This window comes from Hyla sarda, chromosome 3, assembly GCF_029499605.1.
Source record: "Hyla sarda isolate aHylSar1 chromosome 3, aHylSar1.hap1, whole genome shotgun sequence".
NCBI classification, from domain to species: Eukaryota; Metazoa; Chordata; class Amphibia; order Anura; family Hylidae; genus Hyla; species Hyla sarda.
This window is the reverse complement of record NC_079191.1, coordinates 176229500-176301588: the sequence shown is the minus strand read 5'-3', so window position 1 is coordinate 176301588 and position 72089 is coordinate 176229500. Positions and strand designations below refer to the sequence as shown.

General features: G+C 44.5%; 2 long non-coding RNA genes across 2 annotated transcripts; both read right to left on the bottom strand.

The window, feature by feature from the left end:
* Positions 1–37133: 37133 nt before the first annotated feature.
* Positions 37134–70825, bottom strand: LOC130360683 (uncharacterized). Its single transcript, XR_008890759.1, has 3 exons — positions 70679–70825; positions 58083–58150; positions 37134–37166 (listed from the first exon to the last, which is right to left on the bottom strand). It is a non-coding gene; the product is annotated as an uncharacterized LOC130360683 (long non-coding RNA).
* Positions 44502–45282, bottom strand: LOC130360682 (uncharacterized). The gene is made up of 3 exons (XR_008890758.1): positions 45155–45282; positions 44692–44797; positions 44502–44603 (listed from the first exon to the last, which is right to left on the bottom strand). It is a non-coding gene; the product is annotated as an uncharacterized LOC130360682 (long non-coding RNA).
* Positions 70826–72089: the final 1264 nt, after the last annotated feature.

Sequence of the window (72089 nt, the reverse complement as noted above, 5' to 3'; positions counted from 1 at the left end):
GAGCAGACTTTTGTCAAGGATGTTGTCCTCAGGTTCCCAGGATCTCTCTTCAGGACCACAACCCTCCCAGTCTACTAAAAAAAATTTTTTCCCTCTGACCTTTTTGGCAGCCAAAATTTCCTTGACCGAGAAGACGTCCGAGGAGCCGGAAACAGGAGTGGGAGGAACAGATTTGGGAGAAAAACGGTTGAGGATGAGTGGTTTGAGAAGAGAGACGTGAAAGGCATTAGGGATACGAAGAGAAGGAGGAAGAAGAAGTTTATAAGAGACAGGATTAATTTGACACAAAATTTTGAAAGGACCAAGATAGCGTGGTCCCAACTTGTAGCTAGGGACACGGAAGCGGACATATTTAGCGGAGAGCCATACCTTGTCTCCAGGGGAAAAAACGGGGGGAGCTCTTCTTTTCTTATCCGCGAACCTCTTCATGCGTGAAGAAGCCTGTAAGAGAGAATTTTGGGTCTCTCTCCATATAATGGAAAGGTCACGAGAAATTTCATCCACAGCGGGCAGACCAGAGGGCAAGGGGGTAGGGAGGGGGGGAAGAGGGTGACGGCCGTACACCACGAAAAATGGGGATTTGGAGGAAGATTCAGAGACCCTGAAGTTATACGAGAATTCGGCCCATGGAAGGAGATCTGCCCAGTCATCCTGGCGGGAGGAAACAAAATGTCGCAAATAATCACCCAAGATCTGGTTAATTCTTTCTACTTGTCCATTGGACTGGGGATGATATGCAGAGGAAAAATTTAATTTAATCTTGAGTTGTTTACAGAGAGCCCTCCAGAATTTAGACACGAATTGGACACCTCTATCCGAGACAATCTGCGTAGGCAACCCGTGAAGACGAAAAATGTGTACAAAAAATTGTTTAGCCAACTGAGGCGCAGAAGGAAGACCAGGAAGAGGGATGAAATGTGCCATTTTGGAGAATCGATCAACGACCACCCAAATAACAGTGTTGCCACGGGAAGGGGGTAAATCAGTAATAAAATCCATACCAATCAGAGACCAAGGCTGTTCGGGGACAGGCAGAGGATGAAGAAAACCAGCGGGCTTCTGGCGAGGAGTCTTATCCCGGGCACAGATAGTGCAGGCTCGCACAAAGTCCCCAACATCCGTCTCCAGAGTCGGCCACCAATAGAAGCGGGAGATGAGTTGCACAGATTTCTTGATGCCCGCATGACCTGCGAGATGGGAGGAGTGACCCCATTTGAGGATTCCGAGGCGTTGGCGTGGAGAAACAAAGGTCTTTCCTGGAGGAGTCTGCCTGATGGAGGCAGGAGAAGTAGAGATCAGGCAGTCAGGTGGAATGATGTGTTGCGGAGGGAGATCAACTTCTGAGGCATCCGAGGAACGAGAGAGAGCATCGGCCCTAATGTTCTTATCGGCAGGACGAAAGTGAATCTCAAAATTAAATCGGGCAAAGAACAGAGACCACCGGGCCTGGCGAGGATTCAGCCGTTGGGCAGACTGGAGGTAGGAGAGGTTCTTGTGGTCGGTGTAGATAATAACAGGAAATCTTGATCCCTCCAGCAGATGCCTCCATTCCTCAAGTGCTAACTTAATGGCTAGAAGCTCTCGATCCCCGATGGAGTAGTTCCTCTCCGCTGGAGAGAAGGTCCTAGAGAAAAAACCACAAGTGACAGCATGCCCGGAAGAATTTTTTTGTAGAAGAACAGCTCCAGCTCCCACTGAGGAGGCATCAACCTCCAATAGGAAGGGTTTGGAAGGGTCAGGTCTGGAGAGCACGGGAGCCGAAGAAAAGGCAGACTTGAGTCGTTTAAAGGCGTCTTCTGCTTGAGGAGGCCAGGACTTGGGATCAGCATTTTTTTGGGTTAAAGCCACGATAGGAGCCACAATGGTAGAAAAATGTGGAATAAATTGCCTGTAATAATTGGCGAACCCCAAAAAGCGTTGGATAGCACGGAGTCCGGAGGGGCGTGGCCAATCTAAGACGGCAGAGAGTTTGTCTGGATCCATCTGTAGTCCCTGGCCAGAGACCAAATATCCTAGAAAAGGAAGAGATTGGCATTCAAACAGACATTTCTCAATTTTGGCATAGAGTTGGTTGTCACGAAGTCTCTGAAGAACCATACGGACATGCTGGCGGTGTTCTTCTAGATTGGCAGAAAAAATTAGGATATCGTCCAGATATACAACAACACAGGAGTATAACAGATCACGAAAAATTTCATTGACAAAGTCTTGGAAGACGGCAGGGGCATTGCACAGTCCAAAGGGCATGACCAGATACTCAAAGTGTCCATCTCTGGTGTTAAATGCCGTTTTCCACTCGTCCCCCTCTCTGATGCGGATGAGGTTATAGGCGCCTCTTAAGTCCAATTTAGTGAAGATGTGGGCACCTTGGAGGCGATCAAAGAGTTCAGAGATGAGGGGTAAGGGGTAGCGGTTCTTAACCGTGATTTTATTAAGACCGCGGTAGTCAATGCAAGGACGTAGGGAGCCATCTTTTTTGGACACAAAGAAAAATCCGGCTCCGGCAGGAGAGGAGGATTTACGGATAAAGCCCTTTTTTAGATTCTCCTGGACGTATTCGGACATGGCAAGAGTCTCTGGGGCAGAGAGAGGATAAATTCTGCCCCGGGGTGGAGTAGTGCCCGGGAGGAGGTCGATAGGGCAATCATAAGGCCTGTGAGGAGGTAGAGTCTCAGCTTGTTTTTTGCAGAAAACATCCGCGAAGTCCATATAGGCCTTAGGGAGACCGGTTACAGGAGGAACCACAGAGTTACGGCAAGGGTTACTGGGAACCGGTTTTAGACAGTTCTTGGAACAAGAGGACCCCCAACTCTTGATCTCCCCAGTGGACCAATCCAGGGTTGGGGAATGAAGTTGAAGCCAGGGAAGTCCAAGGAGAATTTCTGAGGTGCAATTGGGGAGGACCAAAAGTTCAATCCTCTCATGATGAGATCCGATGCTCATAAGAAGGGGCTCCGTGCGGAAACGTATGGTACAGTCCAATCTTTCATTATTTACACAATTGATGTAGAGGGGTCTGGCGAGACTGGTCACCGGGATGTTGAACCTGTTGACGAGAGAGGCCAAAATAAAATTTCCTGCAGATCCAGAGTCCAAGAAGGCCACAGCAGGGAAGGAGAAGGCAGAGGCAGACATCCGCACAGGCACTGTAAGACGTGGAGAAGCAGAGTAGACATCAAGGACTGTCTCACCTTTGTGCGGAGTCAGCGTACGTCTTTCCAGGCGGGGAGGACGGATAGGACAATCCCTCAGGAAGTGTTCGGTACTAGCACAGTACAGGCAGAGGTTCTCCATACGGCGTCGTGTCCTCTCTTGAGGTGTCAGGCGAGACCGGTCGACCTGCATAGCCTCCACGGCGGAAGGCACAAGAACAGATTGCAGGGGACCAGAGGAGAGAGGAGCCGAGGAGGAGAAACGCCTCGTGCGAACAGAGTCCATATCTTGGCGGAGTTCCTGACGCCTTTCGGAAAAACGCATGTCAATGCGAGTGGCTAGGTGAATAAGTTCATGTAGATTAGCAGGAATTTCTCGTGCGGCCAGAACATCTTTAATGTTGCTGGATAGGCCTTTTTTGAAGGTCGCGCAGAGGGCCTCATTATTCCAGGACAATTCTGAAGCAAGTGTACGGAACTGTACGGCATACTCGCCAACGGAAGAATTACCCTGGACCAGGTTCAACAGGGCAGTCTCAGCAGAAGAGGCTCGGGCAGGTTCCTCAAAGACACTTCGGATTTCCGAGAAGAAGGAGTGTACAGAGGCAGTGACGGGGTCATTGCGGTCCCAGAGCGGTGTGGCCCATGACAGGGCTTTTCCGGACAGAAGACTGACTACGAAAGCCACCTTAGACCTTTCAGTGGGAAACAGGTCCGACATCATCTCCAGATGCAGGGAACATTGGGAAAGAAAGCCACGGCAAAACTTAGAGTCCCCATCAAATTTATCCGGCAAGGATAAGCGTATCCCAGGAGCGGCCACTCGCTGCGGAGGAGGTGCAGGAGCTGGCGGAGGAGATGACTGCTGAAGCTGTGGTAGTAACTGTTGTAGCATAACGGTCAGTTGAGACAGCTGTTGGCCTTGTTGCGCTATCTGTTGTGACTGCTGGGCGACCACCGTGGTGAGGTCAGCGACAACTGGCAGAGGAACTTCAGCGGGATCCATGGCCGGATCTACTGTCACGATGCCGGCTGGCAGGTAGTGGATCCTCTGTGCCAGAGAGGGATTGGCGTGGACCGTGCTAGTGGACCGGTTCTAAGCCACTACTGGTTTTCACCAGAGCCCGCCGCAAAGCGGGTTGGTCTTGCTGCGGCGGTAGTGACCAGGTCGTATCCACTAGCAACGGCTCACCTCTCTGGCTGCTGAAGATAGGCGCGGTACAAGGGAGTAGGCAGAAGCAAGGTCGGACGTAGCAGAAGGTCGGGGCAGGCAGCAAGGATCGTAGTCAGGGGCAACGGCAGAAGGTCTGGAAACACAGGCAAGGAACACACAAGGAACGCTTTCACTGGCACTAAGGCAACAAGATCCGGCAAGGGAGTGCAAGGGAAGTGAGGTAATATAGGGAAGTGCACAGGTGATTACCCTAATTGGAACCACTGCGCCAATCAGCGGCGCAGTGGCCCTTTAAATCGCAGAGACCCGGCGCGCGCGCGCCCTAGGAAGCGGGGCCGCGCGCGCCGGGACAGAACAGACGGGGAGCGAGTCAGGTAGGGGAGCCGGGGTGCGCATCGCGAGCGGGCGCTACCCGCATCGCGAATCGCATCCCGGCTGGCAGCGGGATCGCAGCGCCCCGGGTCAGAGGACGTGACCGGAGCGCTGCAGCGGAGAGAGTGAAGTGAGCGCTCCGGGGAGGAGCGGGGACCCGGAGCGCTCGGCGTAACAAATACACTTGTCAGAGGTTATCAACAACATCCCTAGCAACCAATAGTAAAGTTGCCCACCCCCTCACTGTTTTCTTCCTCGAATAAGCGAATATTCACAAATGCGAATATAACGAATATGCAAAATTCGCGAATATAGGACGAATATTGGTCTATATATTTGCGAAATATCGCGAATTTGAATATGGGCAATACCGCTCATCACTATCAGGTATGATGGGCAAGTCACTTTTGCTATAATTGCATAACCGGTATTACTCTGAAAAGCATGTCAGTAGTAATATGATGCAAGTAACTTCCACCTGACGGCATGTGAGGTATAATGGGCAAGTCACTTATACTATAACTACGTAATTGTATTGCTCAGAAGGCGTGTCAGTAGCAATAAGATGCAAGTAACTTCCACCTGAAAATGTGTCAGGTATGATGGGCAAGTCACTTATTCTATAATTGTGAAAACGGTGTTGCTCTGAAAACGTGTCAGTAGCAATATGATGGAAGTAACTTCCACCTGAAAACATGTCGGGTATGATGGGCAAGTCACTTATGCTGCAAACTTCATAACGTGATTGTTCTGAAAGCATGTCAGTAACAAATATGATGTGAGGGACTTCCACCTGAAACTGTGTCAGGTATGACGGCAAGTCAGCTGTACTGAAAATATGTGAGTGGTATTGCTCTGAAAATACCACCTGAATGTGCATCAGGTATGTAAATGAGTTGCTTATGATGGGCAAGGGGGAAAAAACATTATTATTTTGTTAATATAACTACATGAGGATATGTACAGAGTATGACCGGAGATGGTAAACCTAAAAGCTGACCTGACTGCGTGCTGATACGTTCCGACAGACGTGTGTAGTTTGATTATGAGATCATTCGACTGTGATGCAGACAACTTAACCTGTACCTGACACCCGCAAGCAAAGAATACTGTAATTACTTTGTAATCTATGAATATATGTATCAATATTTATATCAAATAAAACTTTTTTTTATTACACACCTGTATAATGTAAAACGTTGACAATGTATACCATCCCAGAAGACTCTGAACCAACGCGAATCCAAAACCAAAGTAAACAATAAACAATTTTTCTTTTTATTTCTTTATTTATTTTTCCCTACAGGCACGGTAAGAGGGGCAGACCTATCCCTTTCCAGAGATTCAAGTCTGCTCTGAAATCCTGCCATAGAAGACAGCATGGAGCTCATTGTCTGCTGGAGCTGAGCTATGACTACCATTATAATCTAAAAATTTCTTCTGACAAACTGAGAGCTTGTGACCCCCAGAATTGCAAACAGGGAAACAAAAACCCAGTAGTAAGGCGAGAAGGATGTGCGCCCAACACCTGTGATTCCCAACTAGCACCAATTAGTTGTTTCCTGCATGCTGACCCAATGCTGCATTCTGATGAGCCCTATCCCCTGGGATGAATACCTCAGCGGTGCCCAGCAAAGCTCGGCATACAGCTAGCTCTGGCTAACAACCTGTTTGAAATTCCCTTTGTTCTGAAACTGCATGAGCGAAAGGGAATACATCACACTGTGACATGTTATGCAGCAAGTGCAGGCTGACCTGAGATCACAGCGCACCTGTGGCCAGACCCCCCCTGGACAGTGAACCTCCGCCTCTGGTGCACACGAAGCTCTAATCCAACTGCAGCTCTGGTCCCACTGCAACCCAGACTGGAGCGGAGCTGAAAGAGGGCTGACCCGGTGCCACAGTTGAAAGTAATGTGGCAACAAACATAACAGAAGTATAAATGATGATGTAACCTTTGCCAGTGCAGTGGCTAGCCAGCGATGAATTGCCTGTGTAAGCAGTATTAACCCCACCGATCACCGCACTAAAACATGACAGTATACAATAATGCTACGGCGGGCAGACAAACGCCATGGCAGGCTGAAATAAACCAAACCGTTACTCTGTATTAACGGGGTACCAGGCACTCACGTATCCCGGCCGACTGGACAATTTTGTACCAAACACCAAGACCTCCTCTCCTCTGAGCTAGTAGCAATGCTTCTGGTAACAGAGAACTGCATGTATGCAATACACGCCCCGAGGAAAGGGATTGTGGTCATTATATAGGCCCACGCCCCTCCCACAAACACAGCCCTGCGGGCTTAATCACCAATCAGAAAACAAAACATATTCCTTCAGGAACTGATTAATATATATGGTATAAGGGTTGGCCATTGTGGATTTCATCAGCTCAACTTTATTGTCTCTCTCTACTGAGAACACATGAACATTTCGACAGATTTTGACAGTAGTTCAAGTGTATGGAGGGATTATTGTCTGTGAAAGTTATGTCTTTTATGTCTGTTACCAGTGTAAACCTGCCATCAAGACAACTAAACACAACAGGAGACAACAGGAAGCCAATGGCAGACTGACCAGTTCTAGTGTCCTCCTGCAAATGCCAAAGGAACTACATGGTACTGGGCTATAAGTACAAGCCCCACTAGAGGACATAGGACCTTCCAGTCACTTGCATGGAGTCTTTTTCTCAGAAACATGCACAACAGAAGCCCACTGGAGATCATTTTGTAGGCCTCTGGAAATGCTCCTTCTGTACTTTCCATACATAGGAGCAGATACCAGTCATACTACACAGTCGATGTTCTTCTTCGCTTTACAAAAGGTCTTGATATAATTGCAATGATTTGATGTTGTATGTTTATGTTCTCAATTTTGAATTGGACATGTGGCCTCTATAAAAGACCTGCGCTCTCATAATCCATGTGGAGCTACTGCTTCAAGGATTTGAGTGGTTTTTTAATGTTTTTTTTTCTAGGCCCTCCTGGGTAACTAGGCTCTCATTGGCATACCGGGTGCTAAAACTGATGGCATTAATTGAAAAAAATTTAAAAGGCTCAAATCCATGGCACAGCCACTTCACATGGCAGTGCAAGCTTTTATAGAGCCCACAGGTCCTCTTTAAATGAAGAGGGCATTATGGAAAGGCTGTTTCAGCATAAAAAGCTTTAAAAAAAATTCTGTTTAACAATAAAGAAGAAAATAAATTGTTTTACCCTCAGGTCCTAAAACAAGAATAATTGTAACCAGGAACATATTTGTTATTTGTTTTAAAGTTGTTTTTTTTTATCTATGAAAAGATTTAGGATAGCGTCGCCATGTTAATTCACCAAACATGCATTGGGCAAATCCATGAAGCTCATGTAAAGACTCTGGGAAATCAGCCATCCCTCACCAGATGGTGCTAGGTGGCAGCTTTTCAGATACACTTTTTAGATTGTAGACTCCTGCAAACTCAATTTGAGATGCAATGAGCATCATACATCCACATTGCTTATCATGGTAAACCCTGGTAAGCCACAACATCTGTAACACAGCAATATGCATCTGTCAGGCAGACAACTAAGTAAATAATTAAAAATGATAAATGTGTATTCAGAAGAGATACCTCCTGGAAATAATATTCACTTATCACGGAAATACAGTTTTATTATGGGCATCATGGAGACAGTATGTCTAAGTCTAACATTCATCTCTTGCTAACACAGTATATCGAGAATGACGCAGTCATTTCAAATGATTATATAAATATTTCCATTTTGTTCCATTAGAATTGTATTCCTCTGAAGAATTTAAAATGCTCTTTGATGGTTTTTTGTTTCTGTACCTCACCACTTATTACTCCCCTCAGTTATATTGGACAACAATGGAAAATCCAAGTAGGATGTGGCCGTTACTTCGAATATGTAGTTATTGCCAAAGCTATTTACAGTATTTGGTTTCTATGAGGTAAGGCTTATTTTCTCATGACTGGTACAAGAGCAGGTTAAAAACCAGTTTCCAACATGATGCAGGCATACTATTCATCAGTACAGTGGTCCCTCAACATACGATGGTAATCCGTTCCAAAACCATCGTATGTTGAGAGATCCGTGCAATGTAAAGTATTGGACCACTGGTAGAGGAAGTTGTACTCATGTGTCCCGCCGCTCCGGACCATCACCGCTCGTCACCGCTGCCTGGGATGTCGCTCTCCATCGCTGTCACCGCGTCCCCGGGGTGTCCCCGACGCTCAGGCAAGGCCTCTGCTTCCTCGGCATCCTCGCTCTCCGTCGCCGCTCCTATTGGATGACCGGATGGCGTGCGCAGCGACGTGATGACGACGATGGAGAGCGCCGACGATGCAGGGGATCTCGAAGAGGACGCGCCGGGGCCCCGAGGACAGGTAAGTGATCATCAGCGGACCACACGGGGCACCGTAAATGGCTATCTGGTGGCAGCTGAAGCAGTCTCCGCTGCCGGATTGCCGTTTATGCGGTGGCCCCGACATACAAAAGCATTGTATGCTGAAATGATCGTATGTCGGGGCCATCGTAGGTCGGGAGGTCACTGTATTTTGTAGTTGTGCAACTTCCTCTATATAGCATTGTGGCTGATCTGCATCATTTCAGGATTTTTTTTTTTTTTACCTGAAATGAATTTGTAAGTAGAGAGTATGGCCCTTCTTCTGTCATTTGGGGTACATTTGATCATATTTTATGTGATATGTTTGTTAAGTCTGACACAAAATGAGCTTTCTGCTCTCTTCCTGTCCCACCAAACTGCTGGGACTTCTATCATATTTTGGTCTGCCAGGTCAATGGTTTTTTCAATGTAGACACGTTCTTGCTCTTGTTCTTTATAACTTTCCATCCTCTCTGGTATTGCACTGGTCTGTAAGATTAGCTTTTTGTGGCATAGTCTAGGACCTTGTCATGTCTGCATAGTATAAGCATTTTTCATTTGATATATAAATGTTGTTGTCCCCATAGCTGAGATAAAATGGTGGGTCCTTGAACACATTTATCCTTGTTGAGCACAGAAACTGATTTTGACGAAATGTTTGTGACTGCACTTAAAAATTGGAGTGACCAGCTTAAATAGGCATTGTTGTTTCAAGAGACTTTGCATAGATAAATAATACAAGCAAATAGAAGAAACGATATAATATATCTTTTCAGACCAAATTTTTTTTTCCTGTTATCAAGCATCTTTCTCCCCTGCTAAACTGTCACCGACTCTATAAATTAGTTCATTTCTGTCTGTTGTTTACAAGACAGTCATGCAGCTCATTGTGAGATTACACTTTGCTATACAAGTCTATGAAGGGGGAAGACGGGAGGAGGGAGATGGAAAGTGTGTAGAGACATATACAGTATCTTACATAAGTGAGCACATCCCTCACAGTGTTTAATGCTATGTCCCCTCAAAATTACTCATCACACAGCCAATAAAGGGGTACTCCGCCCCTAGACATCTTTGGATAGGGGATAAGATGTCTGATTGTGGAGGTCCCACCGCTGGACCCAGGCAATCTCTGCTGCGGCACTCCAGTCATCTGGATTACTAGCGATGCGGTGCCGGAGGCTCGTGATGTCACGCCCATGTCCCCTCCCATAGACTTGCAGGGGGCGTGGTGGCACGAGGGGGTGTGGTCATGACGTCACACTGGGTGCTGCAGGGAGATCACGGGGGGGGGGGGGGGGGGGGGGGGGTTGAGGGTGTCCCGGTGGTGGTGGAACCCCACGATCAGTCATCTTATTCCCTATCCTTTAGGGGATAAGATGTCTAGGGGCAGAGTACTTCTTTAATGTCTTCACCTTGGCATCAAAAGTGAATACACCCCTAAGTGGAAATGTCCAAATTGGGCAAACTGAACATTTCCAAGTGTACTCACTTTTGTTGCCAAGGTTTAGACATTAATGGCTGTGTTTTGAGATATATTGAGGGGGACACAACATTAAACACTGTTATACAGGCTGTGCACTCACTACTTAACATTGTAGCAGAGTGTTATTTCTTCAGTGCTGTCATATGAAAATATATAATACTATATTTACAAAAATTGCTTGCATAAAGATGGTTTGAATACTCATATACCTTATGAGGTTCTCATTATAAATATGTATACAATCAATGATTGCCTTTAGATCTAATTCTAATTGGCTCTTTAAAAGGGACTGTGGTGCTCTACATAGTATCACATCCACTTCATTGTTTGACAGGCACAGCTGTGTAACGGGACATAGAAGGCCTTGTTAATGTTAGGGGTCCCTACCATTATGGTTAGTCCTTAATTCAGTGTGTTGTTAACACTTAGGCCAATATTTAGGCCTAACAATTACAACAAAGAACCCCTGGAAGAGTTCCAAAAAAAATCCTCCAGTGTCATATGTCTATAATAGAATAAAATGTAACTTTTATTATGATATTTAAAACATAAGAAAAATAATTGCCATCAGGTGAGTAGAAAGACAAAAGATTAAAACTACAGTCTCAATCGGTCTCTAAATTGTTCCTGGTCTAGTTCAGTAGAAGACCGAGTTGTTTTTGTACACAATACACTTAATACACCACTATTCATATCATCCATTAATGAAGGGATTATGACCAATATAAAACACTTAAAGGGGTACTCCGCCCTAGCATTTTTCCCTAGCACCTCTGGATAGGAGATAAGATGTCAGATCGCGGGGGTCTTGTTGCTGGGGACCCCCGGGATCTCCACTGCAGCACCCCGCTATCATTACGCACAGAGCTTTGCTCGCTCGGTGCACAATGACCAGCGATACAGGGGCCGGAGCATTGTTATGTCACTGTTCCGCCCCCCTTATGACTTCACGGCCCACCCCTTTAATGCAAGTCTATGGGAGGGGGCGTGATGCCACCACGCCCCCTCACATAGACTTGTATTGAGGGGGCGGGCCGTGATGTCACGAGGAGGCGGCGCCGTGACAACATGATGCTCCGACCCCTGTATCGCCAGTCATTGCGCAAAAAAGCGAGTTTGCTCTGTGCAGTAATGATAGCAGGGTGCTGAAGCCGAGATCCCGGGGGTCCCCAGCAGCGGGACCCCCGCGATCTGACATCTTAACTTAACTTTTTAATCCCAGGGCTTTTTGCATGCCACATAGTGACTTCTGTGGGTTTATTCACACCCCAGGAACAAGATTTATTCAATAGGACAACTGTTTTTATCTTTCTGACTAGAGCATAAATGTGGATATTATATACAGTGTTCGGTTATATACACATGGTTTAATGTTAATAAACACTAATAATAGAACCACAGTTCTGTAGTGCACCACAGGTTGTGGCTCTACCGTGGCCAAAGCCACACACTTGCTCCCCTATCTGCTGTCTAGTGATCCTTATAGAGACCTGGAGACTGCTGCTAAAATCTAAGCCTGTTAACCCCTACATGTTTCACCACTATAGCGTGACTTTATTAAGGAGACAACTGACAGCATTAAGTGCCAATGCAAGACCGACCTATTTATATGCACTGGAGGTGATGTCATTATTAGGTGCTCCCAATGAAGGACCAGATTTTATTATGTTTGGTTAAAGAAAAATGCTGCATTCCAGCATAAAACATCATACCATCTGTAGTTTGGGCCTAGTTGCTGCATCTGTGCAACAGATGCAGAGAAGTTGCAGTACCTTAATAAAGGAATGGGAGTCTTCTGGAAGACAGGTACTAGGGATGTCTGGAGGTAAATCTATGCATGTAGGGACCTTAGCATTGACTAGGAGACCTTAGGTAAAAGATGGTTAAATGGTAGTCAGGAGTGAAACAGAAATTTTGTATGTGGTCCTTTTGGAGTCACCAGGGACAGCACGATATTGTTATCACTGTTTGGTTCTGGAAAGGTTTGAGCAATAACTCCACCTTGTGGGAGAGAACTGTGATGCTCATGTGCGTAAACTGACCTATGTAACCACTGAAATAGTAAATATTATTATTGGTTTTTTACACTGGTCTGGCGGTGCTTTCTTCCTTTATGTTACAAGGGAAGAAATTTGAAAGCCCACATTGCAAATGTAATACTTCATACTTCCAGTAACCAATATGCAGAATAGAGCGGTAAAACACACAAACAGTAATCCAACATCCATTCATATTTATGTTGTACAATATTCCTGATATAGACTTTCAAAAGAAAATGAAAATACGAGAGTAAATAGCCAGGTATGAATACAAAGAGCAATCTAAAAAACATCAATAGTCGGTTTTAAAAATAGTTATCTCTTTTAATTACCAAAAAAAGTGGTACGTGCACGTGGTATGTGCAGTAATTATAATCAGAGGCGGCTGCTGTTGTTTGCATAAGAATCCCTCATAATCACAGCTTTTGTCTTCTCTCCCTGCCAATTGCATGCATTTATTTATACACAGTCAATTTACAGGCTCCTGAGCTTACACTGCAGGGTAGAGCTAGCTTACCAGTATGGCCTGGAGACTCATGACAGCCAAATACCATAGTCCAGATGGTAAATGTCTGAGAATATCATTGTGTATGTAATAAAATCAAATACATTTTTATCAGCAGCTCCATTGGTATTAAACACAGCCTTTTACATTAAACTGTTAAATTGGCTCGTATGTCTTTCCATTATTTTCTGGATACATGACATGAAGGCTTTAGGCTGCCAAAGCAGAGGCTGCTATACAATAAAGTGGGCCTGCCATGACAAGTTAATTGCCATAAGCCTAATGATTACAAGTTAGACAAAAAAAATTCCCAAAACACATAAAAAAATGGCAATAAACACAGGTTGAGTTGATAAGACATATTCATCTCAATTAATCTTGTTTTATTGAAAGTATGCTTATGCTTACAGTTAACGCCATATTATAAAGAAAAGAATATACGTTAATACTGGACATACTATAGTGTGTCCCAAATTACAGACTAAAGTACATAGATTTTAACATTATAAAAAACTCAACAACTCTGTGAGACCATAAGATACAGAAACACAGCATCATGTACAGTTTTTGTCATGTCAGGCAGGGATAAGTGCAGCCCTTTGCTCACCCAAACCTCTTACCCTGCCTTTTGGGGAAAGTTAAACAGATTTGTAAATGACTTCTATTAAAAAATCTTAATCCTTCCAATAGTTATTAGCTTCTGAAGTTGAGGTGTTGTTTTCTGTCTAACTGCTCTCTGATGACTCACGTCCCGGGAGCTGTGCAGTTCCTATGGGGATTTTCTCTCATCATGCACAGCTCCCGGGACGTGACATCATCATTGAGCGGTTAGACAGAAAACTTCAGAAGCTAATAACTATTGGAAAGATTAAGATTTTTTAATAGAAGTAATTTACAAATCTGTTTAACTTTCCGGAGCCAGTTGATATATATAAAAAAAGGTTTTGCCTTGAATACCCCTTTAACTAACATCAGCACAACAAAAAAAGACAGACAGGTAATACAAAAGTAAAATCAGAATCAGACAAGCCAAGTCTTTACCAGTAAGAGCATTGTAGTACAGATACAGTAAGCAAAGGGGTAGTCAAAGAACAAACCAAAAGTCAGGGCAACAAGAGAACCAGATAACAAAAATAGAAGGGTGTGATTGCTAAAGCCCTGCAACTGCAGCTCCTGAGTGGCCAGAGCGCAGCATGTGATTCCTGGCCAGGGTTGATCATTACAGTTTCTTATTTTAAGCTTTTGAATGTAAGCAAACAGTGCTTCCATTCACTGTCTACAAGCAGAGATCTCCAACACAGGGAGACATCGTACTGCATATTTAGCTTCAATGCATTAAAAATGGAAAATAAAACAACTTTGTTAAAAATTTCCTACCATTTTGTATCCACAGCTCATACACAGACTTATGTGTCAGTAACAGATAAAGTCTATTTAATGTGATCCTACAGACCTACTTGCTTCTGTCTGTTCTCGCTAACCTACCATATATCTCAGCAAGAAGTAGATGACAAATAGAAGAGAGTATGAATGCAGAATTAGGACTACACATGATTGTTTTAGGCTGGGTTTACACTTGTAAAATGAAGAGAAAAAAACAACAGTAAAATAGGTATAAGGAGCAGCAGTTTTTTTTTGTTTTTTTTTAGTCTAATAATTTATCCTTAATAATTTGTGCTCTTAAAGGGGTACTCCGGTGGAAAACTTTTTTTTTTTTTTTTAAATCAACTGGTACCAGAAAGTTAAACAGATTTGTAAATTACTTCTGTTAAAAATCTTAATCCTTCCAGTACTTATTAGCTGCTGAATACTACAGAGGAAATTATTTTCTTTTCTGAACACAGAGCTCTCTGCTGAGATCAGGACCACAGTGCTCTCTGCTGACATCTCTGTCCATTTTAGGAACTGTCCAGAGCAGCATATGTTTTCTATGGGGATTTTCTACTACTCTGGACAGTTCTTAAAATGGACAGAGATGTCAGCAGAGAGCACTGTGCTCGTGATGTCAGCAGAGAGCTCTGCGTTCCAAAAAGAAAATAATTTCCTCTGTAGTATTCAGCAGCTAATAAGTACTGGAAGGATTAAGATTTTTTAATAGAAGTAATTTACAAATCTGTATAACTTTCTGGCACCAGCTGATAAAAAAAAAAACAAAAAAAAAACAAACGTCTGGCATTGCATGATTTGAGTCCCCGGCGGCGTAGTGTGTTACTGATAGTAGCCTTTGTTACTTTGGTCCCAGCTCTCTGCAGGTCATTCACTAGGTCTCCTGTGTGGTTCTGGAATTTTTGCTTACTTTTCTTGTGATAATTTTGACACCATGGGGTGAGAACTTGCATGGAGCCCCAGATCAAGGGAGATTATCAGTGGTCTTGTATGTCTTCCATTTTCCAATAATTGCCCCCACAGTTGATTTCTTCACACCAAGCTGCTTGCCTATTGCAGATTCAGTCTTCCCAGCCTGGTGCAGGTCTACAATTTTGTTTCTGGTGTCCTTCCACAGCTCTTCGGTTTTGGCCATAATTGAGTTTGGAGTGTGACTGTTTAAGGTTCTGGACAGGTGTATTTTGCTGATAACAAGTTCAAACAGGTGCCATTAATACAGGTAATGAGTGGAGGACTGAGGAGACTCTTACAGAAGAAGTTACAGGTCTGTGAGAGCCAGAAATCTTGCTTGTTTGTAGGTGACCAAATACTTATTTTCCACGATAACTTGCAAATAAATTCTCTAAAAATCAGACAATGTGATTTCATGGATTTTTTTTCTCATTCTGTCTCTGGGACTGGCTGACTAAATACTTTTTTGCCCCACTGTAAATGTATGACCTGGTTTCTTTTTTGGTATGCTATTTTAGTAGTTACTGAACCTCAGCACCTGCATTGCATTCATTACAAGCCTAGTTATAGGTTATAGAGTTTGAACACAAATCTGTATCCATGGAGAAACATAAGTAGTCTCTTAGCTTTAGATTCAACCTTTAAAGGGGTTATCCACCATAAGGTAAGTTTAGTACGTACCTGGCAGACAGTAAAAGACATGCTTAGGAAGGATCTGCACTTGTCTTGGGGATAAATGGCTATGTTGTGAGATTACCATAATACTGTGGCTAGCTTTTTGAGAACTGGTATTTCCTGTTTGACTTTTTTTTTTTTTTTTTTTACTACAAATCCCATAATTCCATTTTTCTCCCTCCAACACATCAGCCACCCCACCCATTGAAACATAAATGAGCTGCATCCATTCAAAAGACCTGTGGTTTTCAATCAGGGTGCCTACAGCTGTTACGTTAGTTGCAGTTAATCTCTCTCCCACCAAGCGATCGCTCCACCCATTGAAGCAGACAGGCTCCTTGTCATCAGCTGACTAGTGAGTCAGGTCTCGGCCGCATTGCAACCTGGGAAAAATCTGAGACAACAGTCATTTTGTAATGCTGTTAAAAATAAATATTGGGGTGAAAATCACAGAAGAATTGAGAGAAAACTGTCACACACAGGTACAGATACACTATATTATGAACTACACTAACTTTACAGCCCCTGTAGGATAGTCAAATAAATATCCTGGAATACCCCTTTAATAAAAAGTCTGAATGCCAAAAAATGAATTGTTAAAAGACTATTCCCAGAACAGTCATTTATCCTTTATTCACTGGATAGGGGAAAATGTGTAGGCCCCACTCGTTGTAGTATTCACAAGGCAGAATTTCTGCATGGAATTCTACTTGAAAATTCTGCAGTAAATTCCACAGACATTATTTTCTGTAGTGTGAATGGGACAGCGGAATCCCATGAAAGTTTACTGGCTATAAATTCATGCAGAATTTTCATGTTGAATTCTAGACAGAAATTCTGGCGTGTGAACATATCCTAAGACCGCTTTTGCACAGAAGAAAAATTGCACAGAATCCCACATGAATATCCTGCACGGAATTTCGCCTACATTTATTACCCATTCATTTTAATGGGGTTCTGCAAGGTCATTCACACCGCAGAATTTCCGCTGTGGAATATTTGATGCGGAAATTCTGCATTCCACGCTCTGGAACAATAGAAGTCTGGTCTTATATTTTTTCTGGACTTCAGCTGTGGAATCCCATTGAAGTCAATGGGTGCGGAATTTGTGCGGAATTCATGCAGATTCTGCACGGAATCCGCACGAAATGTAAATGTTCAATTATGTAAAGCCTACCTTTCTAGTGTACTGTGGAATTATGCGGAATTGGTACATACATTTTCGCACCAATTCTAATGTCTAAATACTGCAGAATTCTGCAAAATACAAATGCAGAATTTATGCAGATATGTGGATTTTCTGCCATGTGAACGCGGCCTTAGGCTATGTTCATATGGCAGAATTTCTGCACTGAATTCTGCATTAAATTCTGCATGCATTTACAGTCAGTACACTTCAATGGGATTCTGCTGTCCCATTCACACAGTAGAATTTTTGCAGCAAGATTTCCACTGCAGGAATTCCATTGAAGTAAATTGGCTATAAATTCATGCAGACTACAGAGCAAAATTCCATGCAGAAATTCTGCTGTGTGAACCCGGCCTTAGTCTCCTTACCTATGACTGCCAGTTTGAATGGAGCAGTGTTTGAACATGTGCACTGCCGCTTTAGTCACAGTCTAGGGCACTGTTTTTCAAGCAGAGTGCCTCCAGCTGTTGCAAAACTACTACTCCCAGTCTGTCCTACAGACTTTGAATTAAGAGGAAGCATGAAAGCTTAACTTCCACCCCATTCAAGCTCACTGGACCATATTGAGGGAGAGTGGAGGGGGCTAGGTACCCTTTACTAAGTGTAGAATGGGAAAATAGCCCTTTAAGTGAACACATTGTATCATTTCTGGTATAATTTCTTGCTACGTCTTACTCTATTTAGAATGTTACAATAATGCTGCAGAATAGACCTCATGGGAGCTAAGCGTATCATTTTTATAGCACCTGTTGCTTAGTGATGAACATTTTAGAAATAATAAGCATATGTATAAGACAAAAGCAAACAGGTTTGAAAAGTGAAAGATATACTTCTTTACAGGGGCGGACACAGACAGCAGAGGGGCCCTGTGCAAAGAATGTGCCTGGGCTCCCCCAAAAAAGAGGGGAAAAAAAGTACTATGCCATAAAATTGCACTGCAACTCCCATTAATCTGCAGCATTAGGTAGGCAGAAGTTCCCCCACATTAGGTAGCATAGTTTCCCCACATTAGGTAGGATAGTTTCCCCACATTAGGTAGCATATTTTCCCAACATTAGGTAGCATAGATTCCCCACATTAGGTAGCAGTTCCCCCACATTAGGTAGCATAGATTCCCCACATTAGGTAGCATAGATTCCGCACATTAGGTAGCATAGCCCCCCCTCCCGCACACACAGACAGACACACACACACACATACACACACAGACAAACACACGCTCAGACACACACATGGACACACACATAGACACACTTACCTGACCTGCGCAGCGCTTCTCCTCTCCGGCAGCGGCCTAATGAGTGACGTCACTAACATCCCCTTGCGTGGGTCTGCGTAGGAAAATCACTTGCGAGACGTCCCTCGTCAGACCCGGGTCGGTCGGCTGCAAACTCACTTTCTAAAGTGCCCACTGCGCTATTATGCGCCATGGCCGCTTTAGAACAGTTAGCAATGGCGGCACAGCGAAGGGTGGCAGGCCCTCTCACACGCTGGGCACCTGTGAGGCTGAACCGGCAGCACAGGCGATATATCTGCCCTGCTTCTTTATAGGTGTAACAGTGGGATTTATTTCTGTTTACCGTCTTGCATTTTGTGTTTCTTGGCTTAGTTTTAGAGATGAGCGAACTTGCAATAAATTCGATTTGTCACAAACTTCTCGGCTCTGCAGTTGATGACTTATCCTGCATAAATGAGTTCAGCTTTCAGGTGCTCCCGTGGGCTGGAAAAGGTGGATACAGTCCTAGGAGACTCTTTCCTAGGACTGTATCCACCTTTTCCAGCCCACCGGAGCGCCTGAAAGCTGAACTCATTTATGCAGGATAAGTCATCAACTGCCGAGCCGAGAAGTTCGTGACAAATCGAATTTACTGTAAGTTCGCTCATCTCTAAAACTAACATTGGGATACATCTTCCCTTAAAATTGATAATATTATCATTGGTATTTACTGAAAATTGTTAGCACTAGTGTTTAGTAACATTCCATTGAAGCAGAGTGACATTTTAATAAATTGACTTGCAAGGGTAGGGTCACATATGCCATACTTTGCTGCGTATTTGCTGCTGCGTATTTTCCTACCCATTGAAGTCAATGGGTAGCAAAATACGCAGCTGATTGTGCCACCTATTGACTTCAATGGATAAGAAAATACACATGAAAATAAGGCCTGTGTGACCCTACCCTAAAAGTCAGTGTTACCTCTGAACCCAGCACACACCCTATGCATGTTACAGCAAGGCAAAGTCTTCTACACCCCTATTGAGGCGCTCTGTAGGCCAGAAATAGCCATTTTTAATAACGATTCGCCGGAAAATTCGGACCAAAACTTTTTTTGAGGAAAATTCGGCGAATCGGCCGAATCAAATTTTTCAAAAATTCGCTCATCTCTAATAATAATAATGATGCAGTGGGGCAAAAAAAATAAAAGTATTTAGTCAGCCACCAATTGTGCAGGTTCTCCCACTTAAAAGGTGAGAGAGGCCTGTAATTTTCATCATAGATATACCTCAACTATGAGAGACATAAAAAATCCATAAAATCCCATTGTCTGATTTTTAAAGAATTTATTTGCAGATTATGGTGGAAAATAAGTATTTGGTCACCTACAAACTCTCACAGACCTGCAACTTCTTCTTTAAGAGTCTCCTCTGTCCTCCACTCGTTACCTGTATTAATGACACCTGTTTGAACTTGTTATCAGTATAAAAGACACCTGTCCACAACCTCAAACAGTCACACTCCAAACTCCACTATGGCCAAGACCAAAGATCTGTCAAAGGACACCAGAAACAAAACTGTAAACCTGCACCAGGCTGGGAAGACTTAATCTGCAATAGGCAAGCAGCTTAGTGCGAAGAAATCAACTGTGGGAGCAATTATTAGAAAATGGAAGACATACAAGACCACTGATAATCTCCCTCGTTCTGGGGCTCCACGCAAGATCTCACCCTGTGGTGTCAAAAAGATCACAGGAACGGTGAGCAAAAATCCCAGAACCACACGGGGGACATAGTGAATGACAAGCAGAGAGCTAGGACCAAAGTAACAAAGGCTACCATCAGTAACACACTATGCCACCAGGGACTCAAATAATGCAGTGCCAGACATGTCCCCCTGCTTAAGTCAGTACATGTCTGGGCCCATCTGAAGTTTGCTGGAGACCATTTGGATAATCCAGAAGAGTATTGGGAGAATGTCATATGGTCAGATGAAACCAAAGTAGAACTTTTTGGTAAAAACTCAACTCGTCGTGTTTGGAGGAGGAAGAATGCTGAGTTGCATACAAAGAACACCATACCTTCTGTGAAGCATGGGGTTGGAAACATCAAGCTTTGGGGTTGTTTTTCTGCTAAGGGACTAGGACGACTGATCCGTGAATGGGGCCATGTATGATGAGATTTTGAGTGAAAACCTCCTTCCATCAACAAGGGCATTGAAGATGAAACGTGGCTGGGTCTTTCAGCATGACAGTGATCCCAAACACACTCCCCAGGCAATGAAGGAGTGGCTTCGTATGAAGCATTTCATGGTCCTGGAGTGGCCTAGCTAGTTTCCAGATCTCAACCCCATAGAAAACCTTTGGAGGGAGTTGAAAGTCCATGTTGCCCAGCGACAGCCCCAAAATATCACTGCCCCAGAGGAGATCTGCATGGAGGAATGGGCCAAAATACCAGCAACAGTTTGTGAAAACCTTGTGAAGACTTACAGAAAACACTTGACTGCTGTCATTGCCAACAAAGGGTATATAACAAAATATTGAGATGAACTTTCGTTATTGACCAAATACTTATTTTCCACCATAATTTGCTAATAAATTCTTTAAAAATCAGACAATCTGATTTTATGGATTTTTTTCTCATTATGTCTCTCATAGTTGAGGTATACCTATGATGAAAATTACAGGCCTCTCTCATCTTTTTAAGTGGGAAAACTTGCACATTTGGTGGCTGACTAAATACTTTTTTGTCCCAATGTATATGTTAGTGATAAGTTAGAGGGAAAGGGTACGTTTATTGGGGAAAACTGTACACTTGAAAGGAATTGGACTCAGTTGGACCACCTCCAGCCTGGATACAAGTACAGATATGGTTGGGCATAGAGGCATTCATGTTTTTTATATTGCTTCATGTGGTACATTTGCCCACAGATCTTGCATCCTACACACTAGTAGATTGCCAATGCTGGTGTCCCAGCTGGAACCATACATGTTCAACTGATGAAAAATCTGGCAACTGGGTAGATCAAGGAAGTGCTTTAATCTGGCAGAGACGTAAATTGGAAGCCCTGCCATGAGAAGAAACATGAGTGGCCCCACGATGTCCAGCACATATCGCTGAGCCGTATCAGTACTAGGGGTGACCAACTGTTATATGTGATGGTTTCTCAGTTCATCACACCAGGAGTTTGGGCAGTGTGTTGCTCCTCAGCCAAGACAGGATTAAAGCGCATACCACAATGCCTCAAATAGAATCTCAATAGAACCTAGATTAGATTACACAGTTCCAGTCCATAGAAGTACAGGTTTCTTGTTGATGACAATACTGCAAAAAAGGCATTGGTAGCTGGCTTTCAATGAATGGACACATAATGGGTGCCATAATCATTTCCTTCTATTAAAGGAGTAGTGCAGAGAAAAATAACTTATCTGCTATGCAAAGGATAAGGGATACGTTATAGATCGCAGTGGTCCAACCACTGGGACCCCCCCTGCCCTGCGATACCCTGAATGGGTCCCCGGCAGTCTATTTCTATGGGATACATGGAGGGGGCATGTTGGCCACTCTCCGTGCAGGGGTCAGCACGCCCCCTTCCAGCAGACAGCCGGGGCCCCATTCCAGATATTGCGGGGGGTCCCAGCGGTCAGACCCCCCGTGATCTATAACTTATCCCCTATCCTTTGGATAGCGGACACGTTTTTTTCACTAAACGTAAGCACCTTTAAGCACCTGGAAATGGTCTTGGCAAAGACAGGGGTATGTAATAAAGTTGCTTCCAGTGTCTGGATGGTGGACAAGGAAAACGTAGGAGCTGCTCGTACTTCACAGCAGATCAAATGATCCGCTCTGCTGGTGGTCTGTCTAGGCTATCAGGAACCTGTTTGCCATGTGTGCATGCTCTCACGTAACCACGGCTCCCACTGCACCCTAACAGTTTGTTTTTTAAACCACCATCCCGCTACTCTGTCCAATGATGCGCCCCCTTTCAAAGTCTTTCAACTGGGCAAAATGTCTTCAATTGTGTCATAGAGGCATTCCTAGCAGTCAACCATTTCTCATCTAATCAGACCAAACCTGCAATCATTTACATATATGCCTTAGGCATAACTTCATGCTGAGTTTTGCAGCAATCCGACATTTCCATCTGGGTGTATTATTATTTTTTGTGAAAGAGTGTGTTTAACCCCTTTCCGCCCCAGGATGTATGCATACGTCCGAGTTGCTAGCTTATTAGCGCAACTGGACGTATGCTTATGTCCTGGCCATATCCTGCTCAGCGCGATGCGCTGCAGGAGCTTGCCGTCGGGACCCGGCTGTCAATCACAGCCGGGGTCCTGCTGCAGCTGCCGAGAACAGAATTGCACCGGTCTCAGATGCAATAACCCCATAGATGGCATGATCAGTCCTGATCACTGAATCTATGGGGTTGAAAGGGGGAGGGGGCTCAATTTCAACCAATGGCGATCCTGCAATGCGATCCCAGGATCCCGTTGGTTGCCAAGGCAGCAGGAGGCAAGCTGATGGCCTCCTGTCTGCCTAGTATGGTAGCCTGTGAGGTCCAGCCATAGGCTGGATCACACAGGCTGTTAGTCAGTGTAGTAGTGACTGTTATACTGTGCTGCAGTACAGCATAGAATAACCTAAAAATGTGAAAAGTAAAAAAATAAAAAAATAAAAAAATGCCCCTTTCCCAGTAAAACCCTATATTATAAACCAAAAAAAAAAAAAAAATGCCCAAACCTATACATAATAGGTATTTCCACCTCCGCAATGACTTGTACAATAAACTGATAATGGTTTTTATCCCACACAGTGAAGAAAATCTTAAAATGAAATTTTTGGTCCAAAACGGGGAATAAAAAAGATCAAAAGGTAGCATGAATCACAAACATGATACCAATAGAAAGTACAGCTCATTCCCCTAAAAAAAGCTCTCACACAAGGGCGTTGGACGAAAAATAAAAAAACTTATGGCTGTCAGAATATCACGACACAAAAAAGGGAAAAAAAGGATTTTGTTTAGAAAAGAAAAAAGAACATAAAAAAGCTATATACATTTGGTATCACAATAATCATACTGACCCACAAAAAAATATATATATAATTTTTACCACACAGTGAATGCAATAAAAAAAAATTAAACACCAGAAATTCTCCATTTTTTCACAATATTTTTATGTTTTTCACAAAAAATGCTGCATGAATCAGCAAAGATTTACCACTAATATAAAGTACAATATGTCACAAAAAACAATCTCAGAATCGCGTCGCAAAATAAAAGTGTGTCAGAGGTATTACCACTTAAAGAGACACAGCACAGATTTGAAAAATTGGGCCATGTCATTAACCCCTTAAGGACCCAGGACGTACGGGGACATCCCCGCACCCTGGGCTTTAAGGACCCAGGACGTCCCCGTACGTCCTGGCGTTTTCCGGTCCCTGCCGTGAGCCGGGCAGAGATCGGAAATGGATGCCTGCTGAAATGCTTCAGCAGGCCTCCAGGGCAAACGCCGAGGGGGGCCATGTCTGCCCCCCATGTCGGTGATCGTCGCAAATCGCGAGGGAAATCGCCCCTGCGATCTGCGGCGATAGCGGGCTGATCGGGTCTCTGGGACCCGACCGCCCGGTAATTTTGCATGATCCTGGTTGTCACAGACAGCCAGGACCATGCTGAAGTATAGGAGCGAGGTGGCAAGCCTGCCACCTCCTCCTATCCCCTGCGATTCTTCGGTAAGCTAACCAACCAATCGCAGGGGGGGGCAGTGGTTACTTCCTCCCGCCTGCCCGGCCCCTGGAAGTCCGGAGAGAACGGGAGGAAGACCGGAGCCCAGCCCCGGTACTTACCTCGTTCCTGATGACCCAGATCCTGGCGGCGGCGGTGGCGACAGGTGAGTTGATCTTCGGCGGCGTTGCGGGACCTTTGCAGCAGTCCAGACCACCGTAAAGCGATCTGGACTGCTCCATCTGGTCCCCTTACAGTACAGCTCCCAGCATGCCCAGACAGCCCTTGGCATCTGGGCATGCTGGGAGTTGCAGTTTTGCAACATCTGGAGGTCCACAGTTTGGAGACCACTGTGCCCTTCCAGATGTTGCAAAACTACACATCCTCAGCATGTCCTTACTGTCCAGGCATGCTGGGAGTTGTAGTTCTGTAACATCTGGCCCTTCAGATGTTGCCGAACTACAACTCCCAGCATGTCTGGACAGTTTTGGCATACTGGGAGTTGTAGTTTTGCAACATCTAGAAGGGCACAGATTGGGAACCACTGTATTAGTGGTCTGCAAACTGTAGTCCTCCAGATGTTGCAAAACTACAACTCCAAGCATGCTGGGAGTTGTAGTTCAGCAACATCTGGCTCTAAAGTTGTTGCCGAACTGCTACTTCCAGCATGCCTGAGAATGTTTGGGAGTTGTGGTTTTGCAACAACTGGAGGCACACTGGTTGGAAAACAATGTCTGTTTCCTAACTCAGTGTTTCCCAACCCGTGTGCCTCCAGCTGTTGCAAAACTATAACTACCAGCATGCACTGATAGACTGTGCATGCTGGGAGTTGTAGTTTTGCAACAGCTGGAGGTTCCCCCCCTCTGTGAATATACAGGGTACATTCACATGGGCAGGGGGCTTACAGTGAGTATCAGGCTGAAAGTTTGCGATGCAGCAAATTTTGCGCGGCAGCTCAAACTCGCAGTGGGAAAATTGCTGTAATCCCCCGCCCGTGTGACTGTACCCTAAAAACACTACACTACACTAACACAAAATAAAAAGTAATAAACACTACATATACACATACCCCTACACAGCACCCCTCCCCAATAAAAATGAAAAACATCTGGTACGCCACTGTTTCCAAATGGAGCCTCCAGCTGTTGCAAAACAACAGCTCCCAGTATTGTCAGAGAGCCGTTGACTGTCCATGCATGCTGGGAGTTTTGAAACAGCTGGAGGCACCCTGTTTGGGAATCACTGGCATAGAATACCCCTATGTCCACCCCTATGCAAATCCCTAATTCAGGCCTCAAATGCGCATGGCGCTCTCTCACTTTGGAGCCCTGTCGTATTTCAAGGCAACAGTTTAGGGCCACATATGGGGTATCACCGTACTCGGGAGAAATTGCCTAACACATTTTGGGGGGCTTTTTCTCCTTTCACCCCTTATGAAAAGGTGAAGTTGGGGTCTACACCAGCATGTTAGTGTAAAAAAAAAATTTTTTACACTAACATGCTGGTGTTGCCCTATACTTTTCATTTTGACAAGGGAAAAAATCCCCCCAAAATTTGTAATGCAATTTCTCCCGACTACGGAGATACCCCATATGTGGGCGCAAAGTGCTCTGGGGGCGCACAACAAGGCCCAGTAGGGAGAGTGCACCATGTACATTTGAGGTGATTTGCACAGGGGTGGCTGATTGTTACAGCGGTTTTGACAAACGCAAAAAAAAAAATAAAAACACATGTGACCCCATTTCTGAAACTACACCCCTCATGGAATGTAATGAGGGGTGCAGCGAGAATTTACCCCCCACTGGTGTCTGACAGATCTTTGGAACAGTGGGCTGTGCAAATTAAAAAAAATGTACAGCCCACTGTTCCAAAGATCTGACAGACACCAGTGGGGGGTAAATGCTCACTGTACCCCTTGTTACCTTCCTTAAGGGGTCTAGTTTTCAAAATGGTATGCCATGTTGGTTTTTTTTTTGCTGTACTGGCACCATAGGGGCTCCTAAATGCGACATTCCCCACGAGCAAAATTTGCTCTCACAAAGCCAAATATGACTCCTTCTCTTCTGAGCATTGTAGTTCGCCCGTAGCGCACTTCAGGTCCACTTATGGGGTAACTCCATACTCAGAAGAGATGGGGTTACAAATTTTGGGGGTATTTTCTGCTATTAACCCTTGCAAAAATGTGAAATTTGGGGGGGAACACACATCTTAGTGAAATTTTTTTTTACATTTTTTTACATATGCAAAAGTCATGAAACACCTGTGGGGTATTAAAGGGGTACTCCGGTGAAAACCTTTTTTCTTTTAAATCAACTGGTGGCAGAAAGTTAAACATATATGTAAATTACTTCTATTAAAAAATCTTAATCCATCCAGTACTTATTAGCTGCTGAATGCTACAGAGGAAATTCCTTTATTTTTGGAACACTGATGACATCACAAGCACAGTGCTCTCTGCTGACATCTCTGTCCATTTTAGCAACCATGCATAGCAGATGAATAGCAGATGCATAGCAGATGTATGCTAAGGGCAGTATGGTGGCTCAGTGGTTAGCACTGCTGCCTTGCAGTGCTGCGGACTTGGGTTCAAATGCTACTTAGGACAACAATAAATAAAGCGTTATTATTATTATAATAACGTCAGCAGAGAGAACTGTGCTCGTGATGTCATCAGAGAGTATTCCAGAAATAAAATTATTTCCTCTGTAGTATTCAGCAGCTAATAAGTACCGGAAGGATTAAGATTTTTTAATAGAAGTAGTTTACAAATATGTTTAACTTTCTGCCACCAGTTGATTTAAAAGAAAAAAGGTTTTCACCGGAGTACTCCTTTAAGGCTCACTTTATTCTTTGTTACGTTCCTCAAGGGGTCTAGTTTCCAAAATGGTATGCCATGTGTTTTTTTTTGCTGTTCTTGCACCATAGGGGCTTCCTAAATGCAACATGCCCCCCAAAAACCATTTCAGAAAAACGTACTCTCCAAAATCCCCGTGTCGCTCCTTCGCTTCTGAGCCCCCTACTGCGCCCACTGAACACTTTACATAGACATATGAGGTATGTGCTTACTCAAGAGAAATTGGGCTACAAATATAAGTATACATTTTCTCCTTTCACCCCTTGTAAAAATTCAAAAATTGGGTCTACCAGAACATGAGAGTGTAAAAAATAAAGATTGTGAATTTTCTCCTTCACTTTGCTGCTATTCCTGTGAAACACCTAAAGGGTTAAAACGCTGACTGAATGTCATTTTGAATACTTTGGCGGGTGCAGTTTTTATAATGGGGTCATTTGTGGGGTATTTCTAAGATGAAGATTCTTCAAATCCACTTCAAACCTAAACTGGTCCCTGAAAAATTGTGAGTTTGGAAATTTTGTGAAAAATTGGAAGATTGCTGCTGAACTTTGCAGCCCTCTGGTGTCTTCCAAAAGTCAAAACACGTCAATTTGATGATGCAAACATAAAGTAGACATATTGTATATGTGAATAAAAAAAAATTATTTGGAATATCCATTTTACTTACAAGCAGAAAGCTTCAAAGTTAGAAAAATGCTAAATTTTCTAATTTTTCATCAAATTTTGGGATTTTTCACCAAGAAAGGATGCAAGTATCGACAACATTTTTACCACTATGTTAAAGTAGAATATGTCACGAAAAAACAATCTCGGAATCAGAATGATAACTAAAAGCATTCCAGAGTTATTAATGTTTAAAGTGACAGTGGTCAGATGTGCAAAAAATGTCCGGGTTCTAAGTTGTAAAATGGCTGGGTCCTTAAGGGGTTAAGGTAAAAACAGGCGGCGTCCTTATGGGGTTAAATATATATTATTTAAAAATATTCGAATGAGTGAAAAAGAATGTTTTTTGACAAGTGCTTTTAAAATTGCATTAGATTTTCTTACATTTTGCCTAGTGTAATCTGCATTGTGAATATACAGTAGCATGTGAATATTTTGAATTCCTTCTGCTTATTGGCATAAGTAAGTGATGCATTTTCCTATGGGATACTGGACTTGCATCTTCAAGACTATCAAATAGGCATATTTTAAAGATTGTGATGGAACTTATCCCTATGGTCTCTGTAATGTATGTATAGTATTGGGCAAATGTTTTGATTTTGTATATGTCTTAACATTGGTCCAGTAATATGCAAAATACAGCAATGGAAGGAACAACCGCATAAAATGTTCTGAATAAAATCTTTTTATATCTCCAACCTATCAACACCTTTTGACAAATAGCTCTTGGAATGGTCATTAACATGGGATAGCAAGTTACATAATTCATAAGATTAAAAAAGACAAGAGTCCATCCAGTTCAAACTATAACCCTACTATGTTAATTGAGAGGAAGGCAAAAAAAAAAAAATCCTAATGAGGCTGATGCTAATTGCCCCATAACAGAGGAAAAATTCCTTCCCGAATCCAATATGGCAATCAGAATAAATGCCTGGATCAACGTCTCAAAAAAATCTAGTATCCATAACCTGTAATATATTATTTTAAGGAAAACATCCAGCCCCCCTTGAACTTGATTATTGAGTGAGACATCACACGATCATGTGGCAAAGAGTTCCATAGTCTTACTGTTCTTACAGTAAAGAATCCACATCTGTGATGAAAGTGAAACCTTCTTTCCTCTAGACATAGATGATTGTCATGGTCACCGGACTAGGTGTAAAAAGATCATTAGAAATATCTCTGTACTGTCTATTCATATATTTGTATATATAGCCTGTCTTGGCACTCTAATCTACCCATTCCCTAAACTACCTTTGCCACCCTCCTCTGCACCTGCTCCAGTTTAGCCATATTTGTTATATGTACAGGTTCCCAGAATTGGACAAAATACCCGATGAGTGGTCTAGCTTATGATTTATACAGAGGCAAAACTATGTTCTTGTTACAAGCCTCTATGCCTTTACTTTCCCATGACTTTGTTAGCCTTGGCAGCATCTGCCTGGCACTGACCACAGTTGGGCTTACTCTCCACTAGTGTTGCTCGCGAATATTCACAATTCGAATATTATTCGCGAATATCGCATATTAGCGAATTCGCGAATTTCGCGAATATAGTGCTATATATTCGTAATTACGAATATTCGTTTTTTTTTTCTTCACAGTACACATCACAGTGATCACCCCTCTCTGCTTCCAGGTTGTGTGGTGTAAAGAAGGCTGTGATACTACTGTGTGAGACTGGTGTGCGAAAATTCGCATATGCGAAAATTAGCATATGCTAATTTTCGTATATGTTAATTTTCGTATGCGCGAATTTTCGCATACGCGAAAATAAAACGAGAATATAACGAATATGCGAATATTCGCGAATATATGACGAATATTCGTCCATATATTCGCGAATATTCGCGAATTCGAATATGGCCTATGCCGCTCAACACTACTCTCCACTAGTACCCAAAGTCCTTTTTGGTAGTAGTTTTACCTGATATCTTATTAATTAGCACATAATTGTAGATGTTGTTTTTATGGCCCAAGTGCAGAACCCTACATTTATCTACATTTAAGTCTCCTGCTTTCCCAGATCCCTCTGTAATATTATGTTATCCTTCTCTTTGGTGATCACCTTGCCCAGTTTAGTGTAATCTGGAAATATTGAAATTTTACTCTGTAATTTAAGTAACACAGACAATCCATCATCCATGAGCAAAGTTGACAATGTACATGTGATGACTGGTTCTGCCAGAACCCAAAAGGTTAATGATTTCTAGCCCTGTTGTTTGATTTGGTTGCTGAGACGACGCCTCTGTGCTCCTGGGTGTGGTTAAGCTTGCTGAGCCAATTAGAGTCCTCTCCAGGTTTAGACTCGGCCCTCTGACTACGTATTTTTGTGAGTGCATGTTTAGGTTTATTTTCTATTAGGCGTGTACCTCCAGCCTTTCCCGACCTTTAGTCAGTTTTGTAGTTTATTGTTTTGACTTTTTGACTGTCCATCATAGGACAGTCAAAGGGACTGTCACCGTGGTTACGGACCTGTCGTCTAGGGCAGGTACGTAAGTAGGCAGGGACAGGGGAGTGGGCGAGAATAGTGTGCACTCCTTCCCTGCCCAGACGTGACATTATCACAAGCCAAACTACTGCATCTGTTTTTGTTGTTAATCATGGACCCATGACAGCTCTTGTTGGCCAGATGCAGAACCTAACTCAGTTGGTCCAGGATTTGGCTAAGAAGGTACAGCACCAAGAGTCATCTCAATCTCAGTCTAGAATAAACCAAGACTTGATTGAGAGGCTTGAACATTAGGAGCAGCTGAATCAGAGGTTGTTGTCCAGAATCTTGGAGCTTGAGTCTTCACACTCAATTGTTCCTACTTCTCTTTCAGCTCCTTTGGAGCCTCAGGTTAGTCTTCCTGAGCGTTTTTCAGGGAATCGAAAAGCTTTTAAACCTTTTGTGAAAGTTGCGAGCTATACTTTCAGTTAAGACCCCATTTGTCTGGTACTGAGGCCCAAAAAGTTGGTATATTTTGCAAGGAGGTCCCCAAGAGTGGGTATTTTCTCTTGATCCTGATGCCCCTGAGTTGTCCTCTGTGGACTCTCTGTTTGCTGGTTTGGGTCTTCTGTATGCAGAACCTGACCGAGCTGCATATGCTGAGTCTCAGCTGTGTACATTAAAACAGGGACATAGACCTGTCGAGGAATATTGTGCAGATTTTAGGAAGTGGTGTGTGGCTTCCAAATGGAATACCCCAGCTTTATTTGCCAGTGCAGACTGGGGTTATCTGACATTCTAAAGGACATGCTGGTGACCTACCCCTCTCCTGACACCTTAGACAAAGCTATGACTTTAACATTACGTTTGGATAGACGTTTGCATGAACGCAGACGAGAATGCTGTTCCTCCTCTGTCTCTCCATTTTTGCCTGTCTCCTCTTCTGTTTCCAATCATCAACCAGTGTCTGAGAAGGAACCCATGTAGCTTGGCTCCATATCTACTCCCAAAAAGCATAAAAGGTTCCGGTATCTCAACGGCCTGTGTTTCTATTGTGGAGAGGATACTCATTTCATCAGTACCTGTGCTAAGCGTCCGCGTCCAAGTGGTCATCGTGGCGGCCACTTGGACTCACAGGTATTTTCAGATTCCCAAAAATGTAAACCTGCCAATTTGTTTCTGGGGGGAATTGATATGCCTGTTGCATCAACTAATGTATCTTCAGGGAGTTCTAGGAAGCCAGCTAAAATTGTTCATGTTGAACCTGTGTCTGTGGATTGTGGTGAGGATAATATTGAGCTAGATGACACCAATGAAAGGTGTGATATTGATGATGAGGACACGATAGAGGAGATCGATGGTCCTCTGTCTCTCGAACCTCTAAGATTTGTAAGGGTCCGGTGGCCCCTCATAAAAGGGGGGGTACTGCGATGACTGGTTCTGCCAGAACCCATAGGGTTAATGATTTCTAGCCCTGTTGTTTGTTTTGGTTGCTGGGAGGAGGCCTCTGTGCACCTGGGTGTGGTTAAGCTTGCTGAGCCAATTAGAGTCCTCCTGGTAGCAGCTCGGGCATATATAAGGAGGCCCTTTTCAGTCATTCTTCTTGCGATAGTTCTTAGTAACTTACCTAGCTATCTCTGTACTCATTCTGTTTATTCTGGTTTTGTGACTTTTGGCTTGGCTTTTGACTTCCCTTTGATACTCTGTTACTGTACTTTGTGTTTTCCAGGTTTTGACTCGCCCCTCTGACTACGTATTTTTGTGTGTGTGTGTGTTTAGGTTTGTTTTCGGTTAGTCGTGTACCTCCAGCCTTTCCCGACCTTTTGTCAGTTTTGTAGTTTATTGTTTTGACTTTTTGACTGTCCCTCACTTATTTAGGAAGGGACTGTCACCGTCGTTATGGACCTGTTGTCTAGGGCAGGTACATAAGTAGGCAGGGACAGGGGAGTGGGCGAGAATAGTGTGCACTCCTTCCCTGCCCAGACGTGACAGCACAGGATGTCAACGGTATGTCAGCATTCTAATGCTTTTTATAATTGAGAGACTCATCAAAAGCTTGCCGTACAGTATATATAGTGATATTTGAAACCATGGGAACAATCTTCCAGACTTATGTCCAAAATGTGGACACAAAAATATACACGTAACTTACTTGCGTAAAAGTTTTAAAGTTGGCAAGTGCCAAATTAAAAAATAAGGATTTGTGTTAGCCTATAACCATAACCAACTTGGGGCAACAATACCCAATGTGCCTGAAATATTACAGAAAGCAGTAGTAAGCAGTAGGAAGTTGGTCCTCCAGGTTTCCTGCAGTATAATAAATATGATAATGTAATCATATTAGTAAAATAACTAAAAGATGGGAGAAATTTATAAAAATATACATAAATATAAAATTGCATGAATATACATAAAATCTTTGTGTGCCCTAGAAATTATCATCTTACATCCCCCTTAAAATGATAAATTGATGTACTAAAAATAGATTAAGTGAAAAAAATTTAATAAATAAATTTAGATTTAATTACCAACTGAAAAAAAGGGGGAAAGCCACTGCACACTGAGAAAAAAGACATGCAAACATACAAACTATGAGATGAGATCATATACTAAAAATGTAATCTTTATTTCATATCAACAATAAAATCAAGAAAAAAAGGAAAGGATATAAAAGAAAAACAAAAAGTGGGGCATGGAGGGTGGGGATTTTCCAGGATAATTAATCTATATGCCCTTATTCATGTTCCAAGCGCCAAACTATTACACAGAATTGCACAATAAATATAGAATTTGGTTACAGGTAAAGTATCCAAGTGATAAATAGTATAATATCGATATAGTTACTAAACATATATCCTAGTATAGAAAAGCTCCCAGTGAATCAATTTTTTTTAATAAACATTACATGGGAAACAAAGTCCCCAAGGTACATACAAAGTATGATGTAAATGCATAGGAGTCCATAACCCCAGTTACCCACCACACTGTTGATGTGTTTCACCAACAGGCTTTGTCCATTCACAGGACTTTAACACAGGACGGAAGGATCTCCATAAAAAATAACGTGAGCCGTACTAATACAATACATTTGTATTTCAACAACGATCTCACCACAGAAACTAACTAAGAAAGTCTATTACACAGACTCTTTCTTGCAGCTTTTACCCTTACGTCTGGAATTTCCATTCAGAATTCCACATTCAAATTCTCCTGGGGAAGCAGCAGAGTCCCATTGTATTCAATGGGATTTTGCTGTGCTTTGCACACTGCGGAATTTCCGTGCCAGATGTTTCTGGCCCAGAAATCCAAATTTCAATGTCTGCAGAAAGAATGAACCCGTTCATTCTTTCGGCGGACTCTGCACAGAATACATAGCCGTCTATGAGACGGTGCATTCATGTGCGGTCCTAGCGCTGGCAAGTTATGCTGGCGCCCGCAGTCTGCAAAATGTCCGCACTGAGATTTTCTGTGCAGACTTTCTGGTGAACATGGCCTTACAGGACTGGACACAGATGTGTACTATCTGGCCCATATAAAAAACATATGATTTATAAATAGGCCAATAAGAGAAACATTACTTTATCTTTATTTTCCTTCCTACAGCGGACTGAATTAGAACACACAAAGATCAGTACCAGCAAACGATGCTTCAGCAATTACACTTTACAAGAATGAATGATTGCACAAGTGCACTCTATGACAATATATTTTTACTTAATTTTTTTTTATATATGAATTTATTGTTTTAAACTGAACCCTGCGGTTACTCAGAATGTCTATTTATGTATATTTATTCTTATTATTATTAAATACATATTTATTTAATGCATTAACGTAATCTAATTTTAGTGCATCAGATTTCTCAAAAATGTTTTATACATTTTTTTACATCTTTAAGCTACCGTAAATACTCAAGTATAAGCAGACCCGAATATAAGCCGAGGCCCCTAATTTCACCCCAAAAACCCAGGAAAAGGTATTGACTCGACTATAAGCCTAGGGTGGGAAATACATCATCCCCCATGTCATCATCCCCCCCCCCCTGTCATCATCCAGACCCCCTTCATTAACACTCCCTCATCATCACCCTGTCATTATCACCCCCGTCATCATCACCCTGTCATTTTCACCCCCGTCATCATCACCCTGTCATCATCACCCTGTCATGATCCCCCCTGTCATCATCCAGACCCCTGTCATCATCCCCCCCCCCCTTCATCATCACCGCCTGTCTATCCCTTCATCAGTGGTCTTCAACCTGCGGACCTCCAGATGTTGCAAAACTACAACTCCCAGCATTCCCAGACAGCCATCGGCTGTCTGGGCATGCTGGGAGTTGTAGTTTTGAAACATCTGGAGGTCCGCAGGTTGAAGACCACTGCGGCCTTCGTCATCATCCAGACCCCCCTTTAGTTTTCTTCTAATCTCCCCTCGGTGGGAAGGAATGGTAAACTGGTCCGGGCCATCTATGCTACAGGGACCATCCGGTGGGGAGGGTTAGTCGTTCCGGGCTGTCCATTTTCACCGGGAGGCCCTCTTCTCCGCTCCGGCCCGGCCCCGGACTAGTGACGTTGCCTTGACGACAACGCACAGGGATGTTCATGTGCAGGTATGTCTGCTGCGCACGGACGTCCCTGTGCATCGTCGTCAAGGCAACGTCACTAGTCCAGGGCCGGCCCGGAGCGGAGAAGAGGGCCTCCCGGTGAAAATGGACAACCCGGAATGACTAACCCTCCCCACCGGACGGTCCCTGCAGCATAGGTTCCCCGGACCAGCTCACCCTTCCTTCCCACCTAGGGGAGGTGAGTAGAAAACTAAAGGGGGGTCTGGATGATGACGAAGGCCGTAGTGGTCTTCAACCTGCGGACCTCCAGATGTTTCTAAACTACAACTCCCAGCATGCCCGGACAGCCATCGGCTGTCCGGGCATGCTGGGAGTTGAAGTTTTGCAACATCTGGAGGTCCGCAGGTTGAAGACCATTGACAGGCGGAGAGTTTACTCGAGTATAAGCCGAAAAAAATCGTGCTGAAAAACTCGGCTTATACTCGAGTATATACGGTATTTTACTCATATAATTACATCATTATATTACATATTTAATCTACTGCAGGAAACCTGGAGGACCAACTTCCTTTTGTATACATTTACAATACAATTGGTTTACAATATAATTTACAAAAATCTATAATACGTGTGTAGTATACATGCATACAGATATAAGCAGAAAACAAACATAAACATACAAATGTACATACACTTACAATGAAAAATGATTTTGAAATCTCTGTTTTCACAAACTGAAATATATAACTGGAATTTCTTTACCAAGCTGAAAAAGATTAGACTGTAGTTCACATAGAGGGGGTTAGCAGCTTGTTATCTGAACACAGCAAAGATGGGAAAGATACTAATATTTAATTAGCTAAGCTATATGTTACTTTTGCCAAAAACTGGAAAGTGTTAATTGAGTTTTATAATAAGCTGCAATTTATTTTCCAGTCTATATTTTCTACCTGTCATATATAGGTCAGTATTCATGATTGTGCTACTTGTAGGATATTCATTCAAATTGTAACAAAGTTTTACTAATTTTTAAAATAGATTTTTTTATTATTTTTGATGCTATTTCTTCATTTAATTATTTTTCTTTTTTTTAACACCTTCTGTCAGCATGCATTATGGCCTTTACAGGGGTACTCTGCCCCTAGACATCTTATTCCCTATCCAAAGCATAGGAGATAAGATGTCTGATCGTGGGAGTCCAGCTGCTGGGACCCCCCTCCCCCCGCGATCTCCATGCAGGCACCCTGCATTCTGAACATCATGTCGGCCATCACGCCCCTTCCCTTTGACATGAATGGAGGAGGAGTGGCGTCACATCACGACCACGGCCACCCAAACCTGCTTGGAGATCGCAGGGAGTCCAAGCGGCCAGACCCCTGCGATCCAAAGGATGGGTGATAAAATGTCTAGAAGTGGAGTACTGCCCAGGAAATGTTGTAACTTTTCCCATTGACATCTCTCAAGTGGTGTCCTTTTATTATTTTTCCAAGAATATAGCAACATTATTACTAGAAGGGCAAGTTGTACTTTGTAATGTGTTAATTTTTGGGTTCATTTATCTTATTTTATTCAGTAAATTTTTTTGTTACTAATTTTTTGCTTTTTTTAAAATTTTTATCATTAAGTCTACAAAATTGTGGCAATTTGTAATAGAAATGTAGGCAGTTTTCAAACAGTTTTATTTATTTATTTACTAGCTGAGTATCCGGTGCTGCCCGGTTTTTCCTACCTTGTCCTTATGGGGGAGGAAAAGCAACAAAGAAGGAAGCTTTTCTCCTCATATCCCGTCCCTAAATCCTGACCCCAAATCCTCTCCTCATATCCTGTCCTCAGGGGCGTACCTAGAGCATTTGGCACCCGGGGCTGACCCTTTGTTTGGCACCCCCTCCCCCCGCCCACCACACACACGCACCCCCCTTAATTACACCCCCTCCCTCCCCTCCCCCCAGGGGCGGACTGACAACACTCGGGGCCCCCGGACCAAAAAAGGCAAGGGCCCCTGCTAGGCTCTGCAGCTCGTCAATCTTCTGCCACGCTCCTATTCCACCCAAATCCCACACACAATAAATACAAATTTATATATGTAAGAAACACTTTAACGTAAGTAAATTTCCATGACCAATAATACCAGTATACAAGGAGTAAATATATACCACCACACAATAACTGGATAATACCGCCATACTGTACTGAATATAACCACTATATACAGACCAGTATACTATAAGGAATCTGTATACAATATAAGTGATTATATACAGGACCATATGGCGGTAGATAACAGCTGTACACAGGATGTATATACCATATAAGCGATTACAGTTACATTTTGGGACTCACAATTACGTATTTTCTGATCAGCGGCGTCCTCTTTCCTTTTCTTCTCTGTCCGGATAAGACATCTGCAGGAAAAACATGTCAGACTCTGCATATATTCAGTGCCCTCCCCTCCTCTACAATCTTCCCATCTATAGGCCCACAAACTGTAATAATGCCCTCCTTGGTGTCCTGCACAGTAAAAGGGCAGGTAGGTAGCCAGGAAAGCCCCTCTTTCCCATAGGTAAATGCAGAGTTAGACCCCCCCTCTTTCCCTTAGGTATATGCATAGGTATATGCAGAGTTACACTCCCCCCCTCTTTCCCATAGGTATATGCAGAGCTACCCCCCTCTCTTTCCCATAGGTATATGCAGAGCTACCCCCCTCTTTCCCATAGGTATATGCAGAGCTACCCCCCCCTCTTTCCCATAGGTATATGCAGAGTTACACTATATACCTATGGGGAAGGGGGGGTGTAGCTCTGCATATACATATGGGAAAGAGGGGGGGGGGGTGTAGCTCTGCATATACTTATGGGAAAGAGGGAGGGTAGCTCTGCATATACCTATGGGGAAGAGGGGGGGGGGGTGTAGCTCTGCATATACCTATACAGAGCTACACCCCACCCTCTATACATCTATATAATAATAAAATAATAAATCTAAAAAAAGTGGTTCTGTTTCACAGTGATCTCACCAGCAGAATAGTGAGTACAGCTCTGGAGTATAATACAATACTCTGGGTCCTAAGGCAGTGTTTGCCAACCCAGGCGCCTCCAGCTATTGCAAAACTACAACTCCCAGCATGCCTAGACAGCCAAAGGCTGTCCGGGCATGCTGGCAGTTGTAGTGTTGCAACAGCTGGAGGCTCCCTGGTTGGGAAACACTGGGTTAGGCCTTAAAGGGGTAGTCCAGTGGTGAACAACTTATCCCCTATCCTAAGGATAGGGGATAAGTTTGAGATTGCGGGGGGTACGACCGCTGGGGCCCCCTGTGATCTCTCTGTACGGGGGCCAGGCTCTCCGGCCAGATAGCGGGTGTCGACCTCCGCACGAAGTGGTGGCCGACACGCCCCCTCAATACATCTCTATGGCAGAGCCGGAGATTGCCGAAGGCAGCGCTTCGGCTCTGCCATAGAGTTGTATTGAGGGGGCTGGTCGGCCGCCGCTTCGTGCGGAGGTCGACACGCCCCCTTCCCGCGGGCTGTCGGGGCCCCGTACAGGAGATCGCAGGGGGCCCCAGCGGTCGGACCCCCCGCGATCTCAAACTTATCCCCTATCCTTAGGATAGGGGATAAGTTGTTCCCCACTGGGTTCACCACTGGACTACTCCTTTAAGGCAGTGTTTGCCAACCCAGGCACCTCCAGCTGTTGCAAAACTACAACTCCCAGCATGCCTAGACAGCCAAAGCCTCTCCGGGCATGCTGGCAGTTGTACTTTTGCAACAGCTGGAGGCTCCCTGGTTGAGAAACACTGGGTTAGGCCTTAAGGCAGTGTTTGCCAACCCAGGCGCCTAGGGCATGCTGGCAGTTGTAGTTTTGCAACAACTAGAGGTACCCTGTTGGGAAACACTGGCTTAGGCCCTAAGGCAGTGTTTGCCAATCTGGGTGCCTCCAGCTGTTGCAAAACTATAACTCCCAGCATGCCTAGACAGCCAAAGGCTCTCCGGGCATGCTGGCAGTTGTAGTGTTGCAACAGCTGGAGGCTCCTTGGTTGGGAAACACTGGGTTAGGCCTTAAGGCAGTGTTTGCCAACCCGGGCACCTCCAGCTGTTGCAAAACTACAACTGCCACCATGCCCAAAGAGCCTTTGGCTGTCCGGGCATGCTGGCAGTTGTAGTTTTGCAACAGCTGGAGGTACCCTGGTTGGGAAACACTGGCTTAGGCCCTAAGGCAGTGTTTGCCACTGGGGGGGGGGTGCGGGCCCCCACAGAGCGCGGGCGGCGGCAAACAGCTCGGGCGGCGGCAAAGTGTTAAAGAAAAAAAAAACCAATTTATTTTGCGGCGGCGTGTCAGTCCGCCCCTGGCACCCCCCTTGAGAGTGACACTCGGGGCGGGCCGCCCCCCGCACCCCCCCCCCTAGGTACGCCACTGCCTGTCCTCATATTTTGTTCTCATATCGCGACTTCATATCCCGTCCCCATACCCCGTCCTCATATCCCATCCCGTCCTCATATCCCATCCCTATATCCTGTCCTCATATCCCAACCTCATATCCCGCCCTCATATCCCGATCACATATCCCATCCCCATATTACGTCTCCATATCCCGTCCTCATATCCCATCCTCATATCCTGTCCTCATATCTCGTCCCTATATCCCAACCTCATTTCCCATCCCCATATCCCGACCCCATAATCACGTCCTCATATCCCGTCCTCATATCCCATCCCTATATCCCGACCTCATATCCCGTCCCCATATCCTGTCCTCATATTTGTCCCCACAGCTAATCCTTATTTCTAATCCACATATCCGGTCCTCAGGTGGGGCTGCGTTGTGGTAAAGATATTGTAAGCTGAAAATAAAAGGGGTGTGGTTTAAAAGGTGGGCGTGTCTTTGTGAGATGGGACATGGCATGTGTGGAGGGTGTGGCTTACCAGACGGACTGATGCATTCATCAGGAGATGCAGAGCGGAGCTTGTGGAGTAAGGTACTAGAAGTCCTATATACTTGCATGGGACTTGAAACAAAAACCCCATCCTTCACATATGGGGGCTGGTTAGGGGTTAATTTGACTATTATATATTTGTATTTGACATATAAGTAACACGTGACCAAGTATTGTCGAAATATCTCCAGCCGTTTGGAAGTTATGCAATAACATATATTTCCCATAGACTTGTATGGGACTTTAAATAAAAACCCCGACTCTGACAAATGGGAGTGGGTAAGGGTTAAATTACCTATCCTATGTTTGTTGTTGACATATAAGTAACATGTGTGCCAAGTTTTATGTTAATATCTTTAGTCGTTTGGACGTGATGCTGGAACATACACACACATACACACACACACACACACACACATTGACCCTCATTTACTAAGAGTGGAGTTTCGGTTTGTGTTTATTTTTTGTGTTTTCAACTTTTTTTTCACTTGGTATTTACTAATCTGTCGCACTTTTCCCGATATTTTTAGTCGCAGGGAAAAATTCTGTCGCACAGTAATTTCTGTCGTATGGTCCTGTCGCACAGTAATTTATGTTATGTAGTTTATTTATGAATAATACTGCCACACAATGTACCCACTGAATAATACTGCCACACATTGTACCCACTGAATATAATACTGCCACACACTGTACCCACTGAATATAATACTGCCACACATTGTACCCACTGAATATAATACTGGCACACACTGTACCCTCTGAATATAATACTGCCACACACTGTACCCACTGAATATAATACTGCCACACATTGTACCCACTGAATACTGCCACACATTGTACCACTGGATATAATACTACCACATACTGTACCCACTGAATATAATACTGCCCACACACTGTACCCAATGAATATAATACTGCCACACATTGTACCCACTGAATATAATACTGCCCACTGTCAGGATCCGGATGGTTATGCAGTGAGGATACTGGTGGTGGATCCTCTGTGTCAGTGGGGTGATGACGTGAGCCGTACAAGGGGAACAGAGTCTAAGGGGTTACTGGTTTTCACCAGAGCCCGCCACAAAGCGGGATGGACTTGCAGCGGCAGGTAACCCCCAGGTCGTTCCACCCGATAGCGACTCAACCCCAGCTGACGGCTGAGACAGGTGCGGTACAAGGGACAAGGCAAGAGCAAGGTCGGACGTAGCAGAAGGTCAGGGCAGGCAGCAAGGATCGTAGTCAAGGGCAACAGCAGAGGGTCTGGAACACAGGCTTGGAACATACACAGGAACGCTTTCACTGGCACTGAGGCAACAAGATCCGGCGATACCAGGAAGGGGAAGTGGGTTTTTATAATGAGGACACAGGTGAATGTACTGATTGGGCCAGGCGCCAATCAATGGCGCACTGGCCCTTTAAATCTCAGAGAGCCGGCGCGCGCGCGGCCCCGCTCCCTAGGGATTGACCCGACGGAGGACGGGACAGGTGAGGGGATTGGGATGCGAGCCACGGGCGGGCGCATCCCGCTATGCGGGTCGCATCCCCGCCAGTTACACTAATGCAGCGCTCCCGGTCAGCGGGTCTGACCGGAGCGCTGCATGCAGGTGAATGCCGCGAGCGCTCCGGGGAGGAGCAGGAACCCGGAGCGCTCGGCGTAACACCCACACACTGTACCCAATGAATATAATACTGCCACACATTGTACCCACTGAATAATACTGCCACACATTGTACCCACTGAATATAATACTGACACACACTGTACCCACTGAATATAATACTGCCCACACACTGTACCCAATGAATATAATACTGCCACACACTGTACCCACTGAATAATACTGCCACACATTGTACCCACTGAATATAATACTGCCACACACTGTACCCACTGAATATAATACTGCCACACATTGTACCCACTGAATATAATACTGCCACACACTGTACCCCTGAATATAATACTGCCACACATTGTACCCACTGAATATAATACTGCCACACATTGTACCCACTGAATAATACTGCCACACACTGTACCCACTGAATATAATACTGCCACAAATTGTACCCACTGAATAATACTGCCACACACTGTACCCTCTGAATATAATACTGCCACACACTGTACCCACTGAATATAATACTGCCACACAATTTACCCACTGAATAATACTGCCATACACTGTACCCTCTGAATATAATACTGCCACACACTGTACCCCTGAATATAATACTGCCACACACTGTACCCCTGAATATAATACTACCACACACTTTACCTCTGAATATAATACAGCCACACACTGTACCCCTGAATATAATACTGCCACACACTGTAACCTCAGAATATAATACTACCACACACTGTACGCTCTAAATATCCCTCTGAATACAATACCGTGATGTATTGTGGCTAATGAAAACCGTACTACCCCAGAAACTCCTTTTACTCTGTGCCCCTCATATATAGTAATAATGCCCCATTCTGTGCCTGCACATATAACTATGACCTGTCCTGTTCCCCCTCATAATAATAATGCCCTCTGTCCTGTGCCCCTACCATATAATTCCCCCCTGTGCTGTGCCCCTCACTTATAATGCCCCTGCAATGTTCTCCTCACATATAATGCCCCCGTCCTGCTCCCTCAGGGGGCATTTTAAGTAAGGGGCACATAACAGGGTGCATTATAAGTAAGGGGCACATAACAGGGCATTATAAGTCGAAGTACATTATATGTTAGCGGCTCAAGACAGGGGGGCATTATAAGTGAGGGGCCTAAGACAGGGGGGGGCATTATAAGTCAGGGCCTGTAATGCCCCCCTGTCATGTGCCCCTCACAATGAATGCCCTCTGTCATGTGCCCCTCACATTGAATGCCCTCTGTTATGTGCCCCTCACTTATAATGCCCCCCTGTCATGTGCCCCTCACATTTAATGCCCCCCTGTCATGTGCCCCTCACATTTAATGTCCCCTGTCATGTGCCCCTCACATTTAATGCCCCTGCAATGTTCCCCTCACATATAATGCCCCCTGTCCTGCACCCTCAGGGGGCATTTTAAGTAAGGGGCACATAACAGGGGGCATAAGTGAGGGGCACATGACAGGGGGCATTAAATGTGAGGGGCAGATGACAGGGGGGCATTATATGGGAGGAGCCCCCCCTGTCATGTGCCCCTCACTTATAATGCCCCCCTGTCTTGGGCCGCTAACATATAATGTGCTTCGACTTATAATGCCCCGTTATGTTCCCCTCACATATAATGCCCCCTGTCCTGCACCCTCAGGGGGCATTTTAAGTAAGGGGCACATAAAAGGGGGCATTATAAATCAGAGCACATTATTTGTTAGCGGTACAAGACAGGGGGGCATTATAAGTGAGGGGCACATAACGGTGCCCTGTCAGTCTACCGGAAGTGGCCATTCCAATATCCCCCGCAGGAAGCCGCGGGCAACACATGGGATACATGGAGGGGGCATGTCGGCCGGCACTTCGTGCAGGGTTCAGCACCCCCTTACAGCAGACTGCAGGGGCCCTGTTCAGGAGATTGTAGGGGGTCCTAGCGCTCGGATGCCCAACAATCTATAACTTATCCTCTGTCTCGGCGTCTAAATAGGCTGTAAATGAATGAAAAATAGATGCTGTCAGCAGTGGGATAGATAGAAAGATAGATATGAGATAGATAGATAGATATGAGATAGATATGAGATAGATAGATAGATATGAGATAGATAGATGATAGGTATGAGATAGATAGATAGATAGATAGATATGAGATAGATAGATGATAGATAGATAGATAGATGATAGATAGATATGAGATAGATAGATAGATAGGAGATAGATAGATAGATACAATGTAAATAAAAACGGCACAACCAATGTCCAGAAGAGAAGTGAAATGAGGGGTGCCCGCATAGCTGGAACCTGGGTCCGCCGGTTCCTCAATCCAGACAATAGCAAATATGATGCAGCACTCCACAAGTTGCAATAAAGGTGGTTTATTCCATCATGTGCAAAGACAACGTTTCACCAGCCTCACGCTGGCTTTCTCAAGTGAATAATAGTGATACTGGTGGGTATTTATAGACCGCCCACTAAGTCATGTGAGATAGGTAATACATGATTGACATATAGAAATAAGGGGTCATCAGAGAACATTGTGAAATCAAAATATAAATCAATAGTATAAATAATCATATACAGTGTTCCATACATATAAAAACATCCGGTCATCATCTGATATAGAAATACCTGTATTCGGCATAATAAATCAAAGTGCACTGTAAATACGTGACGTGATGTGAAATGCCTTCCGGGGTCCTGCCGCGATGTATCCCAGTCACAGGCCCCAAAGCGCCGGAAGCGATGTGCGCATCGCTGAAGAGTAGAGGCATTTCCGGGTTCGGGTGGAACGTGACACCAGGAGCGCGTCCTCGCATCCATGGCAACCCGACTCCGGACCAAGACGTGGCTGGCGCATGCTCAGAAAGGTTCCCTATCCTGTCAGTGAGGATAATCTCCCTGCATAAGAGGCCATATCAATATCGCTGCATAGAATGTATACAGCTTGATTGAATTAGCTTGGCAATCATATAAGTTAAATTCAGTAAAAAATAAAGGCATAATGTATTCATTCCTGGGGGACAGCAAAAGGTCTAGTGAAGGCTGAAAAGTAAAAACAGCAGACACAGAGCAGGTAAGTAAACAAAGGGAAATGCAGTCACTGTTGCTAGGGCTGGGATCCCATATCTTGTGGTTGCCCCTAGCAACCGGTCGCAATATGTAAAGACAGCAGAAAAAAGGAAGGTAAGTAAACCAGAGGGAATACGGTCCCTGATACTTGGACTTAGGCTCAGACTCGAGGTTGTCCTTGGCAACCGACCATAGTAGTGACGAACTGCAAAGATAGAAAAGAGGGTAATGACTAGCTCCAGTCGGCGTGTTTGGGCCGACTCCACTCTCCATGCATACTAAGATGAGTTTACCGGTGTATATGAACCGGGACCGTTCTGGCATCAGCATATGTAGACCAAGATTTCTTCGGTGTGTATGGACCGATATCTATTTCACAGTAAGATGTAGAGTAAGAAGCTAAAAAATGAAGAAATGTAAATTGTTAGAACAACCTAGCAAACTCCACCATGCAAGAGACATTTATTAATGTGCGTAGATAACGTGGTCCATAGCGTATCGGGTTCTGTATTCAGGGGGTGTCTTATGAGTATTGTCCATGGACATGGACTATCTCTGCACCTATGAAGTGGTATCCCCATGCATATCGGGTGTTTAACTCTCCAAACCCTATAACCCACGCTATCTTGGGACCTGAATCTAAATCGCACCCACATGCAGAGAACATTCACACTGGAGTATAGGTAGTCAGTTAGTAGGTCCAATCCTCAAAGATATATAAAGAAAGGTATGTGGAGGGGGAGTAGAGTCAATTACCCAGAGAGCAAGAAGTAAAGGTTTGTAGTAGCTGAATATTTAGTTGCTGTTTCCTCAGGAATATGTAATCGGAATATAGTATATGGGGTGGAGTGACGTCAAGGCAGGTGCCCGGAAGGCATGTGAACTAAAATAGAAATTAAGAGAAAAGGAATTAGTTACAAGAATGAATCACTATACACCTCTAGCAGGGTTCATACCCCCCAACATAAAGGGCTAGACCCTATTGGCGCCTCAACATCTTAGGTAGGACAGTGAACTCTACATTGAGTCCATTTGGTTTAAGTGTATTAAGGCTGTGGATCCACTTGAGTTCTCTAACCTGGAGGGATGCTATTCTATCACCCCCTCTTTTTGGGGGAGGAATATGGTCAACTATCATGCACTTAAGATCTGCTTCTGTGTGTCCCGCTTCGGAAAAATGTTTAGACACAGGAAGGTCAAATCGTTTTTTTCTGATTGAATACCTGTGTTGGTTCAATCTTGTCCTGAAATCATTTTTAGTTTCACCTACATATAGGTGTTTGCATGGGCACCACAGGATGTACACAACATGGTCACTATCGCACGTTAAGTAGAATTTAATGGGAAATTCTTTCTGAGTGTCAGGATGTATGAACGTGGTGCCTTTTTGTAAATACTTGCATGTAATACAGCGTAAACAGGGAAAACACCCCTTCGCTTTTACAGACAAGTACTTCTGTTGTTTGCCTGGTCCAGAGATGTCAGCTTTGACCAAGTGATCCCTGAGGTTACGTGCTCTACGGTACGACATAAGTGGAGGAATTTGAAATTCCCTAATCTGGGGGTAACTATCTTTTACCAGGTGCCAATGTTTCTTAATGGTAGCTGCTATGTTGCTAGAAACTTCGTTGTAGGTGGAGATGAATGGTATTCTCATGGATTGGTCTTTTTTGTATGTCTTGGATTTGCCCATATGCCTTTCTGTTCTAACTTGTTGTACATGTCTTGAGATGATGTGTTTGGGATAGCCCCTATCACTGAACTGTTTGACCATTTTGTCAACTGCGGCATCAAATTTATGGTCAGTATCAGTGATGCGGCTGGCTCTTAATAATTGGCTATAAGGTAATGATGAGATCATAGATCTAGGGTGTGATGATTCAAATCTGAGTAGGGTATTGCAATCAGTAGGTTTATGGTAAAGATCTGTAGTCAGTCTGTTGTTGAGAATGGACACCTGAGTATCCAAAAAATTGACTGTGTTATCTGAGTGTGATAATGTAAACTGGAGATTGGGGTCGACACTATTCAGGTAGTTATGAAAGTCAGTCAGTTCTTCTGTATTGCCTGTCCAGATGAGGAAGATGTCGTCAATGTATCTCCACCACCCCAGGATATACCTGGAGTGGTGGGACACAAAAACGACATCCTCCTCAAACTCCGCCATCACTATGTTGGCATATGTGGGCGCCATGTTGCTCCCCATCGCGGTCCCACGTCGTTGAATGTAATACTCATCATTGAATGTAAAATAATTATTTTCTAGAACAAAAGAGAGAAGTTGCATAATAAAGTCAATTTGTTGTAGGTCAAGGTTAAGTTTATCCAGTCCTTTCCGTACTGCTCTAGTGCCCCTGTCATGTTGAATGGATGTATATAATGACACTATGTCAAAGGAAACAATACTGGCATGATCAGGAATATTCAAACTTTGAATAATAGATAGAAAATGCATAGTGTCCCTAAGGTAAGATCTGGTATTAGTAGCTAATGGTCTGAGAACTTTGTCCAAGAACATAGAGATGTGATTGGACAAAGAATTTCTCCCCGAGACAATGGGTCTCCCTGGGGGGTCAACTAGGCTTTTATGTATTTTAGGCAGTAGGTATAAGACTGGGGTCACGGGAAACTCAATCAGTAAAAATTCTTTAGTCAGTGCTTGATCTACTATCGAACCAATTCTCAACTGCATATCGTTTTTAGGGTCATGTTTTAGTATTCTATAGACCTCCCTGTCATTAAGCTGTCTATGTGCTTCTCTTAGGTATGTGCTCTTGTCCATGACCACAATACCGCCGCCCTTGTCAGCCGGTTTGGTGATTAGATTGTGGTCATGGATAAGTTGTTGCATAGCCAATAACTCATCATGAGTAAGATTCGGATGTTTAAGTCTAGTTTGTTGTGCTTTAATATTAAGAAAATCCCTTTTAACACAGTCAACAAAAGTAGCAATTGAGTGTGATTCAACTGGAGGTTGAAAATCACTGCAGGATGGTAAGTTGTACTGTTTAAATTCAAACCTGTGGGATACCTGGTCAGGGATACCTTGTACACCAGGACTCTGCACAGGATGTGAATCAAACCAAACTTTTAGTTTAAGCCTACGGATAAAACTAACAAAATCCATTTCAAGTTGAAACCAGTCATTATAAGTACTAGGGCAAAAACTAAGGCCCTTGGATAGTAATGTAAGTTGTTCTTTAGTAAGACTATATGAGGAAATATTTACCACAGTTTCTGCGTTGTCTAATGATGTTTCTTTCTTTGTTGAGAAGTTTTGTGGTTCTGGGCTCGACCAGCCCTCTGTGCTCTTGTCTTTCCTGTTTCTGTGGTGCTTGCGTCCTCCTCGTCTCGGCCGCCCCCGACGGACGGCGTACCCCCTAAAAAAGGCTCCTGATTACTTTGGCGATGTCCGGTTTTATTCTGTTCAGTATCATCATGGACCTCTCCGGCATTCTTATTGAAGTATCGCTTGCCTGTAGTGGATAGGTTTTCCCACGTGTACACATGTCCAGTAGTGTAATCTTGACAGTCACGGAACCATTTATGTCTTTTAGTTTCCTCAATTTGAGTACGTTGTTTAGATAGAAATGTATGTTGTTTTTCTGATAGCTCACGCCATTCATCCTCGGTGAGAGAGGCTTTCAAGGCTGTTTCCACATCAGTTACCTTGTTCTTGATAGCTGTTAGATCTCTTTGGAGGAATTCTATGTTGAGTAGTATAAGATCTAGAGAGTATTTATTTGAAATTGCTTCATAGCAGGTCCGGTAATCGGAGTCGTTTGTGAATGCATTAGCTCTCGGCTGTGCTCTCATACCTCTTGGTATTTTCCTGGATCTGTAATATTCACTCATAGTAGAGAGATGAAGTTGAACTGATAATAATTTTTTAGTTTCATTTTCATAGGTCCTCCTGAGGTCGATTTTAGATGGATTATGTAAGAATGAGGTGTCATTGGGTAAACTCCCCATAATGCGGTCTGCATCAACCCTGCTGTAGGAAAACACATCGGTGGAAGGAGTAAAGGATGCAGTCTCTGTATTAGTATCCATGTTAATATCTTTAGAAGAGGGTGCACGTTTGTTGACCTTCAAATCCAACGTTCCGGCGCTTTGGCGCCTGTGACTGGGATACATCGCGGCAGGACCCCGGAAGGCATTTCACATCACGTCACGTATTTACAGTGCACTTTGATTTATTATGCCGAATACAGGTATTTCTATATCAGATGATGACCGGATGTTTTTATATGTATGGAACACTGTATATGATTATTTATACTATTGATTTATATTTTGATTTCACAATGTTCTCTGATGACCCCTTATTTCTATATGTCAATCATGTATTACCTATGTCACATGACTTAGTGGGCGGTCTATAAATACCCACCAGTATCACTATTATTCACTTGAGAAAGCCAGCGTGAGGCTGGTGAAACGTTGTCTTTGCACATGATGGAATAAACCACCTTTATTGCAACTTGTGGAGTGCTGCATCATATTTGCTATTGTCTAGATAGATAGATATGAGATAGATAGATAGATAGATATGAGATAGATAGATGATAGATAGATAGGAGATAGATAGATAGATAGATAGGAGATAGATAGATAGATAGATAGATAGATAGATAGATATGAGATAGATAGATAGATATGAGATAGATAGATATATAGATAGATGATAGATAGATAGATAGATAGAAGATAGATGGATAGATAGATAGATAGGAGATAGATAGATAGGAGATAGATAGATAGATATGAGATAGATAGATAGATATGAGATAGATGGATAGATATTCCCAAAATACCAACAGAGCAGCACATCCAAAGGGGTAGATAAATAAGAGCGGTGCCAGCAGCGATATAGCCCGGTCCAGGCAGTCACACATCCAGGGTAGTAATCTGCAGCACTCCAAGGGTAGGTGCAAAAATAAAGTGCTTTATTCCATACTAATACAGAGCTCTGTATTAGTATGGAATAAAGCACTTTATTTTTGCACCTACCCTTGGAGTGCTGCAGATTACTACCCTGGATAGATAGATAGATAGATAGATGAAAGATGATAGATAGATAGATAGATAGATAGATAGATAGATATGAGAGATAGATAGATAGGAGATAGACAGATAGATAGATAGATAGATAGATAGATAGGAGATAGATAGATAGATAGATATGAGAGAGACATAGATGATAGATATGAGATAGATAGATAGATATGAGAGAGATAGATGATAGATATGAGATAGATAGATAGATATGAGATAGATAGATAGATAGATAGATATGAGATAGATGATAGATAGATATGAGATATATAGATAGATAGATATGAGAGAGACATAGATGATACATATGAGATAGATAGATATGAGAGAGATAGATGATAGATATGAGATAGATAGATATGAGATAGATAGATAGATATGAGATAGATGATAGATAGATAGATATGAGATATATAGATAGATAGATATGATATAGATAGATATAAGTAGTGTTGCTCGCGAATATTCGCAATGCGAATTTTATTTGCGAATATCGCATATTCGCGAATTTGCGAATATTCGCGAATATAGCACTATATATTCGTAATTACAACTATTGTTTTTTATTTTTTTTATTTTTTTTTATCACAGTACACATCACAGTGATCATCCCTCTCTGCTTCCAGCTTGTGTGGTGTACAGAAGGCTCTAATACTACTGTGTAAGACTGGCGTGCAAATGTTCGCATATGCGAAAATTTGCATATGCTAATTTTCACATATGCGAATTTTCACTTATGCTTATTTTGTATATGCAAATTTTCGCATACGCGAAGTTTTCACATATGCGAAAATAAAACACGAATATTACGAATATGCGAATTTAGCGAATATATGACGAATATTCGTCCATATATTCGCGAATATTCGCGAATTCGAATATGGCCTATGCCGCTCAACACTAGATATTAGATAAGATAGATATGATATAGATATGAGATAGATAGATAGATATGAGATAGATATGAGATATATAGATAGATATGAGATAGATGATAGATAGATATCAGATATATAGATAGATAGATAGATAGATAGATAGATAGATAGATAGATAGATATTAGATAGATATTAGATAGATAGATAGATAGATATGATATAGATATGAGATAGATAGATAGATAGATAGATATGAGATAGATATATAGATAGATAGATATGATATAGATAGATAGATACAGTATGAGAGATAGGAGATAGATAGGAGATAGATAGATAGATCAGTGTTCCCCAACCAGGGTGCCTCCAGCTGTTGTTAAACTACAACTCCCAGTATGCCCACAAAGCCAAATACAAGCTGGGAGTTGTAGTTTTACTACAGTTAGAGGCCTCTGCTGGGAAACACTGATAAGAGTCCCCCTTTATCTCTCACTGTCTCCTGACCCGCCCCCCTCCTCCTCACCCCAAAGTTACTTACCATGAAGGGCAGCATCAGGGTGGGCAGGGGGGGTCTGGAGGCATTGGGTGGGTGTCCGGGCCTGTGGTGGAGGTGCAGGAAACTCAGCCCGGGCTGCAGGAAATACAGAGGAGTGAGAGGAGGAGGAGCTTATCTCTCTTCCCAGCCCCTGCACAGTGTAATGGCTGCAGACTGAATTATGCTGAGACCGGAGCATTCTCACTCAGTACTGACAGGCAGCCTGCAGAGGATTGTTGTCCCCGCGGTTCACACGCTGCAAATGCTGCAGGTGAGGGGACAGTGGAGTCGGGGCTGACAGCTCCCGCTCATCAATACTATAGTATTGGGAGGGGCAGCAATCTCGGGGGATCCGCCACTGCCTCCTACTGATGCCACCTTCAGGCTCTGTCATTGTGCTGCCATGTGACTTGGGACTCCTTGTTAGATTTGGTCCTTTGTACCCATACGCCAGGGCCGGGACATTAAAACTTGGGAGTTAAAAGTTCCATTTCTAAACCCTCTATTTCAATTTAAAAATCTTAAATTTCTATTTAAAATTCTTACATTTCAGTGGTCTCCTCATGCTTATGCTTATGCCATTCAGACACTATATGGTCTCCTCATGTGTCAGCCAGCTCCAGGCTGTGCCATTCAGCCACTATATGGTCTCTTCTCATGCTTCAGCCAACTCCAGGCTGTGACATTCAGCCACTATATGGTCTTCTCCTACTGATGTCACCTCCAGGCTCTGTCATTGTCCTGTCATGTGACATGTGACTCCTTGTTAGATTTGATCCTTTGTACCCACACGCCGGGGCCCGGGACACTAAAACTTGGGAGTTAAAAGTTTAATTTTGAAATCCTTAATTTAAATTTCAAAATCTTAAATTTAAATTTCAAAATCATACATTTCAATGGTCTCCTCATGCCTCTGCCAACTCCAGGCTGTGTCATTAAGCCAATATATGGTGTACTGATTCTGCTGGGCCTTGGTCTGGGAATACAAATTTTGTTATAGTAGCACTAGCTACCCAAAATCTTCAGTTTAAATTTCAAACTTCCTCTGTTTTTTCTTTGGGATTGTGAAGGCCTAGTGTCAACTCATGCTTCAGCCAACTCCAGGCTGTGTCATTCAGCCACTATATTGTTTACTGATGCTGCTGCGTTTGGGAATAAATATTTTGTTATGGTAGCACTAGCTACCCAAAATCTTCAGTTTAAATTTCAAACTCCGTCTGTTTTTTCTTTGGGACTGTGAAGGCCTAGTGTCTACTCATGCTTCAGCCCACTCCAGGCTGTGTCATTCAGCCAATATATGGTTTATTGATGCTGCTGGGTTTGGGAATAAAAACTGTTGTTATGGTAGCACTAGCTACCCAAAATCTTCAGTTTAAATTTCAAACTTAGTCTTTTTTCTTAGGGATTGTGAAGCCCTGGGGTCTCCTCATGCTTCAACCAACTCAAGGCTGTGTCATTCAGCCAATATATGGTTTACTGATGCTGCTGGCCCTTGGTCTGGGAATAAAAACTTTTGTTATGGTAGCACTAGGCTCCAGGCTGTGTCATTCAGACAATATATGTGTCACGATTCGGCTGGCAGGTGGTGGATCCTCTGTGCCAGAGAGGGATTGGCGTGGACCGTGCTGGTGGACCGGTTCTAAGTTGCTACTGGTATTCACCAGAGCCCGCCGCAAAGCGGGATGGTCTTGCAGCGGCGGTAGCAACCAGGTCGTATCCACCAGCAACGGCTCAACCTCTCTGACTGCTGAAGATAGGCGCGGTACAAGGGAGTAGACAAGAGCAAGGTCGGACGTAGCAGAAGGTCGGGGCAGGCAGCAAGGATCGTAGTCAGGGGCAACGGCAGGAGGTCTGGAACACAGGCTAGGAACACACAAGGAAACGCTTTCACTGGCACAATGGCAACAAGATCCGGCAAGGGAGTGCAGGGGAAGTGATGTGATATAGCCAGGGAGCAGGTGGAAGCCAATTAAGCTAATTAGGCCAGGCACCAATCATTGGTGCACTGGCCCTTTAAGTCTCAGAGAGCTGGCGCGCGCGCGCTTTAGAGAGCGGAGCCGCGCGCGCCAGCACATGACAGCAGGGGACCGGGACGGGTAAGTGACTTGGGATGCGATTCGCGAGCGGGCGCGTCCCGCTGTGCGAATCGCATCCCCGACGGCCATGTCAGTGCAGCGCTCCCGGTCAGCGGGACTGACCGGGGCGCTGCAGGGAGAGAGACGCTGTGAGTGCTCCGGGGAGGAGCAGGGACCCGGAGCGCTCGGCGTAACAGTACCCCCCCCCCTTAGGTCTCCCCCTTTTTTTGTCCGACAACTGCTTTACCTGGGACGAGGACACCGGGAGTGAATGGAGGGTTTCCTCAAAGGCAGGCAGTACAGCAGGAGTGGGAATGGGGAGGGAGGGCAGAGGGCGAAGCCTGGCACGGGGCAGTGTGTCACCAGGACGGGGGCCATGAGGAGGCACTGAGGCTTGCCTGACGGGACTGGGAGGGGGGGAGAGGCACTTCCTATGGCAAGCAGAGTCCCAGTTCTTGATCTCCCCGGTGGTCCAGTCAAGGGTGGGAGAATGAAGCCGGAGCCATGGCAGACCGAGGAGGACCTCAGAGGTACAGTTGCGAAGGACGAAGAACTCAATCTCTTCGTGATGGGGTCCGATACACATCAAGAGGGGTTCTGTGCGGTAACGCACGGTGCAATCCAATCTGACTCCGTTGACCGCGGAAATGTAGAGCGGCTTGACGAGACGGGTCACCGGGATGCAGAATTTATTCACCAAAGACTCCAAAATGAAATTCCCAGAAGCACCAGAGTCCAAGCAGGCCACGGCTGAGAGGGAGGAGTTGGCTGAAGGAGAAATCCGCACGGGCACCGTGAGACGTGGAGAAGCAGACTTTGAACCAAGAGACGCCACACCCACGTGAGCTGGGTGCGTGCGTGCGTTTCCCAGACGTGGAGGACGAATAGGGCAATCCACCAAGAAATGCTCGGTACTGGCACAGTACAGACAAAGATTTTCTTCCCTACGGCGATTCCTCTCTTCCTGGGTCAGGCGAGACCGATCCACTTGCATGGCCTCCTCGGCGGGAGGCCCAGGCGTAGACTGCAAAGGATGCTGTGGGAGAGGTGCCCAGAGATCTAAGTCTTTTTCCTGGCGGAGCTCCTGATGTCTCTCAGAAAAACGCATGTCAATGCGGGTGGCCAAATGGATAAGTTCTTGCAGGTTGGCAGGAATCTCTCGTGCGGCCAGCACATCCTTGATGCTACTGGATAGGCCTTTTTTAAAGGTCGCGCAGAGAGCCTCGTTATTCCATGATAATTCGGAAGCAAGAGTACGAAATTGGATGGCGTACTCGCCCACTGAAGAATTACCCTGGACCAGGTTCAGCAGGGCAGTCTCGGCAGAAGAAGCTCGGGCTGGTTCCTCGAAGACACTACGGACTTCAGCGAAGAAGGACTGGACTGTGGCTGTGGCAGGATCATTGCGGTCCCAGAGCGGTGTGGCCAAAGACAAGGCCTTTCCTGAAAGAAGGCTCACTACGAACGCCACCTTAGACCGTTCTGTAGGAAACAAGTCCGACAACATCTCCATATGCAGGGAACATTGAGACAGAAATCCACGGCAGAGTCTAGAGTCCCCATCAAATTTGTCCGGCAGGGACAAGCGGAGGCTAGGAGCGGCCACTCGCTGCGGAGGAGGTGCAGGAGCTGGCAGAGGAGATGGTTGCTGCTGTAGCAGAGGCAGAAGTTGCTGTAACGTGGCGGTCAACTGCGACAGCTGCTGTCCTTGTTGGGCAATCTGCTGCGATTGCTGAGCGACCACCGTGGTAAGGTCAGCGAGACTTGGCAGCGGCACCTCAGCGGGATCCATGGCCGGATCTACTGTCACGATTCGGCTGGCAGGTGGTGGATCCTCTGTGCCAGAGAGGGATTGGCGTGGACCGTGCTGGTGGACCGGTTCTAAGTTGCTACTGGTATTCACCAGAGCCCGCCGCAAAGCGGGATGGTCTTGCAGCGGCGGTAGCAACCAGGTCGTATCCACCAGCAACGGCTCAACCTCTCTGACTGCTGAAGATAGGCGCGGTACAAGGGAGTAGACAAGAGCAAGGTCGGACGTAGCAGAAGGTCGGGGCAGGCAGCAAGGATCGTAGTCAGGGGCAACGGCAGGAGGTCTGGAACACAGGCTAGGAACACACAAGGAAACGCTTTCACTGGCACAATGGCAACAAGATCCGGCAAGGGAGTTGTCACGATGCCGGCTGGCAGTAGGTGGATCCTCTGTGCCAGAGAGGGATTGGCGTGGACCGTGCTAGTGGACCGGTTCTAAGTCACTACTGGTGTTCACCAGAGCCCGCCGCAAAGCGGGATGGTCTTGCTGCGGCGGTAGTGACCAGGTCGTATCCACTAGCAACGGCTCAACCTCTCTGACTGCTGAAGATAGGCGCGGTACAAGGGAGTAGACAGAAGCAAGGTCGGACGTAGCAGAAGGTCGGGGCAGGCAGCAAGAATCGTAGTCAATAAGGCAATAGCAGGAGGTCGAGTACACAGTATGGACAAACACAGTAACGCTTTCACTAGGCTCTAAGGCAACAAGATCCGGCAGGGGAGTGCAGGGGCAGTGATCAGATATAGTCTGGGAGCAGGTGGAAGCTAATTAAGCTAATTGGGCCAGGCACCAATCATTGGTGCACTGGCCCTTTAAGTCTCAGGGAGCTGGCGCGCGCGCGCCCTAGAGAGCGGAGCCGCGCGCGCCAGCACATGACAGCAGGGGACTGGGGCGGGTAAGTGACCTGAGATGCGATTCGCGAGGGGGCGCGTCCCGCTGTGCGAATCGCATCCCCGACGGCCATGACAGTGCAGCGCTCCCGGTCAGCGGGACCGACCGGGGCGCTGCGGAGAGAGAGACGCCGTAAGCGCTCCGGGGAGGAGCGGGGACCCGGAGCGCTAGGCGTAACAGGAGTGCAGGGGAAGTGATGTGATATAGCCAGGGAGCAGGTGGAAGCCAATTAAGCTAATTGGGCCAGGCACCAATCATTGGTGCACTGGCCCTTTAAGTCTCAGAGAGCTGGCGCGCGCGCGCCCTAGAGAGCGGAGCCGCGCGCGCCAGCACATGACAGCAGGGGACCGGGACGGGTAAGTGACTTGGGATGCGATTCGCGAGCGGGCGCGTCCCGCTGTGCGAATCGCATCCCCGACGGACATGTCAGTGCAGCGCTCCCGGTCAGCGGGACTGACCGGGGCGCTGCAGGGAGAGAGACGCCGTGAGTGCTCCGGGGAGGAGCAGGGACCCGGAGCGCTCGGCGTAACAATATGGTTTACTGATGCTGCTGGGCCTGGGTCTGGGAATAAAAATGTTGTTATGCTAGCACTAGCTACCCAAAATCTTCGGTTTAAATTTCAGAATTCATTTTATAATCTTAGTACTTGTGAAGGCCTAGTGTCTACTCATGCTGCTTCCAACTCCTGGCTGTGCCATTATGCCACTTTATGATCTCCTCATGCTGCCAACACCTCCACGCTGTGTTATTCAGCCACTATATGTTCTCCTCATGCTGCCAACACCTCCACGCTGTGTCATTCAGCCACTATATGGTGTCCTCATGCTGCCAACACCTCCACACTGTGGCATTCAGCCACTATATGGTCTCCTCATGCTTCAGCCTCATCCAAGCTGTGTCATTCCGCCACTATATGGTCTCTCATGCTGCCAACACCTCCATGCAGTGTCATTTAGCCACTATATGGTCTTCTCATGCTGCCAACACCTCCACGCTGTGTCATTCAGTCACTATATGGTCTCCTCCTGCTGCCCACACCTCCACGCTGTGTCATTCAGCCACTATATGGTCTCCTCATGCTGCCAACACCTCCACGCTGTGTCATTCAGCCACTATATGGTCTTCTCATGCTTCAGCCTCATCCAAGCTGTGTCATTCAGCCACTATATGGTCTCTTCATGCTGCCAACACCTCCATGCTGTGTCATTTAGCCACTATATGGTTTCCTCATGCTGCCAACACCTCCACACTGTGTCATTCAGTCACTATATGGTCTCCTCCTGCTGCCAACACCTCCACCCAGTGTCATTCCGCCACTTTATGGTCTTCTCCTGCTGCCAATACCTCCACGCTGTGTCATTCAGCCACTATATGGTCTCCTCATGCTGCCAACACCTCCACGCTGTGTCATTCAGCCACTATATGGTCTCCTCATGCTTCAGCCTCATCCAAGCTGTGTCATTCAGCCACTATATGGTCTCCTCATGCTGCCAACACCTCCACGCTGTGTCATTCAGCCACTATATGGTCTCCTCATGCTGCCAACACCTCCACGCTGTGTCATTCAGCCACTATATGGTCTCCTCATACTGATGCCACCTCCAGGCTCTGTAACTGTGCCGCTCTGCGGCAGTGATTCTAAAAGCGATGCCAGTAATCTGCATGTCATTCCGAATAACAGTATTATTTCACTACCCTAGCACACTCCACATGCGTGTTAGAACACAGTGTTCTACACCCCTATTGAGGCTCTCTGTAGGCCAGAAATAGCTGTTTTTAATATAGATTTGCCACAAATTCGGATCGAAACAAATTTTTTCTAAAAATTCTGCGAATCGGCCTAATCAAATTTTTCAAAAGTTCGCTCGGTTTGTACCCTCAAATTAAGTGGATGGTTAGGTCCAGTTAGTATTATGAAGGTGGCTGGGTAGTATGACTGAAGGGTTATCATCTCAGTTATCATAATGGCTAAAGTGAACACTGGTTCTCCCACAGTCCTCTAAGTTTGTACCTTGAAAGGGGAGTATGCACTAATAAAAATGGCAATGATTTTTCCAATGGGGCACACCCTATTTGGTATGGCTGGTAGCAGGAAAGTGGGGTAGCCTTTATGTTCATTGTGCAGTGAGCCACCCGGACTTGAAAAAGTAACTGTCTCTTTAGTCCAGTTTTTCCCAACCAGGGTGCCTCCAGGTTTTGCAAAACTACAACTCCCAGAATGCCTGGACAGCTAAAGGAGATTTTGGACCTTTTAATTCTCTCCTCGACACTTCTCCGCCAACAATATAATCAAAACAACTTTACAAGACATGTCGGATTGGGCTACCAGAGGCTATCTACCCAATGCCTTTGCTACTGGGGTCCCTTGGTTTGACACACTTCCCCCCAGAACTCTATACATAGACTTTAAACATAATGTCACAATAACATTTGGTTACCTCTGTCACTGCACGTGTGTTGTGGAGCTATCAGGAATAGATTTCTGGCCAGCAAAGTATCCTGCACACTGGGACAGGAGAAAACAATAGACATACTAGCTTTAGACATGGGTGGACTGGAAAATATATAAGGCTACAGTCCTAATCTAGACATGGACATTGAACTAGACAAATTTAATAATTGTGTACTGACTATACTGGACTATGTGTGGTATATAACTTTTATTTATTTTAACGAGTTAATCTTTGTACCTCTCTGGGAGTTGTCCTTGGGTTGACCTGAATAAGGACACTGTACACTTTAGCCATTTCTGTACAAACATATTATACACGTTTTATTACAGTATACCAACATCAAAAAAAAATTTTTTTTAACTTTGGCAAAAATTAGAGACAAAAAATATTACTTGGATGATACATACAGACTTTCATTGCACCGCTCTACAGTTCAGGGACATTTTGCAGTTCTCAGTAAGAGTTAACGGCTAAAACCTGGGCAGGAACACTTATGCAGGTGGTTAGAAGTAGACTTCTTGACAAGTCCATCAGGCACTTTTCTTAAACATCCTGTTGCTGGACTTGTCGTAATTCATACGGCATAACTTTAGGGCCATACTCCCTTCTCCTCTGGGCCCTTAACTCTTCCATTGTAGCAGCCACTTTGGCCTCACGTTTGGCCTTTTGGGCCTGGGCTGCTGGGACAGGAGGATGGGACTCCCCTGGCAGGGGTAGGAGATGCTCCCTCATGAACTGGACTAATGTTGGCTCGTCCCCAAATAACCACCTGGGTAGCAGTGGTGACTGGGGTTGTGCTGTGGGCTGCTTAACCTGGGGCACTGGCTCTGGACTGGGGGTAGATGGAGGGGTAGAAAACGCGGCCTCAGCCCCACCCAGGATCCCCAGGTCCAGTGGTGGGGTGACAGCCTCACCGACGCCGACTCTCTTGAAGACTTCGGTATACCTTCCAATAGGGTTGCAAGCCAGTCTCCATCGTCCTCGGGCAGCGGGACTTGATAGCAGGCCTCCTCAGCCCAGAGGGAGATCTTCTGAAGATGGTCCGCTAACTTCTGGAACATGTGCGCCGAGGCGACTCTCCAGATCTACGACGCCATCTTGGGACTCTCTGCTCGGATAGTCTGATGCACATCCGCCATCTTCTTGTTCTCACCAGGAACTTCCGCAAGACTGAAGAGGTTGGGCTCTGCTACACTTCTTATACCGGTCTCCAGCAAAACGTCCAGGACTTTATCATCAGCAGGGCCTGGGACCGGAAGTGACTCATCAGTGCGTTCTCTAATTCCAACCCCTAGCAACAAGGGGCAGACCTTTCAAGTTCCACTTGGGACTAGAAACTGCGACTTGACTTCCACGCCCGGGGGCGGGATGCTGGCCATGGCAGGATCCTTTTGAGTGCTTTTTTTCCAACAGATGAACCCTTTCAGGTATGACGGCAGACATCTTGGCACGTAACATTGCTTCAGTATGAATTTTGCACATAATGTTCACAACTTCAGAGTTTTCCTCAATAACAGATGACAGTCTTTTCTGCACCTCCCCCTCTAATTCACCAGCGCCTCGGGTAAGGCACTTTCCACAGACAAAGTCTCGTGCGCTTTCTGGCGCAAACTACTTGCATCGGCATGTGAATTTCTTGCAGACAATACTGGACACAGTTCAGACTAGGGGGGAGGACTTGTGGCATAAGGCACACACCCGTATCCTTTTTGTGATACCAAAAGTTGTGGTAAGGCGGTAGGGTGTGTGGTGCAGGGCAGATGTTGTTACCCTAGGGGCAGATGGTATCAAACCCTTGTGTTTGTGATGTCAGGGCGTGGTTTAGCCTTAACCACCCGAAAGTGTAGAGCTGGATCCTGGGCTAGGCATGGGGGCAATGAAGACACCGACGCCAAGTTACGGACAACGGTAGCTGTTCTGAGGGTAGACAGTTGTTACAGTCTTTGCAGTAGAGCCAGGGCTAAAGGAGGGGACCAGTGACACAGAGACCTCGCAGGTTTGCTGGGACTTGTAGTAGACAGGAGAATTTAGTGCAGGCCACGCTGAGTAGACAAAAGACTTGACTGACAGTGACTTCAACTTACTTGCACTTGAGGCTGCAGAACTCGACTTGAGGCTGCAGGACTTGACTTGTGGCTGCAGAACTTGACTTGAGGCTGCAGGACTTGACTTGTGGCTGCAGAACTTGACTTGAGGCTGCAGGACTTGACTTGTGGCTGCAGAACTTGACTTGAGGCTGCAGGACTTGACTTGTGGCTGCTGAACTTGACTTGAGGCTGCAGGACTTGACTTGTGGCTGCAGAACTTGACTTGAGGCTGCAGGACTTGACTTGTGGCTGCAGAACTTGACTTGAGGCTGCAGGACTTGACTTGAGGCCTCCACTGCTCTGGACAAACACTATAGGCACAACTAAAGACCTCAACACAAAGAGTGAGCAGAGCTCAAAGAGAGTGAGGCTAGCTCCACCCAGGGCTTATATGGGGGAGACTAGAAGGGAGCCCATAGGTCACCTTTGGGGTCAGCTGGTCACTAGTACCTCCTGGGTAACAATCACATGGTACATTTATTAAAGATTCAATACACAATATAATACATAATCTATTTACAAGGGTCACATAATGGGTTTGTAATACAGCATACAGTACAATTCAACAAGAAAATCCAACCTCCATCAAATGAGATCTGTGAATTGTTTTATTGTGATCATAGCGTGTTTTCTTTTCTTAGTAAATATACTAATTATGTTGTGTTATTTTAGACTATAGAAAATACTACAGGAGGTCACAATAGATAACAATGACTCAGCCAAGGTCTAAATAATTCTAAGCTCTAGTACTTCAGCTTTAATCTCAAAATCTTTTGTAAATTCTGCACAATATATTCATAAGAATGTAATAGACACTGACACAGTTATATAAAGCCAGCATTATTTTAACAAGGAGATACAAATAGAGGCATATTGGTTATTAATAGGAAAAACCAACAGTAATTTTATGTGAAACTGAATAAAAGAGTCATCTGATATAATGTTGCAGCGGTGGCTCAGAATTAGCATACAGACTAGCAGAGCCAGTTGTAGGTATAGTATACATATGGGGCAATAAACTATTTTACCTCTACTAATTGAGTAAAAAGATAAAAGACAAAGTGACCCCTTTTACCCCGTGATCAATGAAGTCATAGGTCACAAAACGTGATCCTTTTCTTTAAAACTGAATGTTTCTATTAAAAAAAAAAAAAACTAAAAAAAAAATCAATATCAATTTAGCGTTCCAGATTGAAGTAAAAGTACATAAGTAATATAAATGATGGAGTTCGGACTGATAAATCATCACTGTCACATCAATGAGAAGGGCACAATGTAAATGATGTATTCAGGATGAGATTCAAAATAATGTATAATAGAATAATACTTTGAAAGCTGCAACATGCAGGGTGACATTTAAACTAATATATTAACATGCAAAGTGATGCAGTGATATTCTTCTTTGTGAAAAGACATATTAAATGATATGTCAGGGACAAAAATAATAACAATGCTTAGTAGTAGCTCTATAGACTGTAGGGTCTTTGATTAGTTATTTGTTTTAGTCCTCTATATATAATGCCTATAAAGGGCTTCCTCACTGCAGCCGTGTCATGTTCTGACACAAAGACGTGGCTGCGACAGTAAAGCGCTCCCTATGTACAGTGGTCCCTAAAGTTACAATATTAATCGGTTCCAGGACGACCATTGTATGTTTAAACCATTGTATGTTGAGACCAGAACTCTATGGAAACCTGGTAAATGGTTCTGAAGCCCCAAAATGTCATCCAAAAATAGGAAAATGTGAGGATTAAAGAAAAATAAGTAGATAACTAATATGGAAAAAACAAGATCGTACATATAAAAGTAAGAAAGAGCTGCTGGAAGCTGTAAATCCCTGTCTGTCAGTGTTTCCAAACCAGGGTGCCTCCAACTGTGACAAAACTACAACTCCCAGCATGCCCGGACAGCCAAAGGCTGTCCGGGCATGCTGGGAGTTGTAGTTTTGCAACAGCTGGAGGCACTCTGGTTGGGAAATGCTGGTCTATGTAGAGGACAGGAGCTTCTTCAGTATTCTGTACAGAATACACAATGTCCTAAAAAAGTAACATGGAGCCGCCCTCACCTGGTGTCCAAAGGAGAAGCTAACCCTGGCACAGGTAAAGAGTAGTACAGACATGCAATACCTCCCTGTACTGTAAGGGGCGCTACCAGACACCAATCAGTGCATACACTTCAGTAATACAGGGGTTTTACAAGTAAAATGTCCATTCTGATTGGTCAGATCTATCTGGCCATTGACACATTTCACAGATCTGGACTGTTCATAGCATTGTATGTTGTATGTCTGGTTTCAAGTTACAATGGTCCAGAAAAGACCATTGTATGTTGAAACCATTGTATGTTGAGGCCATTGTAATTTGAGGGATCACTGTATTGTACATTCCAAAGGCTGGAAAATAAGGGATTGCGATGTACAGACTGAGAGATGCTCAACTCTGTGCATTGCCAGAATGGGGGTAGGTTTTTTAATGAAATACATTAAACATAGAGGTCAAACTAATAATGCTAGTGAGTCGTGACAACCCCTGTAACACTTCTCTTTCCAGGACAACGTTCACACTTAAATAAAACTTAAAATAGTCATTTATTTTCAGAAAAAAGACATCTGGAACAATCTGAAAGCACCACCCGGTACTCTACAGCCACAGTCAACTTCAATGCATATAGTTTTGTATGAAAAGCAGATAAATCCTTGTTTGTGGCTAAAAGTCTTTGTTGAAAGCTATCATTTGAAAATGAAGATTCTGTACTTTAATACAGTATTGCATACATGGCAGTGAAAGGGTTACAGAAAACTCCACTCACCTTAATTCTTCTAGTTACCAGTTACATGCTCTTTAATAGTCGTTGCACAATACAGTTCCTTTGCCCTTTGTACAGTGGTAAAGGGAAAACTAGAACAGATGACTTAATAGATTCAGAATGAATTACCTCAGATTTTTGATAATTCTTTGTGATTCATTTCAGACGACTCAGTATAACAACCACATATATGGTAACCCTATAAGCATAGTGCATATCTCCTGCATCGTACATAGTTTCTGTGCTCTAGCATAGGGTGCCACTGAAACTACATAGAGCAGCATAGGTAATGCAAGAACATGCAAGAATGCCTAAAATGATGTGCTCTATCCTCAGGACACTGTCAAATCCACTATCAAGAAGTGCCTTTACTAAGCTGCAGCTAAATGCCAATGTGGACCTGATGATTTATTTAAACTCTAAAAGCTCCAATAAATAAACAGTTATTTAAAGCGTACCCATCAGATCCAACAATTTTTTTTATAGATCACTCAGTACCTAATCCTGACCATATACATCAAATTTTTGTGTCTAGCACCTTTATTTATTTTTTATTACACTTTTCATTTAGCTCACTTGTCTGAATTCCTCTCAAAGGGAGGGGGTGTGGCCTCACTGTGCAGGGCTCCGCCCCCTCCCTCAGTATGCTGTCTGCTCACATCTCCCCTAGCATTAGCAGAACTACAACTCCCAGCTTGTCCTCACTGACAGTAGCGGGACACAAGCTGACAGTGGGAGGATTTTTTCCTCCAGGTATGAGCCCTGCACTCACAGCTGTCAATCAAGGAAATGTGTCCATGACGTAGGTGATGATGCATGGACACAGCAGGACTAGTATTTGTCCAAGCAGGCAGGGGGGGCAGTTGTTTGACTGGCTTTTTCTGTATTAAATACTGAAAATTCTCTAATGAAAGCAATTGCAAAACCTATTGGTTTACATGCTTTACAACATATCAAAAGTTTTTGTATCTGACAGTGCCCATTTAAGCTCTGTAGTAACTGACCTGAAAGCCGTGGTGAACAGATGCTCTCTAATAAAATCTGCACTCATCACATCTATAGCTAAGGTTGTATGTATTAGTTTTAACTGAGTTAAAGGGGTTATCCAGGATTAGAAAAACATAGCTGATTTCGTCCACAAACAGCACCACACTTGTTCTCAGGTTGTGTGGGGTATTGCAGCTCAGTTACATTGACATAAATACAGTCATCATGTAATATGTTATACCACACATAACCTAAGGACAGGTGTGGTGCTGTTTTTGGAAGAAATTAGCTCTGTTTTTCTATTTCTGGATAATCCTTTCATTTGTGATATCTGAGTTGCAAAGCATACCATGTATGCCCTTTTGCTCAGTGCACAGGTGCAGAGACTCATGTCTTTGACAGGAACCCCTGTTCCTATATGATTGTGAATGGTCCTATAAATATAAATTGAATCTAAATGCTGAATAAAAAGACCATGTAATAATTAAATCAAACTGTTTTATGTTATGACTCACTATTCTTTACAGCATCGCTTTAGTTCATTGATGTTAGAGAGCATGCATTCATGCAGATCTCTGTTAAAGTGACCCCGCAAGTGCTTGGTGCCTCCCACACTGCCCCAGAACCAGGGGTGGACTGTCCGACACCTGTCACATACAATCACAAGTTCGTATTTTTAAATAGCCGGGCCTGGCCCCCGCTACAGCCGCAGTGTCATTCCGCTGTGTCTGAGCCAGCCTGGAGCTGGGCGTCACTTTCATTCCTCTTCCAGACAGCCACTGAGGAAGCGGCCCTTTAAGAGAACCGCAGAGGCTGCGTGACCTCACGTCTAAGCCCAGGAGTTTACTGTAGCATGGCTGCCAAAGAACTTCCTGCTCTGCCGGCTTTCTTGGTGTCTGCCAGCGTGGGGCCAAAGGGCCACACAACAATAAGCCAGCCTGGCCAGGTGGGGGGCTTTTGCCTGGTGGTACGGGCCATCCGTTGGACGGCCCGCCCGCCTGCCTGCCCGGGGGGCGGGGTGTTTGGGTGAGGAGACTGGGGTGGCTGTTTCGAGGGGGGAGGGGGCAGCATTGAGATGAGGAGACCGAGCAGTTGGAGTTGGTAGTGTGTGTATGGGGGGGAGGAGGGTATAGGGGTTATAGGAGATTGAGTTGGGGGGGCGTGAGGAGTGGGGAAGAGACCGAGGGGAGTGTATGTATGAATGAATCAGTGTATGTATCCTGTAAGTGTTATTGATGTATGGATGGATGGATGTACGTATGGGTGTTGGATGTATGTGTGACAGATGTGAGGATACACCTGTGCAAGTGTAAAGGATTTTTATGCACCCCAGACAATTTTGCATCAGCTCCTTCCTCTGAACCATCCCTTGTCTCCGCCTCCATGCAAAATTGTCCGGGGCGCATTGTCTCTGCCTCCCGGTCTGAGGTACAGAACTGCGCCCCATGTATTTTTACGTCAGCCCCTCCCCTCAGCTGTTTGGAGATTTCCGAACATACAGCGAGGAGAGGGGGAAGGCAGAGATGGACAGGACACAGTTCTGTACCTCCCTCATCCCTGTACACAACTCCCTTCTTGCCCCTCCCTCAGGAGGAGGACGTAGATTCTCACAGCTTTGCTCCTGGATGGAGATTTTGACAGCTGTGAAAATCTGCGTCCAGGGGGCTGTGGTAGTGGGGCTGTGGGAATCCCTCTCTTCCTGAGGGGGGTGCATGAAAATTTACGTCCAGGAGCGGGGCTGTGAGATTCCCTCTCCTGCCGAGGGAGGTGCACAGCCCCCTGGATGTAGATTATCACATCCTCCTCCTGAGGGAGGGGCGAGAAGGGAACTGTGTACCTGGCTGAGGGAGGTGCAGAACTGCATCCTGCCCACCTCTGCCTTCCTCCTCCCCTCGCTGTATGTTTGGAAATCTCCGGAAAGCTGTGGGGAGGGGCCGACGTAAAGATGCACGGGGCACAGATCTGCACCTCACACCGGCTCTGTACTGCATCTTGGACTGTATAAGTGTTTACAAAACAGTGTGACTACATTTAGCAAAACTATTACTCCTAGCATGTCCAGACAGCCAAACCCTGTCTGAATTTGCTACAAGTTGTAATTTTGCAAAAGCTTGCATCACAATTTTTGGAAAACACAGACAGAGAGCGGAGAGGTGGAAGCAATGCTCCCCGGGCGATTTTGCGTGGAGGTAGAACCAGGAAATGGTTTGGAGAGCTGAGGGGAGGAGCGTCTGGGGCACATAAAAATGCAGGGCCAGGCAGTCTTAATCTGGCCCTGCATGGGAACAACTGTAAGTGACCGCAACTGCTTAACTTGTTGTGCCTTATTGAGTAAAGATAACTTTTCCGTTTGAACCAAAATGTGTTTGCAAGATTCCAGAAAGTTACAATGTATCCCTGACATGTAATCTTAATTAGTGTAGTGGTCTATAACATGTTCAAATAGTTGTAATAAATATTAATGACAGTTTCGTCACTGGTGGGGGGTGGTGTTTTGTTTTTGGCTAACGGGGCTGCTGCCCCAGGTGATTGACGCTGATCTCCTGCATAAGGTGAGTAAACATAATAGATGTGTTTATGAATAATAGATTTATGCATGTATGTATGATAGAAGTGTCCATACATGTTAGATGTATGTATGTGTGTATGATGAATGTATGATAGATGTGTATGTATTATAGATGTATGCATGATATATGTATGCATGCATGATGTGTGTATAATAGATGTGTGTATGTATGATAGATGTATGCTTGCATGTATGTATGATGTACGTATGATAGAAGTGTCCATGCATGTTAGATGTATGTATGTGTGTATGATAGGTGTATGATGAATGTATGATAGACATGTGTATGTATTATACATGTATGCATGATATATGTATGCATGCATGATGTATGTATAATAGATGTGTGTATGTATGATTAATGTGTGCTCTCATGTATGATAGATGTATGTACTTAGGACTTAGGGATCTGTTTGGGGGAAGCGGAGGAGTCAGGAGAAAGACTAAGGATTCTAGGGGGGGAGGGTTGGAGGAACCTGGGGGTTCTTTTGTTCGGGGGGGGGGGGGGGTTGGTAGTGGGTGTGACAGAGAAGCCTGGAGGAAAACTTAGATATCTGGAGGAGGACAGAGGAGCCTGGAGGAGGAAAATGAGGTCTGGAGAAGGGGAAGGACAGAAAGGTCTGAATGAGGAGGCGGATGGAGGTGTCTGGAGGAGGCAACAAAAAGGGTCTGGAGGTGGAGGCAGACAAAGGTGTCTAAAGGAGGTGGACAGAAGGGTTAGCAGGAGGATAGAGGGACCTGGATGAGGAGCAGAAGATAGGATGAAGAGGAGGACAGAGGGGTCTGGAGGAGACGGACAGAGGAGTCTGGAGGAGAAGGTGGACAGAGATGTCTAAATAAGGAGGAGGACAGAGGTGTCTTGAGAAGGCAACAAGAAGGGTCTGGAGGAGCAGGAGGACAAAGGTGTCTAAAGGAGGTGGACAAAAGGGTTTGCAGGAGGACAGAGGGACCTAGATGAGGAGCAGGACATGGGATGAAGAGGAGTACAGAGGGGTCTGGAGGAGGTGGACAGAGGAGTCTGGAGAAGGAGGAGGCAGACAGAGGGCTCTGGATGAGGAGGGGGACAGATGAGCTTGAAGGAAGACTGGTTGGTCTGGAGTAGGAGGACAGAGTGGTCTGGAAGAGGAGGACTGAAGGGTCTGGAGAAGGACAGAGGGGTCTGGAAGAGGAGGACTGAGAGTTCTGGAGGAGCACAGAGGGGTCTGGAGCTGAAGGTGGACAAAGGGGTCTGGAGGAGGACTATGCAGAGGTAGGATTCAGACGAACTGTGAAGAAGAAGAAGTGTGTTGCAGTATTATTATTATAGATACAGTGTGTGGCAGGTGGCACAGTTTATGTCAGGGATATATTCAGGGGGCACAGTTTCTGTCAGGGATATATTCAGGGGCCCAGTTTCTGTCAGGGTTATATTAAGGGGGCACAGTTTCTGTCAGGGTTATATTCAGGGGGCATAATGTCTGGCCTGTTTATATTTAGGCGACACAGTTTCTGGCAGTGATATATTCAGGGGGCACAGTGCCTGGCAGGATTGTAAGGATTATTGTCTTCCTACGGAGGATCTGCTAACAAATTAACAATGATGTCTTGGAGTCAGACTCTGTAAAGGAAGATGAAGCTGAAAGAAGTCCTGGCGCAAGATGAAGAAGAAAAGAAAAGCAACGACAACAGAGAAGACATCACTCAGGTCAGTGATATCATTGTGTATTCTCCTGACTGTCCAATCAGATCTGTAAGTTCTGCAGTGATGATGGGTGAAACTGTCCCCCAATCTGTGGTCTCCAGCTCTTACAAAACTACGACTTCCATATTGCCTGAGGCTCTCCAGACAAGATGGAAGTTGTAGATTTACAACAGCTGGAGAGCAACTTGAACTGAAGTAATCTGTGGGGTCTCTGCAGTAGGACCACCACAAAATAATTCAAAAAAGCCCCATCCCTAATAAAAGATTAAATAGGCCCCCCCCCCCCCCCATTCACATTTAAAAATTATAATTTTTTTCCCCCTAGGGAATGATTTATGTGAGCAGGCAGGGAAGTGAAAATGTAGCCAATACACGGCAAAGGGGTCCATGTGATTTTTTAATTAAATATTTTCTTTTAATTTCTAGTAAAAATGTTTTATTAATAATATATTTTATGCCTTATAATAAATGGCTTTCTAAACAATACAGTGTATTGAGGCCCGTTATGACTGGAATTTATAATCCAGAGAAGCAGGCGGGCACGCTGTACCATCCGCATCCCTGCTATGTACTCAGGCTGGCCAGTAATGTGAATAGAACTTCACATCACTGATTCATATTTGCCACTGAGAGTCTTGATTGGCCAGCACAGACTGGCCAATCATGACTCTCAGCAGCAAATATGAATCAGTGATGTGCATATAAATTCAGATTGCAACGAGTCTCAAGAGTGGGACCTGGTGTAATCTGTCTCTTAGTGCAGGCGCTACTGCTCCCAACATGGAAAAGATTCTGTAATATGCTGGGAGTAGTAGTAGTAACACAATAATTTAGACATATAGGGGGAGATTTATCAAAACATGTGCAAAGGAAAAGTTGTCCAGTTGCCCATAGCAACCAATCACATCACTGCTTTCATTTTGCAGAGGCCTTGTTAAAAATGAAAGAAGTGATCTGATTGGTTGCCATGGGCAACTGGGCAACTTTTCCTCTGCATAGGTTTTGATAAATCTCCCCCATAGTGGAGAATGGATATTACACTGTATTGTTAGAAAGCAAATTATTAAAAGACAAATCATATATTATTAATAAAAAATTTTACTAAAAAATAGAAGACATTTTTTAATTTAAAAATAATATGGATCCCTTTGCCATTTGTTATATTGTTGGCTATATTTTCACGTCCCCGCCCGTTCACATAAATAAAATAAAAAATTTGTTATAAAAAAAGGTAACACGTGTTCCCTATCATTTTTCCCATCCCTGCTGCATCATTTTTTTTAATGGTAACCTACCAAATGTAATCAAAAAAAGTTAACACCATTTTTTAGATTGCTAAAGTTAAGAAAAAAACCAGCCTGCAAAAACGCCGTGACGTTTTCACTCCCATAGACTTCTATAGGAGGAAGACGACAAGATTTCTGTTAAATAAACGCCAGAGTTTTACCATGCTGCAACTTCGAAAAACAGCAAAGGAGCAGGAAAACACCAGAGGAGTGAAAAAAATCCAAAGTAATGCCAAAGAGGAGTGTTAAAAAGACGGAATTTGTAGGGGTGGGACATAAGGAGTGGTTTGGGCAGCAATAGGGGCAGTGCAGGGGTGGAGGCTCGCCGGGGGCCCGTGCTTTATTTGATCCGGGGCACTGAGTGGTGTCAGTCCGCCCCTGCCCAGAACCTGACAGGTGATGCCAAAATAATGTTTGAACAGCACACACCATGAGTGCTATCTAGTCATGGAAGAGTGGATGTGGCAGTTCCTTGCTGCACTCTCTTCTCCCACTAGCTTGACTGCAGAGGAAGCTAAGCCCATATGTAGTGGCCAATGTCTTCATAGTTTTAAAAATGATGCGACAACGTTCCTGAAAAAATGTTGTAGCCATTGGCCATCATATGCAGGCATGATCTGCAAACTCTAATTGCACTGTGGGATCCTACCCATAAAATTTATTGTGGAGGGCACAGTGTGCATTACAGTTATATCAGAGGGTCCACTGCTAAAATGAATGAATGGGGCACAGCGTATTAAACTTAATTCAGGGACATAGGGGGAGATTTATCAAAACCTGTCCAGAGGAAAAGTTGCTGAGTTGCCCATAGCAACCAATCAGATCACTTCTTTCATTTTTAACAAGGCCTCTACAAAATGAAAGAAGCAATCTGATTGGTTGCTATGGGCAACTGGACAACTTTTCCTCTGCACAGGATTTGATAAATCTCCCTCCATAGTGTGCATTATAGTAAATGTCAGTAGGATACAGTGTTGTTGTTACCAGGGGGTAAAGCATGCGACAGTAGTGTATATTTAGAGAGTACAGTGGCAGTACTGTATTTAGAGGGCACAGTGTCCAGAGCTGTTGTTATTAGAGAGTACAGTACCAGGGTTATATTCATGGAGCACATTCAACGCCTGCAGCAATGATAGGTAAAACAACATCTCCCAGCATGCACTTACCATTGCTCATGTCATGTCATGCTGTATTTTCACATGGTAAAAACATCACACGTGTTAACCTGGCTAAAATATTGGTATTTGATTATTAAAAAATACATCTATTTACTCATTTGCATAGTATGTTACATGCCTATGACAGCTCTAAGGTTCCATGGTTCCACTATATGGTCTTTTTTAGGACACGTCCTAACAAACCATGGTCACTGGAAAGCACACCCCCTCAAGAAACCCCACCCACAACACACCACAGCCTGTGCTGTAAAAGCCAAACTATCTCTAGAAAATATTTCAGATAACTATCACATCACCTTTTGATGTGAAACCCTGTAGCTGGGAGTCATGGGAATTTTCATTCTGTACTCAGGGGTACTCACGGTACTTTTAAAGGGGTACTCCAGTGGAAAACAATTTTTTATTTTTTTAAAGTAAACTGGTGCCAGAAAGTTACACAGATTTGTAAATTACTTTTATTTAAAAATGTTAATCCTTCCAGTACTTATCAGCTGCTGTATACTACAGAGGAAGTTGTATAGTTCTTTTCTGCCTGACCACAGTGCTCTCTGCTGACACCTCTGTCCATGTCAGGAACTGTCCAGGGTAGGAGCAAATCCCCATAGCAAACCTCTCCTGCTCTGGACAGTTCCTGACATGGACAAAGGTGTCAGCAGAGAGCACTGTGGTCAGACAGAAAATAGATTAAAAAGAAAAGTTCCTCTGTAGTATACATACAGCAGCTGATAAGTACTGGAATGATTAAGATTTTTAAATAGAAGTAATTTACAAATCTATTTAACTTTCTGGCACCACTTTAATAAAAAAAATAGTTTTCCACCGGAGTACCCCTTAAGGGGACTCACATGAGGAAAAGGCCAAGTGTCAGAGTTGGTGCTATAGTGGGGCAAAAAAGTATTTAGTCAGCCACCAATTGTGCAAGTTCTCCCAGGCTGGGCAACACAGACTTTCAACTCCCTCCAAAGGTTTTCTATAGGGTTAAAATATGCAGATTGGCTAGGCCACTCCAGGACCTTGAAATGCTTCTTACGAAGCCACTCCTTCATTGCCCGGGTGATGCGTTTGGGATCATTGTCATGCTGAAAGACCCAGCCACATTTCATCTTCCCTGCCTTTGCTGATGGAAGGAGGTTTTCACTCAAAATCTCACGATACATGGCCCCATTCATTCTTTCCTTCGTCCTGGTCCCTTTGCAGAAAAACCCCAAAGCATGATGTTTCCACCCTCATGCTTCACAGTAGGTATGGTGTTTTTTGGATGTAACTCAGCATTCTTTCTCCTCCAAACACGACAAGATGAGTTTTTACCAAAAAGTTCTACTTTGGTTTCATCTGACCATATGACATTCTCCCAATCCTCTTCTGGATCATCCAAATGCTCTCTAGCAAACTTCAGATG